General features: G+C 37.9%; 1 protein-coding gene and 1 non-coding gene across 5 annotated transcripts; one reads left to right on the top strand and one right to left on the bottom strand.

Annotated features, from left to right (window-relative positions):
* Nucleotides 1-20,098: 20,098 nt before the first annotated feature.
* Nucleotides 20,099-20,204, bottom strand: LOC141658193 (small nucleolar RNA R71). The gene has a single exon (XR_012549094.1). It is a non-coding gene; the product is annotated as a small nucleolar RNA R71 (small nucleolar RNA).
* Nucleotides 20,205-44,835: 24,631 nt separating this feature from the next.
* On the top strand, nt 44,836-64,522 carry LOC141657495 (DNA-directed RNA polymerase I subunit 1). Of its 4 annotated transcripts, none has more exons than XM_074464753.1 (21): nt 44,836-45,046; nt 46,937-47,118; nt 47,213-47,372; nt 47,462-47,740; nt 47,818-48,039; nt 48,893-49,069; nt 50,619-50,772; nt 52,563-52,753; nt 55,715-55,978; nt 56,112-56,200; nt 56,300-56,447; nt 56,585-56,803; nt 56,906-57,268; nt 57,394-57,535; nt 58,642-58,844; nt 59,048-59,250; nt 59,747-59,945; nt 60,056-60,342; nt 60,940-61,080; nt 61,523-62,345; nt 63,770-64,522. In XM_074464753.1, exons 2-21 carry the CDS (start codon nt 46,937-46,939, stop codon nt 64,346-64,348), a joined length of 5,025 nt encoding a protein of 1,674 aa, XP_074320854.1. In that variant the 5' UTR covers nt 44,836-45,046; the 3' UTR covers nt 64,349-64,522. The 4 variants fall into 4 exon arrangements, with proteins under 4 accessions (XP_074320854.1, XP_074320856.1, XP_074320855.1 ...); XM_074464755.1 differs by having other exon boundaries at nt 44,849-44,989; XM_074464754.1 differs by having other exon boundaries at nt 44,849-45,046; nt 46,859-47,118.
* The last annotated feature ends 7,567 nt before the right edge of the window (nt 64,523-72,089 follow it).

The following is a 72,089-nucleotide window of genomic DNA, read 5'->3' as shown; positions in this document are numbered from 1 at the left end:
TATAAATTCAAAATTTCCGTCATAAAAAAATCAAAATTACACTCTTAAAATATTACATTTACACTCGTAAAACATCAAAGTTACACTCGTAAAATGTTCAATTATATAAATTCAAAATTTCCGACACAAAAAAAAATCAAAATTACACTCTTAAAATATTACATTTACACTCGTGAAATGTTGAAGTTGTATAAATTCATTTTTTTGCATACAAAACCGCCATAAAATCTGTCACCAAAAAAATCAAATTTTTCGTCACAAAAAAAAAATCAAAGTTACATTCATAAAACCCATACAACATTACATTTACACTCATAAAATCTGAAAATCAAAACTGATTAATTAGGGGCTAGAGAGAGAGAAAATTTAATTAGTGTATATTTTGTCCGGACCCGTACATTCTTCCAAAGCAAATTGTGAACCGTCGCAGTATTTTACCAGTCCGTGTATTCTTCCAAAGCAGACTGTGAACCGTCGCAGTATTTTATTTCCCAGCAGGGATCGTACATCAGGACTTCGCTTGTAGCAACGAGCAGATTTCCCAACGTGTTGGGACACACCTTCATCGATATCTTATTATTCCCAGCGAGAGTTCATGACAGCCGATTGCACTTCTCGAGAGACGGAAGCAGACACAAGCAGATTCCCAGAAATGATTCAATCCAGACAAAGTCATCGGCAATTTCCCCCAGGAGTTTTCTACCGACGTCCTACTGTTCTTAACATTTATTTGTTTTAGACAGTCCTTCAGTAACCTTCAGATAGTCGACAGACTCTAAAATGTTCCCGACGACAGGTCCTTGGCTCAGACCCCTTGAGCCGCCTCTCGTCGCCATAGTCGTCAGGTTATAATCTTCGATTGACCTGATGGCTATACTTTGACTTTCGCCTTGTCCAAGCCTCAGTCAAAGTCGGGGCTCTGTAGATACCTCATTTCTGCACCTCCCGCCAACCACCCAGTGATGATTGGGCCACATGTTTGGTACGCGGAACGATTTATGACAGTTCGTAAGTTTTTCGTCAAGTGATAGCTCAAATACTTGTGTCCACCCATTGGTTGTCATCTACGCGCCGATACGGTCGTTTTACCAGTAATTAGAGCTCATTTGGAGTCCGGGTCAAAAACCGCTTCATTTTCTAATAAACCGTTTAAAATGCCGAGTCGGAATGTCCTAGAATATTCCAGATATTTATTCCATAAATTAATTTTATATGTTTTAGCAAAATATATCCCGAAAATCTTATTTTAAGAAATAAGGAAGTAGAGATCCACCGCAATTGCATAAAAGAAACGCGGAATTCTTTCTTCCGCGGGAGGAAACCAGTGGGGAAATGACGCAGCAGATGCTGCGCCTCTTCCCCAGCTCATTTCTGCCTGTTTTCAGATTTTTTTCGTGATTTGTTTCCAAAGTTTGAGTCATTCCATAACTCTCCATATTTTTTAGTATAAATAGGGACCTTCGTTCCACATATTTTTCACGCGAGTGTCCGCCCTTCTCTTCTCCCTTTGCATTCTAAGACCGTGCTCTAAGCTTTTGACGTCTACGTGCTTGATCAATCGACCACGTAAGCTCAGATCATTCTGAGTACCAGACACGTTGCATGACCAACCAATTTGACGACTACACATCAATCAACTTAATCTAAATTCTCTTACGAGGGCACTTTCTACATACATTCGAGTCAAGCAATCACTAAAACGTTAACTTAGTTAATCTCGTTTCGTCAAACATGTAAGTCTGAGGGTGTAAATCCCATCTTTTTTATTGTATTTTATTTTTGTACCAATTAATGTAAGATTTACGTCAAGAGTATGTTTAAAACCGACTTATAAAACCCTTTATTTAAACTGCTTTTACGGATCAGCAGTAACCAGACGTCGAGAAGAAACGCAGCAACTGCTGCGCCTCTTCCAGAGGCTGCCGCAGTTCCTGCTCTTCTTCTTCTTCCTCGATTCTCTGTTGGTTTCGTTCCTTTTTGCTTTAATGTCTTAATTTCTTATTTTTATTCATACATAATAAATTTTGATACACTACTACACAACCCTTGCATTTATGACGCTTTTTTAAGCGTTTTTCGACGCTTTAAAGCGTCAGTTTTTTGTTTATCGACGCTTTATATCGACGCTTTATAGAAGCGTCAATTTTTGGGCCGTCGTTATTTTTTGACGCTTTTTTTGGTCACCAAATATGACGCTTTTAAGCGTCTTCATGGACTATTGACGCTTTTAATTGTTAACAAATTTGACGTTTTTAAGTGTCTTTAGTGATTTTTGACGTTTTTTATTGTCAACAAATGTGACGCTTTTAAACGTCTTCATGGACTATTGACGCTTTTGATTCTCAACAAATTTGACACTTTTAACCGTCTTCATGGAGCATTGATGGTTTTTTTTGTCAAAAAATTTGACGATTTTAAGCATCATCAGTGATTATTGACGCTTTCATGTGTCACTTGATGAGACAGACTTAAGCTTCAACTATTTATATATTGACGCTTGTTATTGTCATAGTATAATTTCGCTTTTAGATTTTTAAGGATTTGATTTCCCGATAAAATCGTATAGAGAATAAATAGACTTATAATGTAGTAGCTAGTACTATATACTAGCTATGATTAAATCATGAACAAACATATAACGCAATATATATAATGAAGTAATACCCACGTACTTTTATAAATAATCATATGTCTCATACATATATCGTCTCCGTCACAAATACTAGCATTGACAATTTAACTAATATAAACTAGTACTCTACGATACCACACATTCAAAAATAGCAATAGGGATCCGGATGATAGTAAAATCCAACATAAAGTTGTCTAAAAAATTGTAAATAATGCTTTTTAACTAGCCAACAAGGATCTCCAAAAGGCCTATGACTCCATTGAATGGAGCTTTGTGAGTAATATGCTAAGCTCTCTAAATTTTCCCCCTATATTTACTAAGTTGGTCCTTGATTGTGTGACTACTCCCTCCTATACTTTGGCACTTAATGGGGAAACTTTTGGGTTTTTTCATGGGAAGAGGGGACTGAGGCAAGGGGATCCCCTCTCTCCACTCATTTTTGTTATATGCATGGAGTATTTGAGCAGGTTTCTTGGCAAAATTCAAGAGTATACTAAGTTTAAGTACCATCCTCTTTGTGGCAGAATCAAGCTCAATCATTTAGCTTTTGCTGATGATTTGCTATTGTTTTGTAGAGGGGATAGAACCTCCATTATTGGGTTGCTAAGGGCCTTCCAATCTTTCTCTAGAGCCTCTGGGTTGCAAATGAACAAAAGCAAGTCTAGTATTTATGGTAATGGGGTTGATAAATTGGTATTGACTGATATTATCAAGTACTCAGGCATGAATCATGGGTCACTTCCATTCAAGTATCTTGGTATACCTATTGCCTCTAAGAAATTGTCTGTGTTGGAGTGTAACTGTCTGGTTGAAAGGGTAGTCAGCAGAATTAGAAGTATTGGCAGCAGGAAGTTGAGCTATGCTGGAAGATTAGTGCTCATTAAGTCTGTGCTGGCCACTTTGCACAATTATTGGGCACGCATTTTTATTTTACCCAGCTCTATTCTGAAGAAAATAACTCAGATTTGCAGGAACTTCTTATGGACTGGTCTTGATAATGATAAGGGTAGCACTTTGGTATCATGGGATCAGATTTGCCAGGCTAAGAAACATGGTGGCTTGGGGGTAACTGATATTATACGTTGGAACAAGGCTGCCTTAGGTAAATACATATGGTGGCTAGCTCAGAAAAAAGATCACCTTTGGGTGAAATGGGTTCACTCTATTTATATCAAGAGTGGTGACTGGCATAGCTATCAACCTAAAACCAATGGCAGTTGGGCTTGGAGGAAGCTTTGTAGGATCAGAGATCTTATTAAAGCTGGGTATGTGGGAGACTGGTGGCTACAGAATCAGCAGGTTTACACTATTCGAAGTGGCTATGACTGGTTTGGCTCCCCTTGTATGAATGTACCTTGGGCAAATTTTGTTTGGGATTCAGGTGCCCTCCCTAAGATCAGTTTTATAGGGTGGCTGGTGATGCAGGGCAGATTACTAACCAGAGAGCGGTTGAAAAGAATGGGGATTGTCATGGATGATTCCTGTGTCTTATGTGCTAATGCTCCTGATGTAACACCCAAGATATTTAAGAACGTTGTTGATCGATCTTGTTGACCAAACAGACCTTAAGGATGAATGGATGAGGGATCAGGCTTGTAACATGAGTTTTATAGGATTATTTACTCGACCTAGCTGAGGCTACTCGGCCGAGTATCACCCATACTCGACCGAGTAGAGCCTACTCGGCCGAGTACTCCCGTACTCGACCGAGTATGGTCAGCTGCTTTGTCGACACGTTAATATAAACGCAAGTTCGCGAGATTCATTTCATTTTCTCATTTCCTCGACAGTTTCTCTTTCTCTAACCCTAGCCTATCTCTCTCTCCTATCACCCCATATCTTCACACTCTAATGCCTTAGCCTAAACCTCCACCATGGGAAGGACGGGATTCGCTGGGGAAGAATGACGTGTGTGGTGGTCGTCTATGTCACCGCCGATGTGTAAGGTTAGGTAAGTTCCTGCCTGGTGTTCTTTTGAGTGATTCTTTTAGTATAGTTGTGTAATAGGAGATGGTTATCATTGTTAGGATGCTTATTGGAGTCGTGCGTGGCTGGAAATGGAAGTCTTACATGCTTTGCGATGAGGTAGGGTTTCCCTACTCAGTTTACTGTTAATTGATTTTAGATTGTGATTGTACTGTGTATGATTGTTATCTGCTGATCATCGTAGTATTGGTGTAGTGGTGACGGTGGTGTTGTGGCGGTGTTGTGACGTTGTGGTGTTGTGACAGCTGTGAGGCTGTGTGTGTTGTGATGGTGGTGGAGTCACTTGCGGGAGTGACTTCACACCCTAGTTCGCCCTCCGTGGAACCCGCCACGGGAGGGGATGTGCACATTAAGGGACACGGATTGTTAGTCGCTCGTTGATGAGCTGGACTAGGTGGGATGGGCTGCGGTCACCCACAGGCGGCGAGGATTACCTGTTGCGATGGGTAATCTGGCAGGGCTACACCCTTCGGGGTGTAGTCGGTTACTGTGCGAGGTCGTGAGACTGGGATAGAGGATGATCAGTTGTTTACGTTGTTATTCTGTCTTACATTTGATTAGTCAGTACTGACCCCGTTGTTGTTGTTTGTAAAACCTGCGGTGATCCATTCGGGGATGGTGAGCAGTTGGCTTAGCATGTTGTGTTGATTGTGGCTGCTAGGATTGGAGGGATCGAGTCATCACGCTACCGTTCTAGAGAGGCAGTGTCATGAGTGTTATGGTTGTACCTTTATTTTAAAGACGTTGTATTGAGTTGTATTGTATAAGAGATATTAATAATATAAGATTGTTCTTTTGTTGTCTAATTTGATCTACTCCCTCGGGAAACCGAGATGGTGACACCGTCTTACACTGGAATGGTCCTTGGTAAGGCATCCTGGTGTGCGGGGGTGTTACAAAGTGGTATCAGAGCCGACGATTTTGGAACCTGAACCAATGAATCTAATGAATATAGGGTGTCAATTAAAATGAACCTGGTGTATGTACGTTGGGAGCCCCAGCCGATGCTAGATTTTGGGTGAGTAGGCGCCCTCATTTCAAAATCATGGCCCCATCGGACTTAAGCCAGACACGGGGAAAAGGGTAGCTAGTGAGAGTCGTTGATTGCTTGGTGATGATTGTTGTGTGTATCTATTATTAGGGTGATATGTGTTTTGATGTATGTGTGGAAAAGTTGGAGTGAGCGATGGAATTGTTGCAATGTGCGACCGGTGATAAGTTAACCAATTTGTTTCACGATGAATGTGTTGTGTGTTGAATTGCTACGTTGCAAATGTGATTAAGGTGTATGTCTGGTGTTTAGCGGAATTAGAGATGATGTGACATAAGAGTTAAGCCTTGCAGGTACTGTAGTTAGATTGTTGAGTATGCTATAAGGATAGAATATAATAGTTTCATGGCAAAGTGAGGAATGAAGGTAGGAGTGATGATTGTTCCGATGATGGATGTGATGTTGTTATGTGTTTATGTGGTAGAAATCAGCTTTAATAGTGACGAGCCGGATGCACGGAACTCCGAACGATATTATTTAATTTTGCAGGAACAGTGAAAAGTTACGACTTCTTCTTCGTTTTCGGAAAACTCGACCGAGTAGGTGAGTGTACTCGACCGAGTAGACCATACTCGGCCGAGTATCAAGCTACACAACCGAGTGTCCGTTTTGTGAAAATAATAATCGCTTCTGTTCTTCAAAACTCGATCGAGTAAGAAAGGTACTCGACCGAGTAGTGTACACTCGGACGAGTATCCTAAATACTCGACCGAGTAGTCGACACTCGGCCGAGTATTCCCAATACTCGACCGAGTATTGCTGTAGCAGGACTTATGCGGGTTATACAAAAACCCTATTTTCGTTCCTTTCTCTCTTATTTCCGCCTCCCACCTTTCCTTTTCCTTCTCTCTAAAAACTCAATATCCTTCCTTCCTCAAGCTTTTGGGTAAAACTTTGGTGTTCTACTTGTTCTTGCTTGCCTCAAACTAGTCTAAGGTAAGATTTAAACTCAATTTTCTTATTTGTTTTCAAAGTTATGGTATAATATCATACTAGATTTCGAAATTCTTTATAAAACAACTGAAATTGTAGTCTTTAGCTTGTGATTCTAGGATTCAACTGTATGTAGATTTTGTGTATGCTTTGATTGATTAATTTCATGGGTTAAAATTCAATTTCTGAATTCTAGGGTTACCAAAAACGAAACTCTCTTGGTTGTTGATGATTATTCCTTAATTTGAAACAATTTAAAGCTTGGAACCATATGAATTGTAAGGTAATTGGTGATTTTCTGATAGTTTGTCTTAAAAAGATCGTTCTAAAATCGATATACAATTGAAAACAGTCCGTCTTTTCCGTTAAGAATTTTTGTGTCAAACCCTTGTTAAAGATTGTTCTCTTGCAGTATGGTGAAAACCAGAGGTTTACCCAACAAAAGAACTCGTGCTAATGTTCAGCTTGAGACTGGTCAATCAAGCAGTGAACCTGTGGTTCCGCCGGTGGAGGCACATCCATCGGTAATTTTCTCTAATTTTAATCATCGTAAGGCTTTTGTGGCTCTTATGCGTCGTCCTTTTCGCCCCACCCGCTGTGTTAACCCTGGTATCCTTGAGACTTTGGGGATCAAGGAGGACATATTTCATATTTTCAAGATTTTGGGCATGGAAGGGTTGTATCATCTGAGAAAGAAATCCTACCCCCACTTGACCTTAGAGTTTTTAAGCTCTTTTGTTTATGATAAGAAGGGAAAGACTGTCTCTTTTCGTCTCATGAATGAAGATCATGAGCTTACCCTAGACGAGTTGGCTGACCATTTGGGTTTAGAGGCAGAGGAGGATGATTACCTTAGTGATGTGGCCAAGAATAGTGGTGCACCCCTTTACCTTCCATATTTGACTGGCAGACCTGCCCCTAGTGCCAGTGCCATGCATATTAATGATGTTCAGCACGTTTCCCTTCGTATGTTTCTGAGGATGATGACCTGTTTGTTATACTCGAGAGATGATGTGAGCAAGCTTAATTCTCACGAGGTCATGTTACTTATGTCTTACCTCAACCTACACCGTCAGAAACCATTCTACTACAGTGCCCCTAGTGTAGTGTGCTCTAGTCTTGAGCGCATGGCACAGTCCGAGACCCGACACATTGCCTGCGGGGCCATAGTGACCCGCCTAGCTCAGCGCCTGACAGGTTTTGAGGCCCCACCTCCTGAGGGGAATGAGTATGTAGAGATTGTGCCTACCATGGACGCTCAGTACTGGCGTCAGAACCGATGGTTGAGGAAGATGGATGATGGGTCGTATGCCTGGAGGGTGAGGGGAACTATGTGGATGGTGCTTCCGACCCGCTCATCTCCCCGTTGTTGATCATTTGGCCGAGTGGGAGACTTGTGCCATTCCTGAGACCGAGCCCCGTCCCCACCTCATTGACCCGCGGATTCTCTTAGACTTACCCGAGCTTCTGGTCACCGTGCCTCGAGGGGCGTGTCGTGCACCTCCCCACCTAGGGAACGCCATGGAGTGAGGCGATCTAGGGCGGACCGGTTGTACCCGAGCCCTCTTACTCTACTCCTGACTCCTATCCTTGCTACCCTTACCAGTATTCGCCCTACCCCACAGTGCATGATCCCAGGATGCAGCCGCATGAACTGGCTGAGCGGATCTCCTCTACTTTGGTGCTCCGCAACCTGCATGACATAACCCTTAACCAGGGCATAGGGACACAGTTAGCACACATGCAGTGGAGGGGACCGGGGTGATACGGGAGTATTTCACAATATGGAGTTGACCCGAGTTCTCGGAGACCTCCGGAGGAGACCGAGTTTGGCTACCTCGCGGGACCGTGGGGAGCCAACTCGCGATCGATTAGGAGGGGACTACTCAGCAGCAGCAGCAAGCTTTCCAGGAGCAGGGAGTTCAGGTGCAGGTACTTCTGGCGCAGGTGGTGATGATGACATGGAGGAGGGTCCCCGTTATTGATCGTGTGTTATTAGACTATTTGGTTTGATTTCTTTGATGTTGGATTTATTTGGTTGTGATGGATTTGTTTCGTTGTGTTGGGTTTAGTACTTTTATTTTGGATATTGCTTTCGGGATTTATTATCTATTGCTGGATGACTGTACTCGGCCATAAGGCCGTTGCTTACTTAATTTCTCGTATGGAGACGTGTTGAATGACGTTTATGTTAGGAATTAGTTGTGTTTAATATTACTGGGAAAAATTTGATGCAGGTTGATTATGAATGCTCTAGGTAATGTCGTCAAAACGCTCTCTGGCTGCCATAACTCGGCCGAGCATAGTTACTACTCGACCGAGTAGAGCTTACTCGGCCGAGTATACAGATATACTCGACCGAGAAGAGCTTACTCGACCGAGTAGCCTTTCATACTCGGCCGAATATTGCTGAAACAGAGAACTGATGGGAAATAGCTAGGTGAATTACATAAGTTATGTGATAATTGTATGAAAGAGTTGTTAGTACCTTATTTTGCTATTTTATACTATAAGATGTTCTACAGATGGATTATGATCGTATCACGGATACGTGATTGTTGGAATAAGCTATGAATTGGTGAATGTTTCGTTGTATAACATTGGTTGGTTACCAGAAAATTAAATTGTTTAGGGGAGGAATACCTGAATCACTAAATTATATGAAAGGTAACACCATATTCATACAGCGTGGCAACTGTAACAAGTTTTATACGTACATATGTTTGATTACAGTGCTAATTGCCTCAACGAGTTACGCAGAAGACTGTTATTTCTCATTAATTCCATATTTTAATTTTTATACACTACTTAGTTGCTGAAATATTTTGTCTTTATAAGCCACAAGTGTGTAATGTCATAAAGTAAGTTGTGCTACAAGAGTCTATGAGTAATGTCACCGTCATGAGGTACGTATTGGCTTTGGGCACGGGAAGTGGCTAGTGGTGAACTTCGGGGACGAAGTTCCTTTAAGAGGGGAAGAGTAATGTCGCGGAACTAAGTATTTAATTATGTGAAATATGTATTTAATTATATGTATTTAATTATACCTATGATATTGGGAATCACATGTATGTTAGGCATGTTCGCATTCGGAATTACAATTATATTTCCTTTAAGCTGTATCCATGTTGTATTCAAGTAATATGAAGATTATACTGTGCACGGGTGTCTTAATTCAATTTATGATAATTGGTATAGGTGTACGGAATGTGGTGGTTCGCAATTGTGTATGGTTTTGCATTTGTATACTTGTATATTTGTATGGTTGAGTGCTGTTTTGAGTATTGCTTCGCATTTGTGTTCTTATGGTCGATAGTAGTTGTGTCGTGTTTGGCAAAAGAATGCATGTGAATTCATTAATTTCCGTAAGAGTATGTGAAAGTTGGTGATTAGTATTGTTTGGAGGAGTAGCTGTGATAGGCGATTGTTGTTTGAGTAAGGTGGTATGATGGTAATGTCAGGATGGTGTGAATTTGTGCACCTTGGTGTGGGTGGTTAATGTCACGGTACGTAAACCTGAGGAGAGTGTCGTGTGGGCTGAACTTCGGGGACGAAGTTCTTTTTAAGGGGGGAAGATTGTAACACCCAGGATATTTAAGAACGTTGTTGACCGATCTTGTTGACAAAACAGACCTTAAGGATGAATGGATGAGGGATCAGGCTTGTAACATGAGTTTTATAGGATTATTTACTCGACCTAGCTGAGGCTACTCGGCCGAGTATCACCCATACTCGACCGAGTAGAGCCTACTCGGCCGAGTACTCCCGTACTCGACCGAGTATGGCTGCTGTCGACACGTTAATATAAACGCAAGTTCGCGAGATTCATTTCATTTTCTCATTTCCTCGACAGTTTCTCTTTCTCTAACCCTAGCCTATCTCTCTCTCCTATCACCCCATATCTTCACACTCTAATGCCTTAGCCTAAACCTCCACCATGGGAAGGACGGGATTCGCTGGGGAAGAATGACGTGTGTGGTGGTCGTCTATGTCACCGCCGATGTGTAAGGTTAGGTAAGTTCCTGCCTGGTGTTCTTTTGAGTGATTCTTTGAGTATAGTTATGTAATAGGAGATGGTTATCATTGTTAGGATGCTTATTGGAGTCGTGCGTGGCTGGAAATGGAAGTCTTACATGCTTTGCGATGAGGTAGGGTTTCCCTACTCAGTTTACTGTTAATTGATTTTAGATTGTGATTGTACTGTGTATGATTGTTATCTGCTGATCATCGTAGTATTGGTGTAGTGGTGACGGTGGTGTTGTGGCGGTGTTGTGACGGTTGTGGTGTTGTGGCAGGTTGTGAGGTTTGTGTGTGTTGTGATGGTGGTGGAGTCACTTGCGGGAGTGACTTCACACCCTAGTTCGCCCTCCGTGGAACCCGCCACGGGAGGGGATGTGCACATTAAGGGACACGGATTGTTAGTCGCTCGTTGATGAGCTGGACTAGGTGGGATGGGCTGCGGTCACCCATCGGCGGCGAGATTACCTGTTGCGATGGGTAATCTGCGGCAGGGCTACACCCTTCGGGGTGTAGTCGATTCTTGTCTTGAGGTCGTGAGACTGGGATAGAGGATGATCAGTTGTTTACGTTGTTATTCTGTCTTACATTTGATTAGTCAGTACTGACCCCGTTGTTGTTGTTTGTAAAACCTGCGGTGATCCATTCGGGGATGGTGAGCAGTTGGCTTAGCAGGTTGTGTTGATTTTGGCTGCTAGGATTGGAGGGATCGAGTCATCACGCTACCGTTCTAGAGAGGCAGTGTCATGAGTGTTATGGTTGTACCTTTATTTTAAAGACGTTGTATTGAGTTGTATTGTATAAGACATATTAATAATATAAGATTGTTCTTTTGTTGTCTAATTTGATCTACTCCCTCGGGAAACCGAGATGGTGACACCGTCTTACACTGGAATTGTCCTTGGTAAGGCATCCTGGTGTGCGGGGGTGTTACACCTGAGACACACGCCCATCTGTTTATTGCGTGTGAATATAGTAAGAGATGCCTTCAAATCTTGTCCTCTAGACTGGGGTGCCATCTACCTAGTCAGGACTGGTTTGATTGGTGGACCAGACAGAGATTTCCTTCACAGAAGATCCAATATCAAGCTGCAATTCTGCTGCTAGCTCTCATATATTCCATCTGGTGGAGCAGGAATCATTGCAGAACAGAGAACATCCTTTTACGTCCAGAGTTCCTTATTGCTAGATTCGATAAAATTAGTTTCTTTGTTATGTAGTGTGTGCGATTCTCCTTATAGTTTGGGAGTTAAAATTGTTGAGCAGAGAGATAGCTTTGTTAGCTAGTTGAACTATGAACGCTTGTATCTTGGTTATCTTATTAATATAAGCTTACCTTTTTACCAAAAAAAAAACTAGCCAACAAGGACACTTAGTAGTTTGAACGACGTAGGGGCTTCATTCATGTAGGCGCAATGTCAATACAAAGGGGCTTCAATCAACATATGAAGGCGCATCTTCACCATCTGACGAATCTGAAACCTATAATAGGTAAACAAAATATAATTTATATGAATATATTTGATTAGTACATATACACTGAAGTCAGGAATAACATAAAGCAATAATCTACATGAATATATTTGATTAGCTCCAAGATTTTATTGTCACATGGAAATCAAAATTCCAGCAGGAATGGATCGGAAGCAACACTAAATGTTTATGGATTTTGGGTTTATGATGCTACTATTGCTCTAGTTAGAGCTGTCGAATGAGTTGTCAAAATTAATTTCATTTATCGGACAACTGACACTAAAGCTAACTTATCTACTGATATTGCTACAATGTTACAGTGGGAGTCTCACAGGTTGGTCCCCTAAGCCAGCTGACAGTGACAAACATGATATTACACTTGTTAGCCTTGGCATCATTAGATGGCCTGGTGATTCAACATTGATTCATAAGGGTTAGGTAAGTACAGCAAATGGACAGAATAGCTCTACAAATGATCCCACAAATGATTTCGACCCTCTAACAACCTAGATAGCTCATTTTGTTCAGGGAGGCGGATTTTGACAGCATTATGCAAAGAAACTGAATGTATACCCTCATGAATTTGCTCATCAGTTCTAGTTAGAGATATAGACCATATTACTAATATAATCAAAACTCCAAAACCAAGCATAAATTCTACCAAAACCACCAACTTTCCTTGATGATTTCTTGCTCAAAGCCATGGACTATACAAACATTGCTTAATCTAAATCTCTAATTATTTCACCAACATATTACAACAAAATAAATTGCAATTACTCAAATTAGAAGTAATAATAATGAAAAGTTCTTCCAACTCACTAAAATTAAGCAATCAATAGACAAAACCCAGGTAAATCCACCTCTAAATTAAACTGAAATTGAGACTAAGAGCTCAATAAATCAATAAATCAAATTAAACTGTAGAAAAAAATTAGGGTTTTAGTACAAAAATTGAATTGATAGTCAACTAAAAAGAGGGGAACATTGATGAAGTAAAAGTGGAAAAGATCTGAAATTTGGATGTTGGATTTGGTTTTGGATATGGGATTAATGTTATGAAGATTAGAGTTGAAGGTTTGAATCGTAAAGATGAAGACTTTGTGAATAATGTTTTGGTATTTGTGACCTGATCTGACAGAATAGGTTAGGTTGGGTGGCTCATCTGAAACGAAACTCATCAGAACATAATAGAAGCTAAAATCTGATAGAGTAGCTCTAGAAATGATCCCACATCAATCCAGCTCCATACATGAAAATAACAATAGATGACACAAGTAATAAACCCCCTATCAAATAAAACAGAGAAGTAAAAAAATTAAGCATAGCTGTGTACTGGCCATGTATAGTATATTGTCCTATTGTAGAAAAACTATTTACCAACGTCCTAGATATGAATTGTAGGATTTGTCTTTCCAACCTAACATCCAGCAGAGTACAAGTGAATAAAACGACTAATCATGAATATATAGACATTAAATGAGAATGACTAAATTGATCAAAAACAAAAAAAAATCCAACGAAGAGAGAATTATTTGATTTGTTGTCACCTGATATCCCATAATTGATGAATCGGAAACTTTGAAACAAAACCAACAATTTCCGTTAGCAGCAATAGTACCACAATAGCAATAGTACCAAAGTAGCCCTGTCATTCAAACTGGAAAAAAGGAAACAAATTATCACTGAACAATTTGTTAGACGAAAAAATTATCACTAAATAAAATTGATAATAAATGCGGGACTGAATTAGGAGGAATCCATTGTATCCTTCTCGAGCGTGATAAAAAAAATTATCACTAAACGCAGCTTAAGCAAAATCTAAAGCATTAGATTATATAATAGACCTAACAGCTTTTTTACTACTCAGCGTGGACATCGAATGGACACTGAACAAGGGACATTTCAAAAGGCATTTCGCCACCTTCTGATAATTCGAACTACAAATGAGGTTAATTTGCTCAAACTCTTGGGTTTCATACTATAAAAACAACAGTTATTTTGCATCTTATAACTTGCAGAAGATAGAAAAACCCCGCAACAAGAAAATGGATACAAGAAAATATTTTATGGTTCACGACCCCATATTTTTTAATAACTAAACAATATTCAAGTACTGAAGCTGTAAAAAGTATAGAGCAGTTCAAAGTTCAAAGATATCTGCATCCATAGAACAATCAATTACTCTTAAAAATAAAGCTCTACGCCTTAGCATGTAAACAAATTTTGGACTGCAAGAATGAATTTAATTTGAGTTTCTTTCCAGGAACGTGAACCTCTCATGAGATCGAAGCAAACAACTCACATGGCTTTATGTCTTTGGCGGTAACCACCAAACAATCAATTATCAGAGACACTATAGTACTTGCAGTTTCACTGGTGCGCCTAAGCCAAGGCCTGAGTTAGTAAACTAATAATGGAGATGTAACACAAATTTATCTAGTCTATTTTTGAAAACAAATGCATCATTAATTATTTGGGTTATTTAATATAAATACTCTGAACTATTGACGTCCTTCCCACATTACTCTAAACTATAATTTAACCCGCATTATACTCAACTATTATACCCCTCATCTTTTAATAGAATTAGTGGAAAGGCTACCTGTTTAGCCGGTTTTCTTTGCTCTTTAGATAGTCCAAGCTATGTTTAACATTTAAACCGCCAATGATCCTCATTTAATTAATTCACCCAAATTATTATCATTTGTGTTCTCATCAACAGTTATCGTCAATTGCCCTCAAAAACAAAACAAATATCGTTAATTGCTGAATGACGCAAGGAGAGAAGTGAGAGTTCATAGAGTTGTTTTCTCCTCTCCTATAATGAGAATTTGTGTTGATTTAATCATCAATTATCTTTGCCCATGATTTCACTTTTTTGCCGATGATTTCACTAATCAACCAATTCTCTACAATTACATTTTCTTTCCTTTTCTCTTTCTTTTCAGATGGTTCATTACCATCATCATTTATCATCCAAAAATGTCATTAAAGATTATTCTCCCAATCTTCATTAAACTAAGCTATGGTGGTAGGAGGTGATATGGTGGTTGTCGATGAGCGGTATGGTTGTGGTTGGGTTTGGGCGAGGAGTTGTTGAAAGGTGGTTGTAGTTGACTCATTGGACTGATTGACTTGGTTATTGTCGTTGACTCATTGGTCGGAGGTACTGATGAGAGATGATTGGGTATTGGGTTTGGGTATTGACCTGGGTTTACTAATCTTGTCATTTTTCACATTTTCACAGTTTCATTTGGCATTGGGTTTGAGTCTTAGCCTGGGTTTGGCTATAGAAAAGATGACGTTTTTTACAACTGGTTTATTTTGTAATTAATATCCATGATCTTATCTTCAATTGATTTTGTGCAATTAATTGTAAAGGTGGCACCTTTCTTCTTTCCACCCTTTGTTGCTGCTGCTTTGCTCACTTCCCCCCTTTTTGATTGATCTTGTAAATATGATGGAAGAAATTAGGGTTGTATGATGGGAGGAAGTGCTTCTTGTTATTAGCTACTTTATTTTGAATGTTGATTAACATATTTATTGTGAAGTACGCAACCTTTATTAATGAAAGATAATTAGAAGATATTGGAGGAAATTTAAATTAACAGTACAAATAATGAAGATGAAAATGGAAGAAAATTTAAGGAAAGAGGAGAAAGAGGGAAGACTGCAGGAGTAGTGGAGGATGAAAATGACGTAAAAAAACGTAAAAGAAGCAAAAATGGGACTTTTGAATGGAATTAACTTGCTATCTCAGGTTTAAAAAATTGCAATTCTATTAAAAGACGAGGGGTGTAATAGTTGAGTATAATGTGGGTTAAATTATAGTTTGGAGTAATTTGAGAAGGACGTCAATAGTTCAGAGTATTTACATTAAATAACCCTTATTATTTAGTGTTGTCTTCATTATCGAAGGTGCATCAACATATATCATTAGCATTCTCAGTATACATTATTAACATGCATTATTATCAGCATACATTAGAAAAAATGCATCATTAGAATCATTAACATCATGCATTATTTGCATTAGTGTCACAATTGTGCTATCAATTCGATCGCATTGTCAAGCACCCGACTTGCTTCACGAGATCAGCAACAATAATACAGTAAAAGAAAAGCAAGAATTGGAAATCAATGAATAAAAGAGAATACTTACAATCTGACGGAAAATCTGGTCAAGGACCAACAACCGCCAGTGCTCCTTCATCAGTCAACTTATCGCCAATCTATTGCTCAGACGATGGCTACGACGGCACAGCTGTTGTCCCATATCAGGATAGAATGTTTAAGAAATAATGAAAAATTTGAAGATAATCGTTTAAATCTCATAAAATCATAATCAATCGACAGGAAAAAAATGAATTACTTACTTCGATGGTGCTCCGTCATCATTCGTCTTATCTTCAATCTGGATTTGCCGCTTGTTTCATTCCATATATGGATAGACTAATTAATTGGAGTTTATCTAATGAATAACAATGGACGAATTCAAAAATCAACTCGAAAAAAAAAAAGCAAAGTAGACAACCATGATTAGTATGGCAATATTAATCGAATATGCCTGATTATGTAGCCGGGTTGAGTGCAATGAATGTGTTCTTTTGATTAGAAAGTTCTTGCGGTAACCGAATATGCATGTTAATAATGTATATTTGATAGTAACTTGCCTCAAAACAGCTCTTCAATCAGGCCTAGCAAAATGTGTCTTGACCATAGTCCCAGAGACAATATTCATGCCATTCTTAACATGATGTAGAGACTGAAGCATGGCGATCAAAACTGACCTGACATCGATCATAAATGGGATATATCAAGAACATTGACCCGCCACTCTGCTAGTCCACCCATGGTACAAGATACTATGACAGGCGACACATAAATTGGATAGACTATATGTCAGTATTTCATTTAGTGCATATGAGTGGAATTGAACATACCCGCTGCATTTGCATTTAAGTTAAACTGAGTTTATGATTCTTTTTTTGGATTTATTTTTGTGTAAAAGAGAATACTAGCAGGTTTCTAAGTCAGGTAAAAGGTACCGGTAAATGATGTTAACAACTGACATATTTTGTGAATTTTAAAAACTGTAGCATGACTTTGCGAGCTCTGACTACGAGTATTGCCTCTTTGATCAGGTCAATCTATTTATCACATCCACATTCACCTACTTGGAGGACACCAAATGAACTGGCCCGCTGGCTAAGGTGATTCAATGATTAAAGTTGACTTAAGCACCAAATTGTAGACTTGAAGCTCCAGAGAAACTTATTACTAATATAAAGTTGACTTAAGCACCGTGCTACAGGTATGAATTACTACAGTAATTACTACAGTAAAGATTGAAGAGATTAAAGAAAAAAAAACCCTCAGCAGCGAGATACTCGAGAACGGCAGAGAGATAAATAGGAGCACCAGCGCCTCTTCCGTCCTTTGAGATTGCGTCGATGTCTTTGCCACGATGTTTGATTTTGAGAAGAAAGAGCGCATATAATCAAGTTATAGATACGGAATCAATATAATAATGAACAAAACACAAAGACACAAGATCTAGGGTTATAATTAGAAAACAAAGAAATCTAGGACAGTAATACATCAATTAAATAATAAAAACAACAAATAATATTAAAAACAAACCCTGATCTTAATTTGTAAATTGGTGATTGAATAAATCCAAACTGAATCGATTGTTGCTAGTACTTGAACGATTAACGCAACAGATATTATAAAGGGTTTTGGTTTAATCGATTATCGCTACTAATCGAGTATTGTTGAAGATTTTTTATTACTGTTGAAGATTTTTGCAGTCATTGGTAAGTGTTTTGTTTAATGGATGATACGTGCATTTTGCATAGTCTTTTTAGCCTATTTTTGCACGCATTTCCATGTACTTTTGTACTGTTTATATTGCTTTATGCCCCGAAATGGCTACTTTGGTTCGTCTTGTCTATTTTGCAGGAATGAACGTGAAAGTAGTAGAATCGTACCATTTTCGTCCTGTTTTGCATGCATTTTGAGGTGACGGGATTTTCATAGCGAGATACTGCATTGGGATGCGTGAAGGAGTGGTCTACGAAGCAGTCGGCTACGAGTTGGAGCTGTTCCAGAGGAAGAACACTCGATCGAGGACATTTATTAGTCGAACGAGTGGTTTTATTGGCTGAGGTGGTCGATCGAGTTGTTTATCCTACTCGATCGACAATGCTGGAAATCAGAGTTACTCGATCGAGTAACAATTTTGGTCGATCGAGTAGTTTACCTGCAGAAGTCCTCGATCGAGCTGTTTCAAACTGCTCGATCGAGTGGTTTGATGTTTCACGGGCCTTAATTAGTCCGTGTTACTTATTTTTAGCTTATGGACTTAGTTTTCTATTTAAGCTTTCGATAACTAGGTTTTAATGACGTTTTACACATCTCTGAATTACGTTTGACTGCTACACTCTCTTTTCTTAATCTCTCCCTTAAGAACTTTCACCGTAACTTTATTTTGGGATTATTCTTGCTCGGATCCAGTGTTCTTTACGCCGGAATTCTCGCGATTGTAATCCTTCTTTTCTTTTAATCTTGATTTCATTATTGTTTGCTTCAATTCTCTTGTTTTGTTCTCTTTAATTTCTACCCTAATTAGTTTATGCACCTTTATTATTGTTATATCATGTTGGTTGTTAGTTATTTCATTATATTCGATATTGACAACAACAATAGTATGAGTAGCTAAATTATTTCATGTTGGGATTAGGGGATCTATGGTAGAAATGTGATGATGTAGTGAATAGGTTAGATTTATTCCTGGATCGGAAGATTGGACTAAATTTACCGACTTAGTTGAGTGCACGCTTCTAAGTTACCCTTTAATCTGGTTAAATTTATTCCTGGATCGGAAGATTGGACTAAATAGACCTGCTATGAACAGTAGACTACCCTGACGAGTACGGAAGTTAAGTTAGTGGAAATCTAGGATAGAAAGTGGACCGGAAGGACCTTTCAATATCCGTCTCGCAGTAATTCATCTAAACTATTTGCAGTTGAGTCATTAGGCTACCATAGTGAACCGAAATCCCGACAAGTTCCTTTTTTATTGATCATCTTTATTACATTTTCTTGCTTTTACTGCACTTTCTTTACTACTCTTTCCTTTAAGCCTTTATTTTGTTTAGAAACCAAATTACAACCCCCCATTTGTGACCAAATAGACGGACCTTTTGCAGATATCTTGCCTCCCTGTGGAGATCGACCTGACTTCCCTAGCTATATAGTTAGTTTAGTTGGTTATTTTTGATAGGTATACGACTGCCCTGTCAAATTTTGGTGTCGTTGCCGGGGAGGCAATAGCCCTATCTGTTTTTGTTTCGTTTATTTTTATCTGTCTTGGGGAATTTTTATTCCTTGAGACAGTTATCATTTATCTTTTTCAGTGTTGTGTATGCCCAGGTCGAACAGATCGGAGTTAGTTTCAGCTGATTCTGAGCCAGAGCGACTGTTTAGGCATAGACTCCGTCTGCAAAGAGAATCACGAAAGGAAGACTTGAGTACTTTCGAACCCGAGCTGCAACATTTCCTATTTACAGAAGATCAATCTTTAGTAGAAGATAATCTCAGTTCTGTAAACCAACCAGTAAAGATGCCGAATATTGCAAGTCATTCGGAGCCTAAAGCATCATCTATTCCTAAGGGTTTCAACCTCTAGACTCAGGATGGTAATACTTTTGACATCCGTCCATCTTATATCAATCTGGTGGAGAGAAATCTCTTTAGAGGTGTGGCAGGTGAAGACCCGAGGAAGCATATGGAGGCCTTTACGGATTATTGCTCTACTATTCCCGCCACAAAGGGGGTAATTCAAGACAAGATTAAGGAGGTGTTGTTTCCTTTTTCTTTGACTGACTCAGCCAGGGAGTGGCTGACTGACTTGGACCGCACGGCCGCGGGTATAACGAATTGGGAGACTCTCGCGCTTGCTTTCTATAAAAGGTATTTCCCTCCGCAGCGCACTAATCAGCTGAGGGCAAAGATTACTAGTTTCAAGCAGGCACCTGATGAGACTTTCTATGAAGCTTGGTGTCGGTTCAAGAGGTTGGTGAGGTCTTTTCCTCACCATGGTTTTGATCCGTGGTTTCTATCCAATCAGTTCTACAATGGGTTGTACGATGACTACAGAGCTATACTTGACGCCTCATCCAACGGAAGATTTCAAAAGAATACTGATGATAATAAGGGATGGGCCATTATTGAGGAGACGGCGACCCATTGTGCTGAATATGGGAACCTACGAGATGGTATACGAATAGTTCACGCGGTTGACAAGGCAGTTGTGGCTCAGTTGGAAGCCATGAATGCCCGGTTTGATAGATTAGAACTGCAACATGCTGCAGATCAACAGACGGTTCATCTGTTGACTAGACAGGACACCGTCACATGTGAGAGGTGTGGAAGCAATGACGGTCATACTGCTATTGACTGTTTTACGGATAAAGAAAAAGTCCTTACTTTTCAACAATATAGGCAAGGAGGAGGTTCTTATTATAACAACCAAGGGGCTATCCATCCCAATTTGAGGTGGACAAGTCAAAATGTGCTCAATCCTACTCCTCCATCGCAGCAGCAGCAGCAGCCATATGTCCCTCCTCATAAGGTTCAACAAGGCTTTCAAAAGCCTCCTTCCTTTCCTCCTCCCAATCAAGATGCATCATCTTCAGGTGGGGTAAGTGAGCTATCTGAGTTGAAGACGATGTTGCAGTCTTTAACAAAGCAGTGGCAGCTAAGTGACCAACAAAAAGACGCATCTATTAAGTCACTTGAAACCCAAGTGGCCCAGTTAGCTGCGAACCAGTCCACGAGGAAGCAGAGTCATTTGCCGTCACAAGCCGATAAGAATCCACATGAGACGGTGAATTTAATAAATCTGAGAAGCGATCGTTTATATGAGGGACCCGAGCTGTTGAATTCAGACCCAAGGAAGAGTATTACTGCTGATGAATAGGTTACTGTTGATGAAAACGAGTTGTTAACGAAGAAAATACTCGATCGACTAGTTTCTAGAGGTCGATCGAGGAAAACATATGAATAAAGGACTCGATCGAGTGAAAATCTTACTCGATCGAGTAAATAGGAAATTGAACAGCTCGATCGAGGAGTCCAAACCACTCGATCGAGTGAAATTGCTGACGAAACTGTTCGATCAAGTGGTGTTTTTGCTCCATCGTACACTGCTGATAATGAAGACCTTGATCAAGAGCCTGCTAGTGCTCGATCGAGTGAAATCTCTCCTGAAAGACCTCGATCGAGAGGTAAGAAGTCTCGATCGAAGGATAAAGAGCTTGATCCAGCCGACACATTGGAAGAAAGGAACAAAGGGCTCGAGATACCTATTACCGTGCCCTTTCCGGGGCGATTACAGAACACGAAGGCCAATCAACAGTTCGGTAAATTTGCCGAACTCCTGAAAAGCTTGCAAGTCACTGTTCCGTTCGCCGAATTGCTGACATAGGTACCCTCTTATCTTAAATTTATGAAAGAAATTTTATCACGTAAGAGGCATATTAATGATCATGAGACGGTAGCTTTGACCGAGGTAGGGACTGCCCTAGTTCAAAATAAGTTACCTCCCAAACAGTCAGACCAGGGTAGTTTCTCGATTCCGTGTCATATAGGTACCCACTTGATTGATAACGCGTTATGCGATCTTGGCGCTAGCGTGAGTGTCTTACCCCTGTCTCTTGCCAAGAGACTTGGTTTGACTAACTTTAATTGCACGAACATGACTGTACAGATGGCCGACCGTAGTATATCACGGCCGTAGGTGTCATTGAGGATATACCTGTTAAGATCGGGAGGTTCTTTGTTCCCGTTGATTTCGTTATGCTTGACATCCCCGAGGATACTGATGAGTTCCCATTTTGTGTAAATTTCACCTTACTTCTCTATGCATATTTTCCGATCTCTCGCGGTTTTTGATCCCTTTTAGCCCCATTTTGTAGCTTTAGCCCGTACCATGAGTTTTGTGTTCCTCATCGCAGATTTTGCATAAGGAAGAGGGCTAAGGGAGCTAGTTATTGAACTTTCAAGGCATGCTTAGAGAAGAAGAGTGAAGAGAAGAGAAGTAGGACTCCCGGCCGGTCGGCCGACAGCCGGTCCACCGGCTGAGAGTCCCGCTATACTTGCTTTGTCAACTGAAGAGCTGAAGAAGGAGTCCCAGCCGGCCAGGTGGCGGTCGGTCGACCGGCTGAAGACCCCCCTCTGGAGCCGGTCCATAGCCGGCGGCCAGTCCACCGGCTCGCCACACCTGATGATTTAATTGGAACCCAAAAGTTTCAGCGGGTTTTGTGTTTATCGGAAGACCGGGCGGCAGTGACCGAAGCTCGGACTCCCTTCCCCGCATTTTGAACTTCCTTGTAATTTTCGACCTAAATAATTGTAAACTATAAATACCCCCTCCTTAATTCATTCTAGACACAACCCTAGATCTCAGAATATTTCCCTTTGCAAGTTTAAAACTTTATTAATCATTTTGTTAATCATTCCCTAATTAGATAAGTTCTTGAATTAAGTTAGCAATAGAATTTGGGTTGTAAGAAGATTGAAGGTTTCTCCTTCTTTATTATTCTATCCTAATTCATCTTTGCTATTGAGTTGGTATTGCTTCTTTCCCTATTTTCATTAGTTTACATATTGCTTTTCCTTCTAGTTTGTTTAATTGTTTTTGTTAAAAATTGCATCCTTGTTGTTTGATTGTTGTTGCTTTCACTTTTGTTCATCTTTTCTTGGTTCATACTTGTTATTTCCACCCAAAGATTCTATCTTTGAGTTGTTTGTGTTAAAGATTGTGTCTTTTAGTATAATCTCCTCTCTTATTTGCTTGTTAATCATTTATTTACATTTATCTTGTCTCTTATAATTGCTACAATAATCATCATGCTTTCTCTTTATGTCATTTGTTCTTCTCCTCTTATTAGCATAATTATCCCAAATATGAGTGAGTAGTTACCCTTCTAGGGTTTAGGGGGAGCCTAAATAGGATTAATGGGCATGATTAGTTGATAAGTTTTGAGTCTTTGGTGTAGGATTTTGTCTTTCTTAGCATGCACACAAGGTGTTTGACGAATTGTGTGAGTGAAAGCTTGTATCTTTTTGTCTTAATCGCTTAATTCCTCCTTTGAATGAAAATTTGTTGGTGGTCTTGTTGTTTGTTTTGAATTAGTTGTTGCTCAACGAAAGTTGGTGACCGCCTCTAGGACAAACCCTCACCTTAGACTATTTTATCGACTTTGTTGCCCCTTAGTTCCTTTAGGTGACCCCGAAGACCCTAGTCTCTTAATCATCGTATTCATCTTCATTAAATCGATTATTTAGTTGCTTTAGTAGTTAAAACCAAAACCCCTTCTTTTATTATTGATTAAACTTGACTCTAAGTTGGACCAAGTAGAAACCCCCGTCGTCTTCGTGTTCGACCCCGACTAAATACTACATTTAATTGGGTTTTATAAATAGTTTTGATAGGGGGAAAACACGACAAATCCTTTATTATCAGATACTCACACCCCTATTATTTTAGGGAGATCATTTTTATTCATTGCTCGTGCAGTGATTGACGTCGGGGGCAAGACATTGACTTTTCAGGTTGGGGACGAGGAATTGACATTCCATCAGTCTAAGTCCCAAAGGGCTCCCATGCAAGCTCAGCCTTGCAATGCCCTTTCCTCCACTAACCCTCATATTGACACTCCAGATGAAAATTTGGAATTTTGTGCTGCTATTGTGACCCCTCCGCCTCAGATTGAGAGCAAAAAGGAGGAGAATTCGTCTATTTTCCTTGCTGCAGGTACAGATGAAAATAAGGCAGGAGTTGTCAACGATTATTGTGCAATTAAAATCAGTCGAAGTGGGGATGATAATGTCAAAGCTGGTGAGAAAGGAATAAGGACGAGAAAAGTTCGTGCGTATGTAGACGTCAACTATTCTCCTCCTACTGATTCAAGTACAAGCTCCTGGAGAATGAAGAGGACGGTTAATGTAGCTGAAGTGACGTCCTTCAGTCAGAAGCCCTCCGTGGGGATACTGAATTATTTTGAGAAGTGAGCGGGGAATGCCCCGTGTAACAAATTGTAAAAACTAATTTTAATTTCCGTTGAATTTGTTTTATTGCTTTTATTAGGACAATTAGAATATAGACATTTTTAGCGTAGTTAGAAAGACTACAGACTGTTACTTTTTATATTTGGTATATTGGGATATGTTTGCGAGTGTTTTTATGCAGGTTTGGGGAGATTATACGCAATTTCAAGGACTTACACGAGGAAAAGCACTCGATCGAGTACTTTTTGTACTCGATCGAGGGGATTATGCTCGATCGAATGGCTACAGAGTGCTCGATCAAAAGCAGCTAAACAGGGGAGTACTCGATCGAGTATATTTTTACTCGATCGAGTGGATTGCATACCAGAGCTCTCGATCGAGTGGTTTAAAATCACTCGATCGAGTGAATTTGCAAATGCCGCACAGGAAGTGTCTTCTAAACTTCCTATTTTCCTTCCCTTTTCATTATTTCATTTCCTCTTTCATTGTTTAACCCCTTATTGCGATAAAAACCCCCAAAACCTCCATTAATCTTGCCCTTCTACCAAATCCAACACCTATAATTTGTTCATTGCTAATTAATCGTCAATTTCCCCTTATTTCCCCTTTGAATTTCGTTGTTTTTCGCGGTCAATTGAGGATTCTAGGGTTTGCGGTTTCTGGGTTCGAAAAATCGCCATTCTTGCTTAATTTGTGTCGATTAATTGCTCTTTGTAGGTTGCTATTGATCAAGTAAGTAATTCCTATTCTTCATTGTCTTTTAATTGCATTAATTTTTGCTTTTTATGAAGAAAATTGGGAATTAGGGTTTCGGGTAGACGATTTTGGTCGAAAATTTCGACCATAATTGTGATTTTCTGCTTAATTTGCTTAACTTGATGATAATTTCCCTTACCTCATCGAAGTTCACTTGTTGTTTCGAATTTTTGAGATAATTTGTGCTTAGGGTAAGTAACAGTCGAAATTTTCGACTGAATTCTGGGATTTTGCTGCTGTCATCTGCTTAATTTGCTTCATTTGATATCTGTTTCCCTCTTCCCCGTCACTGATTATCTGCCAATTCGAATTTTTGAGGTAAAATTTGGGAATTAGGTTTGCTAAGTCGACAATTTCGACTGTTTGGGGAATTTTCCGCTGTTTCATTGTAATCTAATTATCGTTTCCCCTGCCCTATTTGACTAGGATGGACAGTAGCTTTATGCCTTCTACCAGTACGACTGTTAGTCCGTCCTTGTCTGAGAGGGTGGTCCCTGCTGCTACCACCGCCTCCGCACCTACTAGTACCACATCCTCTACTTCTGTGTTCCTTGTTACTGCTGCTGGTACCGTTTTTGCTGCTGCTAGCACTGCTGCTAGCTCTGTTTCAGCCTTTACCTCCGCCACAGCTACTGCTGCTAGCACTGCTGCTAGCCCTTCTTCCTCTGTGGCGGTCTCTGCTGCTTTTTCTGTTGCAGCCTCAACTAGTACTTCAGGTACGGTGACCACCCCTGCTGCGTGGTCACCCGCAGTCACAGCTGCTTAACGGGCGGCTCTAGTTCCTCGTCCCGTCGGAGGACGGGCTTCTACTTCAGGTTCTAGAGGTCGGGGTCGTGCACGAGCTACACCTGCTGTTGGCCGTCTTACCATCCGAGGGGACGACTCCCTCGATTCGCACCCCGACTACCCCCAGGTAATTTTTGTTAACGGTATTCATCGCACTAGATTTTATGCTTTAGTAGACTGTGACCTTCTCCCGACTCGCTTTTTGTGTCGTACGTCACTTGAGAGGCTTGGTATCTACGAACCGGTGTGTGAGATTATGAGGGGTACGGGGATGGCTGGACTTGTGAATATGAGTACCTACACTTTCAGGGAGCTGACCCTTTAGTTTTTCAGCTCCTTTACCTTCTCCTCCGGGGCACACGACGCTGACCCTACATGTGCTTCTGTGTCCTTCCGGCTGTACAACCGGACCTTTTCTTTGACTTTGGAGGAGTTTGGTACTCGACTAGGCCTTTCCTTTAGGGGCGCCACTGCCGCTCCTAGGAAGGTCCTCCGTCAGCTTTGGCGGACTTTGACACAGACCCCCTTCGAGGAGCGACGTCTCGCTCAGGTCCACCTTCCCCCTACCCGTTACTTCCTGCGACTGATGGGAAGTACTATTTTTGGCCGAAAGGAGCCAAGCAACATCACTAACACCGAGCTTTCTATTCTGGGCGGCTACTTGAACATTGACAGCGAGGGTCCCTTTACCCTCAACATCGCTTACTTGACCGCCCAGTACTTCCAGGCTCGGGGGGGAAGACCACGGGCACCATTGTCTGTGGTTGCATAGCCACCTTCCTTGCTCGTTCTCTCCTCCCTGCCTTACCTCGTGACTTACCGTACATACCGGGAGATAGGTTCCTGGACCGGGCATCTATGTTGTCCATGACTTGGCTGACTTCTGACCACCGGACTTGGAAGATTAGTGGTTCCTTTTTCGTAGACCTTTCTTGCACTACCCTTCCTCGTCTCGTCCCCTTGCCCACTCTCGCACGGGGCATTTTACCACCACCGTTACCCATGTACCACCTACAGCTCCGTCCACCTACTACCTTGCCCACTTCTAGGAAGCGGCATCGACTTGAGACCGGAGAGGGATCCACACCTCCTACGGGTGGCCAGACTTCCACGGCCACACCTACCCCGATCCCTACTCCTACTCCTACTCCTGCACCCGACCAGGCACAGCCGGTTCTTCCGGCTAATTTTGTTTGTCCTCCACCCTTTGAGGCGTCTGCGGTCATGGACCAAGGGCGCCATGACAGTTTGTTGCTTGAGATGGCATAGAGACAGGCTCGTATGGAGAGGGACATAGCTCTCACTTTGTTCCCTTTGTACGAGTACCACATGAGGCGACACCGTCCGATCCCAGAGGATTGGCCACACCCTTCCTTTTACCGGTACCCAGCTGAGGGGTACCCGGAGTCTGCTAGTGAAGAGGAGGAGGACGACGAGGACCCAGTGGCGGCCGCAGCGAGAGCTCAGGAGGAGCAGAGGAGGAGGAGAGAGTAGGAGGCGGACCCGGACTACACTGTGACGATGGAGGACGTGACAGAGGAGGCTGACGAGTAGCTACTGGTCTACTCACTTCCCCAGTTTTCAGGCTGGTTTGGGGAAGTTCGTGTTTTGTATGTTTATTCTCGCTCTTTTATTTCTTTTGTCTCCTTTTTATTTTATTATTTTTCATTTCTTGGTTGTATATTCCCGTTCCCCTGTATATATCTGCTAGTGTATGCTGGAGGACAACGAGGGCGTTGTCCGTTTTGGTTTGGGGAGGGTAATGCATCCTTTGAGTCTGCATTTGCATTTTTTTTGCATTCACGTTTCTATTTTCCAGCTTGCATTGTATTTATTTTTTTCATTAAATCATAAAATCCAAAAAAAATTAGAAAATTTCAAAAAAATTAATAAAATATTCACTTTTATTTTTGCATATAGGTTGAGTCGGAACTGTTGATTTCCGTGATGATATTGCACTTTAACTTGTCATTTTACTTAAGCCTTGCACTTTCATTGACGGTTATTAGCTGAGTCTTATGCATAATCTACGAGTTTTTGTTCAAATATAGCTGACTGTTTAGACTTGACCTGATAAATGGGCAACCTACTTTACAATTTCTGAGTTTTAGAGCCTTATAACTGGTGACATTCATGACCGGTTTATATAGGAATTGAGAGTAGTACTCCTTGCATAGCATGTTCATCATTTTTGCACTTTTATGACATTTGATTTCTTGTCAAATGCATACATTCGGGTTTGTGGTCGGTGTCACATGCAGGGAGGTGCTTGCAAATTTTTCCCTTTTCTTACATTTTTCACCCATTTAGCTCCACTTAAGCCAAATTTAGCCTTTTTGACCCATTAGCTACATCCAAAACTGAGCCTGCCTAGTCAAGCTAGTTTAGTATGTCTTTTGCGGTATGATTTTCCGTCTGCGGTTTGGCCCGTGTGTATTTTGACTGGAGTTGGTGGAGATGAAGGAAGGGAGTATGAGTATGAATTGAAAAAAAAAAGAATTGAAAAAAAAAAGGAAAACGTGAAAAGAAAAAGAAAAACAAAGAAAAGAATATGAAAAAAAGAGTCAGGCGTGTGAAAACCAGAAAAAGAAGAAAAAAAGATTGAAAAAGTTATTAATTTGTTTTATTTTATTCATTAAGACGGTATTAAAAAAGGGAAGTTAGTGACCGTCTCACTCCTCCGTTCTTATTCATATATTTTTGAGAAGATAGTGTAATTGGATGGTGAGTTGTGTGCCAAATGAAGGGCACTTGAGCTTTATTTTTCAGTCAGTTGAGATTCGGATGGTCTTATATGGTCTTGTTTAGGAACTAGCTTGGCGCTTTTACCTCCACATTTCCTTAAATTGTTTTGCCTTTTCTCACCTGAACCTCACTATTCCTATACTATTTGTAAGCCCTCGGCTGTGACGGACATTATTGGTTGGATTGTGTGCATTAGTACTTAAATCGTCTTTCATTTTTGTTGCATGCATGCTATGTAGGTCGCAGTTTAGGTGAGTGACGGTTTTCTTTCTCTCTTTTACATATAATTCACCCTTTGCTTCATGAGAGAAGAGTGACCACGTGAGAGTCCGATTTTGTTGATCTTGCAAGGTCGATAGGTCGGCTTATTTCTGAACAACTCATAACTCGTTTGCGTATTGACTGCTGTATCTGTAACCGTTGGTTTTTGTTGCATTAAATTGGTTCAAGTAGACAAGTTATAGCTAACTCTGAGTTATCATTTCCGTTCCATTAGTTTACTCGAGGACGAGTAAAGGTTCGGTTTGGGGAGATTTGATACGTGCATTTTGCATAGTCTTTTTAGCCTATTTTTGCATGCATTTCCATGTACTTTTGTACTGTTTATATTGCTTTATGCCCCGAAATGGCTACTTTGGTTCGTCTTGTCTATTTTGCAGGAATGAACATGAAAGTAGTAGAATCGTACCATTTTCGTCCTGTTTTGCATGCATTTTGAGGTGACGGGATTTTCAGAGCGAGATACTGCATTGGGATGCGTGAAGGAGTGGTCTACGAAGCAGTCGGCTACGAGTTGGAGCTGTTTCAGAGGAAGAACACTCGATCGAGGACATTTATGAGTCGATCGAGTGGTTTTATTGGGTGAGTTGTGTGGACATGGGCCACGTCTCGGTCTGTGGATTTGGGCCACCTACCGGTTCGTAGTCACGGGCCACCTGCACGCCAAGCCAATCTGTGGACATGCAGCGGTCTAGAAAGCCACGCTCGGCGGCGTAAAAATGCTTTCGACCGGATCGCTTTAGATCGGTCGGTTTCGTCTCGGCAAGGGCCGCGAAACGATGTAGAGATGTTCGGAGTCGCCACCAAGCAATTATGGGATGCCTGGAACCCGTTCGAAATCCACTTTATACCTCGGTCAAACGAAGCACAAAGCAATGTTTGACATAGGTACTAAAGATAAGGACTCGTCCCCCTTTTAGCATTTCATGCCTAAAATGACTCTCGTACGCCCTGGATAAGGCCATCCACTATCCAAAGGTTCTGAGTAAGGGGTGAGGGTACGTATTGGGAATCCCTTTAATCGGACACCCAATCCCGCCCGCGTTAGCGGCCTCTACTGATCGATCGTGGTTGTTTAAGTGCAAGAGTTGATAAAACGGTGTAAATGCATGAATGCACATCCAAAATTCTTAACCTAACATGTGAGCTTTTTAAGTCGGTTTGTTAATCCAAATATCAAGCATAAGATGTCAAGTTGGATTTAGATTGATTTACATGTGAAAACGGAAATTAAACATCCATTTACCAAGTTCGGGTTATGATGCTTAACACGATCCATTATTGAAAAGGGGTGTCAAATGACAAAGTGTAAAATCGCAAATTTGTCAATCTGATCCGTCATGTATTCGGATTAACCGTAATCGGGATCGTCCTCGACAAGTGTTAAAAACGAGGCAGAACCGTGCCAGGCAGCCCCATTGGGGCGCGAGCCTATTGGCGAGGTAAGGGGCTCTGCCCAGGTTTTGAAATATGAAAGCAGAGGGCCTCTTGGGGCGCGAGCCATGGGGTGGACCAAGGGACGTCTCCTGGTTGTTAAAAAGGTTGTTTAAAACCGTATTTGTGATTAAATAATTTGCAATTATTGATTTGCATGACTCGGAATAATTACTATTATGTTAGTAATATTCGTTGTCGGATTTGCATGTTTGAAAAGCATAGTTTACAAATAGAAATGTAAAATGTTTGATTTGAACTAAATGTGTTAAGTTCATTTCTTTGTAATTAGTCAAGTTAATCATCGTACTCGGATTAAACCGACATGGTATAAAGAACCAAGGATGATTATGAATTATGACTAATATATTTACAAATGCAAACAAATGAGAAAAATGGTAAATAAAATAAAAGGGGATTGAAATACCCATTAAAATGTAATTAACCAATAATATCATCGGGTCACGGAATAAACCGTCATGGTATAAAGAACCAAGGATGATTTTTGTAATGGTCAACATATGTTTATCATAAAAATGAATTAAAATGGTAAGTAAATTAAATGAAAAGGATTTCCTTTAAAATGTAATTAACCAGTTAATATCACCAAGTCACGGATTAAACCGTCATGGTATATGGAACCAAGGGTGATTATGATTTATGGTTAAAAAGTTTGTCATAAAAACGATTTGAAATATTTGAAATGGTAAAAACCGATTACAAATAAGATAGTGAATTAATGAGGAAAGACGAGAACAAACACGGATGAGTCTGACCTGGACACCTACAAGAGGCACGAGCCTCCCTGCATAGCAAGGAGCTCCTGTCTCAGGCCAAAACTCGGTTTTGGCTCGTCTAACCTATATTTGAATCGTGTTATACATTGTTCATGTTTATAAAGTTATGAAAACAGTAAAGACATGAAATAAATGAGATATTTACACCCTCAAACTTACGTATTTTGATGTTTGCGTGGTAGACGACTTTAGAGACGGTTTTCTCGTTGTGACTACTCGCGATCAAAGAAGTTTAAAAAGAGTGCCTTAAAAAAGGATTTTGTTTTGAAAATATGTTGAAAGTATGTTAATTAAAACATGTTAATTAATATTGAGTTGGTCGAATGGGTCGGTCGAATGCACGACGACGGTACCAAACAATATGTGTAAGGCTTGTGTTTACGATCGGTAGGTCGTAAACATGCACGTGTCGATTTTGTGACTTAGGAAGTCGAGTATAGAAGTTTAAGGGAGAAGGAGGGGGCGGACTCTCGCGTGAATATTATGGTGTGTGATGGTTGGTATTTATAGAGAAATGTGGGGAGGTAGGTCGGTTGTGTTTGCTTGGAGGCTAAGGAGACACCCCATTGAGGCGCGAGCTACCTCGTGATACAATTGGGTGTACTGTCCCTTTCGCAAATTTGGATTTTGCATTTGTTCTAACCAATGTTTTGTTGGTTGTGATTTGTGGTCTTTGATGGTTGCTTAGCCGTGTAAGCTTCATCATAGGTGATATTTGGGGTAGGTAATTTGTGTCCTTGACTCGGGTTTGACCCGTGTGAGTCGGGATTTGAATTTCGAGTCGGTTTTTGGCTCGGTGTCAGTTTTGACTCTAATTAGGGTCATTTTAATGGGAATGACATGATGAAGACATTCATGGCAATATTTTTGACATTTGAGATTTGGATTGACTCGGGTTGACTCAGGTTGACTCGAGTTGCGGGTTTCTGAGTCGGTTTTGGGTCCGAAGACGGTTTTAACTCTAAAAAGAGTTATTTTAATGGAAATGACATGATAAAGACATTCATGACATTATTTTTGACATTCGGGATTTGGGTTGACTCGGGTTGACTCAGGTTGACTCGAGCTGCGGGTTTCTGAGTCGGTTTTGGGTCCGAAGACGGTTTTAACTCTAAATAGTGTTATTTTAATGCAAATGAAGTTAGAAAACTTTTGAAATCATTTTTCATATCCGAGTAGTGCATTAAACCGTCTCATGTATAGCCAACCCACGTACGCATATCAAAAACACGTTACAGTCCGATCATCATCGGGTGGTTTTTGGAAGGTGCAGATACTGGGTATCTACAAGGTGGTCGATCGAGTTGTTTATCCTACTCGATCGACAATGCTGGAAATTAGAGTTACTCGATCGAGTAACAATTTTGATCGATCGAGTAGTTTACCTGCAGAAGTCCTCGATCGAGCTATTTCAAACTGCTCGATCGAGTGGTTTGATGTTTCACGGGCCTTAATTAGTCCGTGTTACTTATTTTTAGCTTATGGACTTAGTTTTCTATTTAAGCTTTCGATAACTAGGTTTTAATGACGTTTTACACATCTCTGAATTACGTTTGACTGCTACACTCTCTTTTCTTAATCTCTCCCTTAAGAACTTTCACCGTAACTTTATTTTGGGATTATTCTTGCTCGGATCCAGTGTTCTTTACGCCGGAATTCTCGCGATTGTAATCCTTCTCTTCTTTTAATCTTGATTTCATTATTGTTTGCTTCAATTCTCTTATTTTGTTCTCTTTAATTTCTGCCCTAATTAGTTTATGCACCTTTATTATTGTTATATCATGTTTGTTATTAGTTATTTCATTATATTCGATATTGACAACAACAATAGTATGAGTAGATAAATTATTTCATGCTGGGATTAGGGGATCTATGGTAGAAATGTGACGATGTAGTGAATGTCCCCATGGCAATTTAATTGTATTTACCGACTTAGTTGAGTGCACGCTTCTAAGTTACCCTTTAATCTGGTTAAATTCATTCCTGGATCGGAAGATTGGACTAAATAGACCTGCTATGAACACTAGACTACCCTGACGAGGACGGAAGTTAAGTTAGTGGAAATATAAGATAGAAAGTGGACCGGAAGGACCTTTCAATATCCGTCTCGCAGTAATTCATCTAAACTATTTGCAGTTGAGTCATTAGGCTACCATAGTGAACCGAAATCCCGACATGTTCTTTTTTTATTGATCATCTTTATTACATTTTCTTGCTTTTACTGCTCTTTCTTTACTACTCTTTCCTTTAAGCCTTTATTTAGTTTAGAAACCAAATTACAACCCCCCATTTGTGACCAAATAGACGGACCTTTTACAGATATCTTGCCTCCCTGTGGAGATCGACCTGACTTCCCTAGCTATATAGTTAGTTTAGTTGGTTGTTTTTGATAGGTATACGACTGCCCTGTCAATGGAAAATTGAAAATGGGAGAATGAAGAAGATGAATGGCGCACAGGTTTAGGCGGAATGTTCTAGGCGTGGTGTAAGTTTCGTAAATTTTCAATTTTATTAATAATTGCGCTCAAACTAAAATTTGGTACACATGACAGCGGGAAGTGCATTATGTGGTTGACGCTCTATTAAAGCGTCAATAGTAAAGCGTCTTAAACACAAGGGATTTGTAGTAGTAATACATTCTTAATATTTATCATGCTTTATTTTCGACCTAAATCCCTAATAATCGATATTTGCGGGTTTTCGTCTTTAAATCAAACCGGGGTTTTGGAGATTCGATTTGTTCATATCAAGTCTCTAGAATTCGAATTTTATACATGTTTATTTCCAATTTATTACGTTCTTTCAAATCGTTCTATCTCCATAATTAAACCTAGTTAATTCTAACTCATTTATAACTCATTTTAATTAGTTTTAATCCGTTCTAATTCGTGTTTATTGCTTTTATGACGGTCTTGTACATAATTAACATGCTAAATCACCTTCACTTGTGTCAAATATCGATAATTAATCATTAAATACACCCACGAACACTAACTACGTGCATTTCTGACTTCACAGCCAGAGCTCACCTCAGGAACAGGCGCAGTGAAAGCTGTGCCTCTTCCAAGGGGCGCAGCAATGTTGCGCCTGTTCCGGGATGAGTCCTGTCTCTGAACTTCCGTTCTTGCTTTGACTAAATCCTTTAATTACGTATTAATCGACTATTAGCCATAATATCACCCTTAATCTGTCCATATTTTCTAACCTTATTTATTTTCCTTTGTTTTTCTCAAATCGTCCGTCTTAAATGTATTTTTGACGTAAATCAATTAAATCATTGTAATTCATTGTAATTTATTTATTGTAATTTTAATTACCGTTATTTTATTTCTCGTATTTTATTATGGATGATTTATTTGCTTGTTTCTCACCTGTAATTAATTCTAAACCCTAACTCGACATTAATAAGTGCTAAATTACATGTTCCCCGACTTAGTATTAATTCACATGCTAGGATCAAAACGATGGATGTTGCATTGCATGCATATAATCGACAACATATCAACTATAAACAATTTCCCTAATCATTAATAGAGGCCGCTATCGAGGCGGGCGGGATTAGATGTTCAGTAAAAGGACTTCCTAATACGTACCCTCACCCCTTACTCCAGATCTCTATGAACATCCGTGTTCATTGGCATCCACGAGAGTCATTCTAGACATAGAATGCTAAGGGTAACGAGTTCTTAGTGTTCATGTCACTACTTTGTGTCTTGACATGGAACGAGGTATTCGAACGGTTCCAATTTCCCATAAAAATTGGTGGCGACTCCACAAATACAAACGCTTCTTCCCAAGCGCTCCTCGTGGGCCCCCCGTGTCCACACAGTAACACTATATTACTCTAATGTATGACTGATGTTACTGTAACACTATTACTGTAACGTCTCGAGAATAATGATTGGTTGTATCAGAATTAAGAGGAATGCACAAAGTTGTCTAATAAACGAAAACAACAAAGCGGTGTCGACCATACAATAAGTAACATTAGACTATACGGCCTGTTACAAAAGTTGAAATACAATCTTAAAGTAACTAGATAAGCTTATCTTCCACTTTTTAGCGACATTTTTGTATTGTTTGATTTCTTAAACCTTCTTTTTCAAATTTGTTGACATTCAAAACAAAACATTATTTAGAGAGAGATGGAGGGAAGAAATTTGAATAATATTGTCTTCTTGATGACTTTTAAACGAAGAATATGCCCAGTCTCTATTTTTCTTCCTTCTTTCTTGCACTGCTATGTACCGTCTCTCTGCACAACTAGGTTTTTTGTCTGTATCGTCTCTTTGCACAACTCAACTTGTTTGGTGGCTGATATGTCAAACCTGAATAATAACTATATTATTCCATGAAGTAATAATGTTACAGTCCGCAATGAAATCCGCAACGAACATGATGAACAGGTAGGTGACAACGCTAAAAATAGTTAAAAATTGATAAAATCAAACAAAACAAGGACAATCAGAGGCATGCGTCAAATTTAATAGCATAAAGAAAAACGAACATAAATTCCTCAGTTACTACAAATCATTAACCCTAATTTTTTGGCGAAAATTAAAACATGAAGAAACTCAATAGCGAGCACAAGAAAAAACGAACATCGTTTATTCAATTTCTAAAAATCATTAATCCTAATTTTTTTGGCGAGATCTAAAACATGAAAAAACACCGAAATTAATAGTGAACAAAACATAAGCGAACATCAATTACTTAATTTCTACAAATCATAAACCATAATTTTTTGGTGAAAAATAAAACATGAAGAAACACTTAAATCAATTAACACAGTTTCTTCATATCATTCAAAATCAACAATAACATGTAAATGAACAGTTAAGATTATGTGATAATCACAACAATTTTTTAACAAAAAAATAGTAAAGATCATCGATTTATACCTCTTTATGATGTGAAAAACGGAAGCAATAGAATCATGTAGGAATAACTTGAATATCTTGAATTGAATTTTTTATGATTTACTGAAGATTTCGGTGTATTTTGAAGGATTTTTGTTGAAAGAGATAGAAGGTTGAGTAAAGTTTCGAATATTCATGAATGATTTGACGCTTGCTTGTTTTTTCCCTTTAGTTGTCAGTTAGTAGAGAGAGGGAAAGTAGATTTGTAGAGAGAGAAAATTTATGAGTATTGTGAGACTTGGTTGAACACGACTTTGCCTTTTATTATTTTGAAAATTGTCAGGGGCGACGTGGCTCAACAAGGACCCTTGAATTTAAAAGATCCAATAGTCCTAATTAATAGGACGGACTCACCTAAGATACCTAGACTCACCGGATGCAATTTATATATATATATATATATATATATATATATATATATATATATATATATATATAGAATCAGGATCCTGTGCGAACTAAATTAAGGTGCGAACTTCTATCTAAGGGTCAAATTTATCTCAGCCCAATCACTTAAAGGGGGCCCAAACATCATAATTAATCCCTGACTTTTCATTACCCGTATCCCAACATACCCAACCCCAAACATTAATCCTTATCCTCTCTCACTCCCCAACCACTAGTACCAACACTCGCCATCAGTAACCACCTCATTACGCCGGCGACGATTCCGACGACCCAGATATCTCCGGCCAATGCGAACCACAAGCCCATTATTAGTTGATTACTCGTTGCTTTCCTCTCTCTCATATCTCACCACCAGCACCCCACCCTCACTGACGGCGGCTTCACTGACTGCATCACCAGAAAATCTTTCCATCACTTATCTTGTCGCCAGTGGTTCGCTGATCTCCTTCCCTCGCCGTCTCTTTAACTAACACCCGCAATCCAGACCGACGTCGCCTTATTTCTCTTCTCCGACCGTCGTTTAACCTCACCAAGATCTCTTACGCCGAAAACGTCGACCAACCGTTGGCCTTATTCGTGGCTTTCCTTGGCCACCGAAGACGCCAAAGGGACTTTTTGTGTGTGTAGATCTAGACATCTAGTACTGGAACAAATTTTAAAAAACGAACCACGATTAATTCCGACTTGTGGATTTGGCTGGGTTGTCGCCGGTCTAGTGGTAGTAACGAGTGTTGCTGATGTGGAGGTCGTGAGATGGCTGGGCAGGTGGTGGTAACGAAATGGTGTTAGTCGTTGGTGGTAGTGAAGGTGTGGTGGTGCCGCCGGCATGGCTATGGGAGGAGTGTGGTGGTAGTGAGACGATAAAAAATGGTGGGAAGTGGCAGTGGTGACGCTGGGGTGGTGGTGGCACTCGGCGGTGGTCGTGGGAAGTAGTGTTTGGGGTGGATACGTGTATGAATATTACTAGATACGTATATGAATACTACTGGATACACATACAATATGTGTATCTGGAAGTATGGATACACATACAATATGTGTATCTAGAAGTATTGACATGTGTATCTCGCAGTACTGTTATGCGTATCTGGGATTATCGACATGTGTATCTGGCAGTACTGATATGCGTATCTGGGAGTATTGACACGTGTATCCGACAATGCTGATATGTGTATCTGCAAATAGTATAAAATGTATCTTGGAGTTAATCTTAAACTCCCAAAAAAATTAGTATTAAAAAAGTGTAAAAGTGCATCTAGAATTTTAGGGTGGAAAAAGTGTATGTGTTAAAAGCTCTTAGATACATTTTATACAATTTACACAAAGTGTATCTGAAAAAAAAAAAAGGTCAAAATAAGCTAGTTCGTATGCAGTTTACAAAACTCGACTCGAACCGAACACCCCTATATATATATATATATATATATATATATATATATATATATATATATATATATATATATATATATATAGGGTCGATCCTCCGGTGAGAACCACCCATATAATGAGAACCGTGAGAACCTTAATTCCAAACAAGGCTCGTATCAAACTTATTCATGGGCCACGATTTATTTTCATGCTATATGGCGGGGGCAAAAATAATTTTGCTTATTAGATTGTATTACGTTTCTCTCTCCTCACTCTCCTAATTTTTTTTCCCAAATTCTCTCTAATCTCTAAAATAAACTATGCTACAAGATCACATAGCGACTTCGATCACTACGATTTCCCGCAAGTTTGCAACAATGTCGTGGATCACATCATTCTCCAATGAGGTTTATATTCAATTCATGTCATATTTCCAATTGCATTTTTTCCGAAAAACTCAATAATTAATTCTGAGATTACTTGTTTATGTGCAAGTTTTTGAAAAAAAACTTTGATTTGCATCATAAATTAATGTTATGTCCAATATTAATACATGAATCTATTAAAAATCTGGGTTTAGATGCATTAGAATCTGAAAATAGGGTTTGACTAATAAATATCGTTATGACAATAATTGAGTTGAATTCAATTTTTATGTTGAATCATGTTATCGGATGTTTTCATATTGGAGCTATACAAAGGAATTTGAAGATTCGGGACTTCTATTCGATTTTTGTTGTTGTTTAAAGTGCTCAGGAATAAATTTGCTATATTTCTAAATCTCTTATTATACAATTATCCAATTTATGCAATTTTATGTGACACCAAAATCTCGCTTAGATAAGTATTTCTCTGGTGTAAACTAGATACGGTGTTTAACCTCTCAAAAGCACCAAATTATAGCTCTGCGCTATGTTTCGGTGTATGTGCAAGGTGAACTCGTGAAGAGAATTAATGAACCTGAGTTATATTTTTGTGTATCTGGGTTTTTATTTAGTGCATCTATGAGGTATAATATTGTATCTGAAGTACAATTTGCTTTATATTCAAGGTGAACTCGTTGATCTGAGATATGTGTTGGTGTAGTTGTGAGGTGAGCTTATGAAGACAATTGATGTACATGAGCTCGATTTTTATGTTCATGTGAGATTAAATAGTGGTCCTGAGATATAATTTAGTGCATTTGTGAAGTGTAATAATGTATCCGAGCCAAACCAATTCTTGCTTTCTACACCATGGTGTGGTTATGTAGGGAAGAAGCTTGCAATAGAAGAAACACGATAGGGCCGACACTTTGACCGATGTGCTCAAGCTTATTCTTTGTCAAGTAACAGGAAAGTCAAAGGAGATAATAAACAATGTTATCAAAAATTCAGGAGCTAATATCAGCCATCGTGAGTGGATCTCGAACATTGGCAAGAAGACCGTAGAATTTAAAGATGCCGCCTTTGCAAAAACCGCGAGAATCACAACGGGGCCTACAAGAACGGGCAGTTGGTGTTAGTGCGACTGTGAAAGAAGGTGCAAAGCGGGTAGCTGATGATTGCCGAGGTGGTGTTGATAAATTTACTCAGAGGTTCAAGACTTAGGCTTCTTCCGTCTCTAATATTAGTTCTTTTTATGAGCTTTAGCTGGTGGCCCAAACAATTTTTGAACAGCTCTACTTGGAGATATATATAACGCTGTTTAGTTCTTGTGAATTAATTTTAGTTCATTAGAGTTTACCCTCCCACATTGAAGAATGTACAAGCAGAGTATTACTCTTAATACTCTAACAATATCTCTCTCAACTTGTTCAACCATAGGCGAACTTATCAGTTTATAATTTATTTGATATTGCACATTGGCGCATTTACATTACGAATATTCTCATTTTACTTGTTTAAAAGCCAATTAGCTCAAACGGGAGAGCATTGTGCAATGCACAAGATGTGGGTTCAACTCCCATATTGGCTTTACCAACACGTTAGTTGTCGAATGTCACTCGACGAGGGTTAAAACTTTCTAATAAGTGTAATGAGACAGGAACTTTCTTTATGTTTGTTGAATTTCAAAATGATTGTTGTTGGTGTTTATTTCGTTTGTGATGCCATAGATTATGAACATAAGAAATATCCAAGTTATTTTAGCCTGAAACCAGTCGTAGTTGATTTTGATGCCCGCTTAGACGAAGAAAGGATTCAACATAACTATATGGATTTGCTATCGCCAGGAAACTCTACCACTTATGAAGATTCTGAGCACTATAACAATGTCACTGAAATCGCTGCAGATAAGAAGCAAAAAAAATTTGTCCATCACATTGCATCTGGGAGAATGAGAATGGGTAGTGAAACTGAAGAGCATACATAGGCTCATATGGCGGATTTAAAAATTCATGATGGACTAAAGCTGGTCTAAAGTTGAAGAACGTTTATGTTACTTCCAAGCAAATCCAGATACCACGGTTAACTCAGTAGATATGGATTATCGCTTGGTAAAAAATTCCCAGAAAAGGAAGTAAGGAAGCTTATCTGGTAAAAATAATGTTGCCTCCGGAGAAAGGGCTCCAGGACATGCTTTCGATAAAACAGTCCCTTGGTTTCCCACGAATGATGATAATTGGCATTGGTCAAGCGAACACCCAACCCATGATGAGGCAGGGGATATTTCTAGTGTCTATTCTGATATTTCTTATTTACTTCACACAGAATCTCATAATGCTCATTCAGTATGTTCATCAAATGAGGACATACCAAGGACATTTCTGCGCCTTCAAAAGAATAACTTATTCCGTCAACAGAAGAAAAATCAAATATTTTTTTTCGGGTGATATCACACTGTCTCCTGATTTTATGGTTATACATAGTTCGGATGAAAATCCTAGCTTGGGAATTGATCCTGGTCTCACTGACCGTGGATTGAGCTTCCTCGCCTCATTCTTTCCAAATGTTAGACATGCTCTCTACGAAGGACTAAAAAGCGAAGCTATAGTGATGAAGTTACTATAGGCTATATGGGATTCGAACCCATACCTTTGTGCACAATTTGCACATTGCTCTACCATTAAGCTAATAGCCTTTAAAATACGCCAAACAAATACGAGTATGAAAGTCATATGTTTATGGTAGTCTAAATTAATGTAACAACGAGATTTTACATATTTCATGCATATACAAGGTTGTTTAATGCACATATATTACTTTTTCATGCATCTATAACTTTATTAATTGTTTGCCCGCGTCCTGATTTGCTGTTTTCTGAATGCATTGTTGTGAAATAGGCTCCTACGCGTGCAGTTACAACCTTATCATCTGACTCCAAGGCTTCCACGGATAAAATTCCTATAGGAGATTACATTTTGAAAAGGATGAAAGCATTTCTACTGTTAAGTCATCCAACAAAAAGATAACCAAAAAACGAGTGAGAATCGACGACCACAAATCTTCCAAAAGGAGGAAAGATGAAAAAGATAATCAAAGAGGTTGGTATAATTAGTATCATAATATAACCAACTGACGCAACTGAAGAACTTTTTAATGCACAGATAACCTTATTTCATGCACATAGAACCTTATTTCATGCACATAGAATCTTATTTCATGTATATAGAATTAAAATTAATGTCGTCAACGAATAGGAATTAGTATCATAATATAACCAACTGATGCAACTGAAGAAATTTTTAATGCACGTAGAAACTTATTTCATGCACATAGAATTAAAATTAATGTCCTTAACCAACAGTAGTTAGTAACATAATATAACCAACTAATACAACTGAAGAACTTTTTAATGCACATAGAACTTTATTTCATGCACATCGAATCTTATTTCATGCACATAGAATTAAAATTAGGACCCTTCCCCTTATTGTCATTCGAATGGGACAAGACCAAAACACACCCTAGAGGGGAAGAGTAAACCCTTTTTAGGGGAAAATGGTTGGGGTAGGATTATCCAACTCCGAGTTACCATTTTCCTGAAAAGTCATTCAAAAGGGGATTAAAGAGAAAAAAAAACGAAACGACTCACATTTGACAGTACCACACTCCATTGCGATTAAAATATTTTGACAGTACCACGGCTGCATTATTCTTTCCGATTCAAGCATCACCTCTAGAATCTACATCGCGGCACTTTCAACAAATGACAGTCGAGGATCACTTACATGGTCGCTAGATGTCTGCAAACAAATCATGTTCAATATTTGTCATGTAACGTTTACAACGCGTACTCGCGTAGATGGTATCCGATGGCCGATACTATGTACTTTTAACTCATTATTCTGCTATCAAATTATCCTTTGGACTAACCTCTGAGATATCATGTTAAGAAAGTTTTCAATTCTTCAGTTACCCCACTGAATGGGTAGAAGGAGCCGCATTGCCCATCGGTGAATTAAATTTAGAGACCTGAAACGATGGTGCAAATAAATACGATCAAGATCAATATTCATCTAAAAAATAAAGATTACCCTAAAATTATCTATTAGTAGCGCGACATTAGACTTTTAGCATACCAAGTAACCATGAAAATACCTGTCAACCACCAAATTAAACACTTCATCCTCATCTCAACGAGAGGCGGTGTGGCCCCTACCGACTTTCCTAGTTAGAAATGGCTCGATTGTTCTCGGGTATTTATTGGGAATTCATAAGGTTAATTACTCAAAAATATTAATAAAGATGAAAGCCCTATGCTATGGATTTATGGAAAGACAGTCATTGAGAAATGTCACTCCAAGAGACGCAAATTTAAAACTGATGCTAAAGATAAGGAATATAGGTAGCATTTGTTCTTATGGGCTTTATTTTACAGCAGAGATTGAAACTCTACAATGTCAACAACATTAACCCGACCCTTGATAGATTATACGGTCTATGATTCTACTCGTATCATTTCCCACAAGTTACTTAAAGAAGCACGGAATTTTGAACAGGGAAAGTAAACTCAGAGATTCATAATCAACATAGTCATAGATGCAATACTAATTAGGGCACCTGCAAAAGATAGCTACCCATAATGCAATAATATAACAAGGTAGAGCCAATGATCAAAAGATTGTCAGGATTGCTAAGGAAACATCTACTTTCCAAGGAATACGATTGGCAGCCACAAAGACACAGTCTCCAACAACGCTTTCGATTGTAACATTAGGCTAATGGATATGCGCTTGAATTATAATATAACATTAGGCTAGTTCAAAAATAGATGATGCTAAAAAGACAAGTAATGTTATATTATAATTCAGCGATAAGTTTAGTTCACTAGCCTAATGTTATACTCCGTATTATAATTCACTGATAAGCGCATATCCATTAGCTAAAAAGACAAGCTTATAGATGATATGCCATTGCAAATCCCCTAATCTAGTCCAAAAACTGAACTAGCCTAATGAGAATTCCGTATATTCTAATTCCTAAGACGAAAAAGCATCATAATTAGACTTCGAATCTCGATGCTACAAGGTATAACGACCTTCATTTAAGAGTCCAAATGCTTAATTAGCTGCTCCATAGTCCATACTCACAATTTGATCAATTAACTTCATTAAACAACAATTCACATCAACATACTCACAATTTGATCAATTAACTTCATTAAACAACAATTCACATCAAGAGGTTCAAACTTTAATCAATTTTCCCATCACAATTTAATCTAGTCCAACTATAATTCATCATTACGACTTTAACACATTAATCAAGGACTAAATTAAACTAATTTAATCGACAAATAAAAAATTACAAAGTGAAAAAGATATAAACCTTATTTTCGATAAAAATTAATCATCAATATCGAAAGTTTACCTCATCAAAGTACCAGGATCCATTGCTGGAAGAAGCGTGGAAGATTTTGATCGGAATATTTGTGACAATCAAACGTAGAAAAGCAGGAGCTGGAATGTGTTGCAAGATTTGATAGTTTAAGAGAGAAAGAAAATATGAGAGAAGGAAATTTGGAAAATGAATGAGTTTGGGTTTGGAGGTTCGACAGGTTTTGACAAATTAGAGTAAGTTTAATCAATATTTATCTCACCGTCAAATTTCAGTTTGATCTAAGGGTTGTGAGTGGTTCTCATGGTTCTCATTATCTTGATGGTTCTCATAGGATCCCGAATCTATATATATATATATATATATATATATATATATATATATCCGTTTTAAGAGAGACTTATTAATCTTAGAATTGGTTCGATTATGTTGTAATGAACATTGATGATTCATGATGGCATGGGCCGAACAAAATTATTTAGTAACCTATATATTTGGTCCATAATAAACCTTATTTAGAAGCCTTTATATCATTATATAAATAGACACCTTCCAAACAAACCCAAACCCACCACTTATACACTCTGGATCTAAATTTTTGAGAGCCGTGCGGGTATGGGTCGGGTATGAGTCTTAGATAAGTATTTTGGGTCCGGGTCTGATTTATGGGAACCGAATTCGACCCTTAAGACACGTATTTTTTTAAAAAAAAACATTTAAATCTTAGCCTAACAAACACAGTAACACACATGGTTCTATTTTCCGGATTATGATCCTCTTCATTTCCTTCTCTCAATCCCATTTAATAATAATTTCCCCTATAACTTTCATTTTCCTTTTAGTTTTATGAATAAACTAGTGTAAATCCCGCACATGTGCGGTATATATAGATATTTTATTTTTAGTTATTATTTATATTTTGAATTGACTCATAAGTAATTTGTCATACACCTCACTTTTTGATACGAGAAAAAAAAAAATTAAACTATGAACTAATCAAGAATATTGAACTTATAAAATCTATATTTACTGGAAAAAAAATCTTTTTTCTTTACCATAAAACTAATGATAATAATGTAATGAATAAGTCTTTTTGTTTCCTTATTTAACTTGATGCTTTTGGAGGGAGAATTTTATACTCTTAGTATATAGGGAATGAAATAATCTAATTATAACAATGATTTATGATTCATCTAATTTACATTATATTTTTTATTTTATTTCTTGAGCTTGCAGATTTGGCCCATAGTGTGCTTAGTAGAATGCGCAAAATTAAAGTCTCAAATAGAAGATAATATATTTAGGCGGGAAAAAACGTAGAATCACCTATTCATTTAGTAAATAGGGGATTTAGGATCGTTAGATGTTTGGAGAAAACAATTTCAACCGGTGTAAGTATGGACTCGAATATGGACTCCTATTTTAGCGTCTTTCTTTACCAAAATCCCAATTCTTTCCTTAAACCCAAAACCCACCTCTAAGCTCTAACCCTAAAGTCACCTCTAACCATAAACTGAGATTATACGGCAGCCGACGACGATAGTGACCGGCGAAGACGACGACCAGTAAGAAGGATAAATCCCTCTTTTTTTTATTCCTATTTCGAATCCATCAATTATTTAGTAAGTATGATTTTAATCTTTTTATTGTTTTTAATTTCATATGCTTATTTGAATTGAATCTCATACGAATTTGCTATTCAGTTTTCTATTCAAACGAATTTGCCCTTAAATTAGTACTGTATTAATTTGCTATTCAATTGATATTAATTTGTTCTTAATTTCATTTGTTTCGTCTGATTTTACTGATGATGATTTCTCGAAGAGTGTGCTAGTTAATGAATGAATGCTTTAAACTTTGAGCTTTGCTTATTTGATTTTCAGGGATAATGTACATGTGATAGTTAATGCAAGTGAAATCAGTGATGTTTGAATTTTATTTTTGCGCATACCTTTCCAATTACAAAAAAATGCATCAATTACTCTAGATAATTGTCCTCTTATTCTTTTGGGGGTAAATCCAGTAGAAGAATAAGAAGATTATTTGTCTTAAATTATATACTTTATTTTCAATTCTAATTTCTGGGTTTAATAATTACTCATGTCAAGTTTTTTGTCATTATTGTCACTTTCTGGTAAATTTATGGGTTTTCTTCTCCTTTTCTGGGCTTTTCAATTAATTATGGGTTTGTTATTTTACTCTAGATGGACAATTCTAACAATAGTCATAAAATTTAATTACTTGAAATAATTGTTGTAATTATAGCTACTTGAAACCGATTTATTATATACGGAGTATACAATTAAGACTTGATAGAAACCAAGTATAATGCTGTGTTAATTCCCATATAGAACGTGGGTACTGAAAATCAGGAAATACAAAATGTATTTTGTTTGACTTATTGACTTTCAACCACAGAGCGACACATAGGCATAGGCTCTGTAGTTGTTGCTTTAATAAATAAGATACGATATCAATTCTATTAAAAATCGATCTGTAGCTTACACACGGTAGATTGTCGTGAAAACTAAGAGGGTGGTGACAAAGGGTAGACAACTTTTTTTTTATATATATGGTGGCCGAAATTGGTAGTGAGAGAAGGATAGTGTCATAATTTGGAGTGTGTATAATGCAATTCTTTCGTGTAGCGGAAGAGGCTTTGTGGATTTTGGGATGAGCCATGCCGGGTTTTGGGCGAGTGGTTTGCTGCTTTTGCTTAAAAATAATATCTACCATGAGGGGTTGTGGCCGAATTTTAATAGTGACCAAAGGAGTGGTGGTCGAATTTTAGTAGTGAGATAATGCAATTTTGGTGGTAATTTGGCCAAGAGGCTGGTGGCCAATAATTTTGGCGGTGGTTGACCAAAGGAGTTGCGGCAAAACATTAATAGTGGGTTTGCTGCAGTTCTTGGGGCTGTGTAAGGTGGATTAAGGGTGGTGGTAGTGGAAGAAGATTAACTCTTAATTAAGGCGTTAACTTTTATCAAGAGCCTCACTCTACCACATTTGAAAACCATCTCAATCAAAGCTTTAAGGTTATGATCGACTCAATCAGTCAATCAGTGATCATATATCTTATATCTTGGGCATTGAAATTAAGAAACCGTTGCTTAGGAATTAGAAGATGAGTTTTTAAATTCTAAATTTCCAATTAAAGAAGAAAAGAGTTGGGAATTCGGGGCTTAGAAAAAAAAAGAGGGTAGAGAGTCAGGGTGAGAAATTAGAAAAGCATTGCTTTGTTTTTACTACAACAACAACAACATCAACATCAGAGCCTTAATCCCAAAATGATTTGGGGTCGGCTGACATGAATCATCCTTTCGAACCGTCCATGGGTGAACGCACGCCTCATTTTGTTTTTACTAAATTAGATTTTTTTTCTTTTCCTACCACTATTATTATTTTAAAACTCTGAACAATGGGCCCCTTTCTAGCTTGGGCCCTAGGCCGCCGCCCCTGCAGACGACCCTCAGAACCGGGCGTGCTAATTGTTAATTGTCTGATTTTTGAAGATGGGGACGGAGATGGGGACGGAGACAGTGGAGTCTGTTCGCTTTGGTATCTATACCGACGAGGAGGTCCACAAGCTCAGCGTTATGAAAATTACCAACCGTGAGTTGCTAACTAATGTTGGCCAGCCTCAACCTGATGGTCTTTATGATCCTTCTTTAGGTCCCTTCGACGATGTTTCTTCGTATGTTTCCTATGCCACTTCTCTATATTTATTTCAAAATGCGACTTCCCTTCTTTTTCCTTGTTTTCCTAGTGATTAAATATTCCCTGTGCAGTTGCAAAACCTGTGGCCAACGAAGTTTCTACTGCCCTGGACATTGTGGTCATATTGATCTCATTCAACTAGTTTACCATCCCCTACTGTTTAATACGCTCTGCCGTATTCTACAGAACACCTGTTTCAGTTGCTTTCATTTTAGGGCTACCAGAGAGGATGTAAGCTGATTTTACTCTGAAATTTATTTCTCTTTTCATTTTTATTCCTTAACCTTCAATATGCCAATTTTTCAACTTCCAACATTCAGGTCCAATTATGTGTCGCCAAATTGAATCTCATTAGAGAGGGTCGTATTGCTGACTCTAGGGCGCTTGAATCTTTGACCTCTGTCGACTCTGATAGCGACAATGAATCTGCTGGAATTCAAGTCGGTTACAAACATGAGGATCAGCGTGAATGGACATCTCTTCAGCTTACTGAAGCACATCTGATTTTATATAATTTTTTCAAGAATAGAACTAGCAAATGTAGTTGTGGCGCAAAGAATCCTGCCATTTCCAAACCTGTTTACGGATGGCTTCAAGTGGTTTGTTCTATGGCCTCATATTTTCTGTTTTTATACATCTGGAAACCAAAAACCTATTAACTATCTGATTCTTATAGGATGCCATGTCGGAAGCGAGTATAAGAAGCAACGCAATGAGAGGCTTTAAGGTTGATTCAGAAATTGCTGAAGATGATTATGATAAGTCTGCATCAGAGGTAGAAGATGCTGAGAACCACAATAATGGTGATGTAAATTCAAAAAAGCGTCAAGGAAAAAAGAATGATAAGTATTCAGAACTCCTGAAGCCGAAAAATAAACGTTCTTTCTTACCAACAGAAGTATGCCCTTCACTCTTTCTTGGTCATTTGTTTTAACATCTACAGTTCCATGTGCACTTCACATTTGGTAAAAATTGTGTATTTTTTTTTGATCTTTATGGGACTTGGAATATATGGTGTTATCTTCTGAGATAGAGGATATTAAATATATAACTGTATTCCATCTGGCACATTTGTATAAATGTCAAATTTTGACCCTAGGGTAAAAATAGTACGAGTACAATATAAAGCATTAAATTTGTCTAATTGAGCACTTTTATAATAATATCTTTTCATAGTTGTACAATATAACATGTACCAAGAGAAATTGAAGGTGAAAGATTCATAATATGCTTAATGGTTTTTAGATTGGAGGGAGAAATAAAGGTCTACAGCCAAGAACAGTGTGAAATCCTTGGAGAGTAAGGATTATTAATAACCCCAATGATGCTCAAAATTGTTGCAGGGATGTTCATAAAAATGTGGCAGTTGTAGTCCATAAATGTTATCCAAGATTTGCTACTAGCCTACTGTTCCAACTACATGAAATAATAAGAAAAGCACACTACTGCCATATTTCGATTTTTCCCCCCATCATCTATTGTACTGTACATATTCGTTGCAAGCAATGGGGAAACCAAGACTTTTAGTTGGGGGGAATTCCAGAGGGGTGAACTAGTAATGCAATAAGGTGGGGCAGAAAATAAATCAAAATATTTAACTGAAAACATAGAAGTTTTCATTGTCCTAGGGATCAAAATTTTTAGAGGGGAGAACTAGTAATGCAATAAAGTGAACTAGAAAATTACAGGTAACTACAGGAGGTGTAGAGTAATATTTTATTGCTTTTTTGCTGAGCATTCAATGATTACAGGTAAAAGAGATATTGTCTCATCTATGGGTAGAAGAAGCCGCCCTATGCTCCTTCATTTCTGATATTCAACAACATAAGCTACCTTCGGAGAAAAAGTCTTCTTTCATGATGTTCTTTATAAAAACTCTTCTTGTGCCTCCAACAAAGTTCCGCCCTCCTTCTAAAGGAGGTGATTCAGTAAGTCTTTGCTGCATTGATCTCTGTGTAACCCTTACTGTTTTTGGATGCTTTCTATCGATTTGGAATAATCTTTATCCCGCTGTAATAATGGACTTGCTGATAATTTAAAATTTCATCTCGTTTTTATTTTATTGCATAGGTTTGGTGAAACCGGTCTACCTAACTATTACATATAATTCTATTGTGTATAGTGGAGGCTCAACTTGGTCTCTGTCCCTTATTTTTATGCTCACTCATTTTTGCGAGTGTGATAACAATTGGTCACAACTTTTAGTTCTTGTTATTTGAGGAGGTTTAAGTGCATGAGTTCAATATTGGCCCAATCATAGAACTTGAATTCGAACCGCTGTATCATTTATTTGAGACGTGGAATTTATGCAATGTGCAATTTCTGTATCTTACAAGTTGAAGTGCATGATGGATTGGAAATTTAAGCTTCTTAGGGCTGTTTGGTTGTAGCTAATCAGGAATGGGAACAAAATGTTCTCATTCCCTTGTATTTTTTTGTTTTTGTTTTCATTCCCTTTCCCCGACCTTTTAGAATAGGATTACCCATAATCCCCTTAAAATGATTCCCCCACCCCCCAAGAGTATCCCAATGAGCCTACTAAACAGACTCGCCTCTACATCTACCACCTATACCCACCACCAACACCATGGATCACCTCATCTCCCACCGCGACAACCACTGACGTCGACACCTACATACGCCCTCGTCGACGACCTCTCCTTACACTCCTCTTACCACCGTCGAAACCATCACCACCTACCCGAAAACATTCCCCAACTACATGGAAAAAGACACTAACCCCCTAAACCACCACCCCCAAAATTCCAAGAAACCCTCATCCCACAAAATCCCTCCTTGGTGTTTACGAGGGCGGGGGAGGGGGTTTCGTGGGTGGGGGAGGGTTTCTCTAGGGTGGTTTCTTTTTGCGCTAATGGATGTTCGACAAGGGATGTAGACGTGTGGGAAGCCGGCGCAGGCGAGAGGATGGTGGTGGGATGGTGGGATGTCGGCCTGAGTGCCGGACGACTGGTGTTGGTGGCAGCGACGATGGTGGCAGTAGTGTAGGTGTTGGATGTGGTAGGGGTTTCAAGGGTGATGATTCCTGTTCCCTTCTAACTTCCAACCAAACATCTTAAGATGGTAGGAGTACTCCCTTTCCTTTCGCCTTGAATCCCTTTCATGATTTCATTCCTTTTCTTATGATTCCATTCCTTTTCCCTTGTGTTTTTTATAAAAGAAAGACGGAATTCGATTTTAAAACCCCTAAGTTCACCTTGACTTTCCATTACATTTTCGTTCTTCCTTTTTGTTTTTCATCTTCCCTTTTTATTCGCATTTTGAGGCGTGCGTTCACCCATAGACGGTTCGAAAAGATGATTCATGTCAGCCGATCCCAAATCATTTTGGGATTAAGGCTCTGATGTTGTTGTTGTTGTTGTTGTTGCACTTTTGTAATGTGTGTTTTTTGGTTGTTGTTCGTCTAAGCATTATGATCAATCATTAATTACAAGCGATCTACTGGTATTTGTTCTTCAGGTGATGGAGCATCCTCAAACTATTCTACTGCAGAAGATTTTGGATTCTAATAAAAATCTGGCAAATGCTTATCAGCAGGATGCTGATCGGACCAAAGCATGGTTAAGACTTCAACAATCTGTAAATACTTTGTTTGATAGCAAGAGTGCTGCAGGTGAGTTTAAATTATTACATTCACTTTTATGCTTTGTATATCGTGTTTCACTTTTATAAAAAGCCGGCTTTTGGCAAAAATAAAGATATGTCATGTTTGATATTCGCCAAAGAAATGTCTTCTATTTTGTCAAAAGGGTATTTTGGGTAAGAGCTCTAGACAAATGTTTAGAATAGGTGAGAAAATGAGAATTTATTACAAATGGTGGTAGTTTAAAAATGAGGTGTAGAAAAGTGATATTTATGAATTACTCCAAAATGTTACTCCCCATTTTTTAGATATCAAAATGACGTTTTTGTGTATGGGCGTCATCCCCTTGTGTCTTTGTCTCTTTGATAGTGTATCTTATAAAAAAAAAGAAAATTATTCGAGGACTGATTAAAAATTTTAACCATTTTTCTCGTGGACCCACTTATATAAATGATTCAATTACCCACTTACATGTAAATCGGTCATGTTCCCTTCAACTCTAACCCAACCCAAATAAATATCTTGTCGTGCTCGTGTTGACCCAATTACATAAATGGGCCATAAGCCTCTAATCCATACCCTTTAATTTTGTGCCGCGTCTTGTTTGGAATGTGCAAATATATTTATGTGATGGAGGATCAAAATATTTTTTTTTTTTTTTGGGGGGGGGGGGTATGAGAATGGAATCAGGTAAGGGAAATAAGGGGAATGGAATGGAAATGCACCAATTTTAATTGTGTGTGGTTTGAAATTACAGAGAAAAGGGATCATTGTCCTTCACCGTCCTCAACTATTACAACCACTAAAACATTCACCCTCATCCACCCACCGCCACCTCGCCTCACCATTCTCCACCCATGGTGTTCCTTTGCTGGACCATCGAAGACTCCACTCCAAACCTTTACCACCAAGAAAATGCTTAGACAAACAACAGTTAGTGGGTGGCATAAGAGGCCACCAACACCGGAGACAGAGAGAGCGTCCGCGGCGACACGGATGGTGGTGGTTCCAACGTAAGAGGCTTGTGTTGATGTTGAAGTCGTGATGGAATGGGTGTAGCAGGGAAAGGGTGGGTTTCCCGAACCCTTGGGAGTGGTGCGGGGGGAATCAAATTAGAAGGATTTTGAGTATCCTATTCTAGAGATGGGGTAAACGGAATAAAAATAAGTGTCAACCAAAACACCAGCAAAGAGAAACGAGTAGTTTCAGTCCCTTTCCCAAATACCCCTTACCAAACGCCCCCTTAGGCTAATTTAGTAAATAGGTTATTCGTGTTGGGTCTGTGTTTAGAGAGCTCAACCAAAACCCGACCCAATAATATCTCATATCGTGTCCGTGTCGACCTACTTACATAAATAAGTCATTAGGCTTTAACTCAACCTGGTTAATTTCGTGCCGGGTTCGTGTCTAGTTTTCGAGTCATGTCATTGTTTGTTGGCCAACTTCAAAACTCCTAAAAAAGGTATTGTTGCGAAAATACTAATGTTCTTACATAAAATAGGGCGTATCGTGTCCAAAAGGCTCCTGTCTTTGCCTTGCCTTGCGTCTCGTTGCCATGGCCCCCTTTACGTCTTAGTGTGTCTTGCACCTCTTCAAACTAGCGCTAAAACGACACTGTTATGCTCCCCCAGTAAGCTGTTGGGTGTGGGATTGTTATTAGTAAATCAGGATTCATTGTGGCTTTAAATATAGTTGCACGAGTTCAGCCTATTCTGATTGTGCTGCTGTGCCTACATGTCTTGTTGAAGTAGTCATTCACTGTGAAACCAGTTTAATGTTGTTGGAGAAGCTAAGTATGTTCACCTTGTGTTTGATAACAGGCATAGGTCAGAAAGACATGGCTTGTGGAATATGTCAATTGCTGGAAAAAAAGGAAGGCATGTTCAGGCAGAAGATGATGGGGAAGCGAGTTAATTTTGCCTGTCGTTCCGTGATTTCCCCTGATCCATATTTGGCTGTCAATGAGATTGGTATTCCTCCCGTTTTTGCCTTACGATTAACGTATCCTGAGGTGAGATAATTTTTGAACACACACTCTTTTACTGTTTTGAAAACAAAGAAGCTATTACTTTTTTTTTTGGTGCGCTAAAGAAGCTATTACTTTGATGCCATTAACATGATTGCATGAACGAAAATTTGATTTGCTGTTTGTTTTTGCCTGAAGTAACCCTTCAGGCCCCCCATTTTGGATTCCTTCATAATACCGTCAATTTTCCTTGTAACGAACAATGTGTGTGCCTCATTTCGTCCACAACAACAAAGGCATTTATCTCTAATGAAATAGGCCATAGCAATAATAATCGTATGCCTATGTTACTTCGACACTTCATATGAGCTCACGTACCTGTGTCCGACACTCGATCCTTGGACACTGGTATGACACTCGACACTTCATTTTAAACCAAAAACTTGACATTTTTTCATAAAACAGCCGTGTCCGACACGTGGATACGCAGCCGTGTCTGACCCTTCAAGCCGAGCCAGAGTAACATATATCTCAAATTCCCACAAACGGCCTAAACTATCATATTTTACTGCAAATGGCCCGGTCAAAAGTAAAAAATAAATAATTTGGTTAATCTTAGTGTTTGATTACTCTTTATAGTTATGCAACCATTAAGAAACTTCTCTTCACAGTTCACAGCAGGTAGATCTGTTTTTGTGAAATTAATGGACACTGTTTGATTGAATGGCTCATGCAGCAGATTTGGATATTGATGTGGCAGCATAAGATTATTGTACTGTTATATGACTCGCTCTCTCAATTCTTTTCTGTCAACTGTTACCACTATTCAACAAGTCCGAGATGTGTATTCACCGAAAGGAATTCATGAAGATCAAATTGGTCTTTAGAATAAATCTTCACCTAATACACGTCTGAATTGAAGAAAATTATGAATAAATGTCAAAGCCGATTTGTAAAACGCAAGAGTAATGTTGTGAGTATGTCTCTTGTGAGCTTATCTGGACTTGTCTGGAAAGCATTAATAAGTATCTTGTGACCTCATCATATATATGGAGTCATAGTGGGAACTGGGAAGGGGATAGAAAATTTGAAGGTCTGTATCAAAGAGGGAAGAGGATAGAAAATCCTTATCAAAGAGGGAAGGGGAAAGAAGGTGAGTAGTATTATAGTAATATTTTCATTGTATTAGATTGATGTTGAATGAATTAAGTACCAAGGAAAATATCAACCATTTTTATTACAAATCACAAGTGAAGGGAGACATTGTTTAGGGCAACCATAGGCTATGACTAATGTCTCGGACGAGAGAGGGGGGAGGAACTGCCAAGGGCAGCCATAGGTTATTATTAATAAATGGCTTGGACTTTAAAGATGAAGAAAAGAGTTCACTTCATTCACAAGGAAGGATAAAGTGTGATATGTTTTATTGTTTCTTTATAGCACTTGTGAAATGCACCCATTACTATTCATTTTAATGACCACAATAAAGTGTACTAATCAGTTTAGTATTTTTCAAAAAAGTAAGTTTTTTTTTTTGTTAGAAACTACCTTATATTTAGAGGTATTTGTAAAAATTCTACCTTACATTATTTTTTTTGTTTTCGACTACCTTTGGTTTCTTTACTTTTGGTCAATAACTACCTATGCTAAGAGTCTAGACGGAATTGGTCGGTTTTCTGGCTTTAACCTATCTCGCATGATTTCTTTATGTTTCAAACTTGCTTAGACCCTATTTTGGGAAATCATGATGTACTTATGCTTAACTTTAAGAGATGTTCGTAGTTATTATTGAAATGTGAAAACATAAATTATAAGAGTCACATTTTTGTCTAGAAAAGAGGCGATATCTTGGCAGATCTCTTTATTGTCAAATTTTGAATCTCAATTGTTACACCCGTAATAAGTATTGTAAGTGAGACTCCTTGACAGGCCTTAGTAGTGACTTGGGTTTTCTGTAGACCTTTTTTTTCTTTTCTTTTTAATGTCCTATTTTTACCCCCCCTCCCCTCCTTTCTTTTTTTTGTTTTCTTTTGAAAGCGAGTTTATTCCCTTTATTGTAGATGAGTAATTCTAGTGCGAGACTTCCTCATCCTTGCAGACTACTTAATAATCCCTCCAAATTTATGAGTCTTCTCTATTTCCCTTTTAAGTCTATTTTCCTATCTTCCCCTTTCCTTTTTTGGTATATTTTTATCCATTCTTTATTCATCCTCTCTCCTAAAATGTCAACAACTTCCACTACTTTATTCATTCTTTATTATTTTCTCTCTCCACAACTTACATCACTTTATTCAATCTCTTATTTTTGTGCAAAAAGTAAAGAGGAAGATTCATAAAACTTGGAGGCAGTATGTCATATTACCATGTCATCAATTAAATGGCTCTTCCTATTCAATCTTACGTTTTCAGAAAAAAACATAGACCCTTGGCGCCCGAACCCCTTTACCTAGCCCATAACCGTCTGGAGTAAGCATGAGTGGTAGGCTGGTAGCCGATTTAGGGTTGGTAAGGGGTAAGGTGTATCTTGTAAGATAAGGGTAGTTTAGTCATTTTTATCTTTTTCTTAAAAGTTAAGAAGAATGAAATGGGAAGAAAAAAAATGGGAGGGAGTAGTTAATAATATTATATTATTCACAAGAGACCGACTGTGGTGCCATGCATCTACAGAAAGTGACTTAGTAAACCGAGTGAAACAATATAATCCAAAACACAAGAAACACAAGTCCAATTTGAAGGCCACCACTAAGGTCTAACATAACAATTAAACAGCGTTGAAGTCTTTAAACACAGTTTTTTCAGTCCAAGTATACAACCACCTTAAAAAAAAAACTGGACCTGAAAATTGTCTGCACATACTCATAGGGGTGTTTGTTAACTCCAATATGCTAATCTTTTGTGTATTTGATTTGTAATTTGCTTTCTTCGGTTAATGCACATGCTTTATACAAATCAATTTTGGCTATTTAAATTTGGGGTGTCATTGCAAGTGCTATGTTGGTCATGCAGAGAGTTACTCCTTGGAACATGTCTGACTTACGGGATGCTATTGCTAATGGGCCTGACGTACACCCTGGAGCCACACATTATGTTGACAAAATGTCAACTACGAAACTACCATCTAACAAAAAATCCCGTATCTCGATCTCCAGAAAGTTACCTTCTTCTAAAGGAGTTTTAACACAACCTGGAAAGAGCAGCCGTTATGAATATGAAGGGAAAGTTGTGTTGCGTCACCTCCGCAATGGGGATATTGTTCTTGTGAATCGCCAGGTATGCACTTAAGAAGCTGTTGCTGAAGTCAGAGTTGGAATGATTCTTGATTGGGTGTTCCGCTACTCTTCTCATGTTGCATATTTTTTTTAGTCCATCTGAGCATTTTTTTTCTTAATTTTTTCCCCTTCAGCCGACTCTTCATAAGCCAAGTATTATAGCACTTAAAGTTCGAGTCTTGCCTGGGGAGAGGACTCTTCGATTTCATTATGCAAATTGCGAGTATGTCTGTCCCCTTTTCCTTCTTTTTGGTTCCAAGCGACAGTACTTTGTAGTGAAATTGTGCTAAGTACTGATTGTGCTGGGTGTCCTTTGGTTCAGTTCCTTCAATGCTGATTTTGATGGCGATGAAATTAATGTTCACTTTCCACAAGATGAGATATCACGCTCTGAAGCTTACAACATTGTAAATGCTAATAATCAGTATATTGTTCCAACACGTGGTGATCCTAAAAGAGCTTTAATTCAGGTTTTGGATCTCAGTGTATCTCTTTAATAGATTTACAAACTCTATTTTGTCATCGTATATTCGTACTTCAATTTTTATATTTGCGGGAGTCATTGGGGTAATGATGTTCTTGTTGTTGTTGGCATACTCTTGGATAGGATCATATTGTGAGTGCTGTACTTCTAACAAAGAGGGATACTTTTCTTACGTGGGCCGAATTCAGTGAACTTCTCTACGCATCTGGTGTATGTTCCTTCGGTACACCCTCTTTAAACACTAATTCTGGTAAGAAAATATCTGTACTGGAGTCAGAAGATATTATACGGGCCAATCCACCTGCTATAATAAGACCCAGAAGGCTTTGGACTGGGAAGCAGGTTCTACAATCTCTGCTAGCCATACTTATTTGATAGCTAATGTTTTGCTGTAGTTTATATTGAGTATAATATTTGACCATCTAAAAATGTTTTTAATTACAGGTCATAACTGCTATTTTAAATCATGTAACTAGAGGCCGTTTGCCATTTACTGTCAAAAAGCGTGCTAAAATTGCAAGGGAGTACTTTGGGAAGGATGAATCCAAAAAAAAGAATGCTGAGGGTCTTCAGAAGATTGATGAAGTTCCTAAAAAGAAAAAGAAGACTAAGAACATGGTGGAACCCATTCACAACATTGATGAGGATATTGTGCATGTTCACAAGAATGAACTGGTCCAAGGAGTTATAGACAAGGAGCAATTTGGGAAGTATGGCTTGGTCCACACTGTGCAGGAAATGTATGGGCCTAGTGCTGCCGGAAACTTACTTTCTGTTCTGAGTCGTGTTCTGACTGCTTATTTCCAGGCATGAATCTGCTCTGCTAGTTGCCTTATTTTCTCCTGTTAATCATTTGGTGTAAAAAAAAATGGATCTTTCAATTCATTTTGAGTACTGATATCGGATTAATAAGTTAATTTTTTATGCTTTAGATGCATGGTTTTACTTGTGGAGTTGATGATCTTCTTCTAATACAAACATATGACGAGCAAAGAAAACAGTTGCTCCAAATTAGCGAGAACTGTGGAGAGGAAGTTCACTTGCAGTTCATTGGTCGCGAGAAACAGCACTTAGGTATAAGGTGCCTTCTAATTTATTATTTGACATTTTGACCTTGGAACTTGAAAGCTTCATAAGAGTATGTAAATTTCATGCAATGGAAGTCATGGTCAAGTTCAAACACTTCATATCTTTTGCCCTTGTTGCCACTGCCCTTGTAGACATTGGGCTCTGTGAAAACTTCTTGTGCTGGAATTAGTTTCGTCATTATTTGTGAACTTCTTTATACATTTCATGCAAGCAAATATGAGATCTAACTTCATGTTGATTCAACTGATAAACTGGGAAGCTAGAATATTCAGGGCTCTAGCTTAGTTGCTTCACTTCCCCTTCTTGTTACGCATATACTGTAGAAAAGAGAGATGAAATTTGTGGACTTTCATAGTTCCATCTCGTTGAACATTTAAGCAAATTCAATTTGGTATCAGATGTACTTTTCTACAATGGGTGTTTTGACAAGACCTAGGTGGGCTTGAGCCACAAACGGATAAAAGCAAAGGGTAAAGATAGGTGCTTCACTGCTCAATTATTTACTATTAAAATAGTGAATAACCTACTTTTACCATTTTCTTTTTGGCCTTCTGGTAGTTGACTGATTGTGGTCAAAAGTATGATTATTGTTCAATGATTTTTGAGAAAAATGAAAAAATCAGTTCGAGGATGATGAGGCACTTAAGCTGCTATCTCAGTCTTAGGAAAAGTAGGAGCTATTTCAGTTCTCACTTGAGCCCTATTTTCATTTGTTAAAGGAACCAGACAGTTTAAAAGCCTTTGATTACTTCTAATGGCCCGTCAGTCACATCTTTGTTATGCTGCGCTTTCTTGTGCATTTATGCAATGTTTACTTTTCCCTCAGTTTTGAAAAGTCAGACTTATAACCTTATTTATTAGAGACGGGTCTGTGGAAGTGCTTGGAAGCAGGTTTATATGGAGGGTCCGTGAAAACATAGATGGAATCTGTGAGCTTAGTACTGTTTTCTTACAATATGGCCTTAGTTTATGCTTGTTTTGAAAGTCTTCATTTTTTTTAAATGGCACGTCACATTTTAGCCGACTCCAAATCTTTTTTGAGTGCATTATTTTCGGTGCTGTATTGTTGCATGACATTTTCATTCTCTTAGAGTCCTCTGAGATGCAAATTGAAATCGAGAAAGCGATACGGCGCAATGGAGACTCTGCAGTAGCACTTCTTGATGGAATGATGAGAAGCAAACTTAATACCCTGAACTCAGCAGTCACTAAGCTTTTCCCGGAGGGCTTAAACAAGCCATTTCGGAACAACTGCCTTTCATTGATGACACTCTCTGGAGCAAAAGGTGGCACGGTAAGTTGTTGCTATCTCCATGATCTTTTGGATGCGTCTGTTTTTGGGATTTTTTTTTGGAGTTAATATGATTGAAATATGACGCTTGTTATGAATATATGACGACTCATTTTGATGAATATGAGAACATATTTTGGTGTTGTTTTTATAAATCGTCTATAGAATTGGATTATATGACTTATATAGAGTTTTGTTTTTGTCAGTTCAACTTCCAACAAATCTCTCTCCTGCTGGGGCAGCAAGAGTTGGAAGGAAAGCGTGTCCCCCGAATGGTCTCTGGGAAGACATTGCCATGCTTTCCTGCGTGGGACAGTTCAGCTCGAGCTGGAGGATTTATTAGTGACCGTTATCTTACTGGTCTACGACCCCAAGAGTTCTACTTCCACTGTATGGCTGGTCGTGAAGGGTAAGCCTACTTACGTCCATGTTGCTTTTATGATCTGTCTTCTTTCCAAAATTCACCCAAGAAGCCAAGAATGCTGAATGTTGAGCTCAAACCATGAACAGCAGTGGTTATGAGCTCTATATTCTGCACGTATTTCATTCTGTAAAGCCATAAAGGTCTAAGGAGCATTCTTTTATAGAGTAATTGCTGTAACACGACTGTTCTCAACCAAAAACTTGAAGAATTCGAAAATCTTTGAAGTTGCTTGGAGTTGGTCCACTCTGAACTTATACTCACCAATTGTGCCATTTGTCCTTGTATTCATAATGTTGTCTTCAAGCTACAAGTGATGGTCTAGCTGTAATTTCCGAGCACAAAGTATATTAATATTTATACTGGCCTTTGAGCCTTTCTGCTTTCTAAAATTTTTTTGATGGCTAAAGCCATTTTTTCTAGGTGCAAATTTTGAAAATTTTGAAGGATTTGCCAATCTGACTCATGTGCTTTTTGTTTATAGATTAGTGGATACTGCTGTTAAGACCTCTCGCAGTGGATACTTGCAAAGATGCTTGATAAAGAACCTTGAGTGTCTCAAAGTTCATTATGATTACACTGTTCGTGATGCTGATGGATCTATCGTTCAGTTCCGCTATGGAGAAGATGGTGTTGACGTACATCAAAAAAACTATATGCAGGAGTTTGAAGCGTTGGCATTGGTTAGATGTTGGACTTATATATATATATATATATATATATAATTCTTTTTTTAATTTCAAGATCTAAACTATATTTTACGAAACCTTTTTTTGTTTTTTTGTTTTTTCAGAATCAACTGCTAATTATGAGTAATAATCCTCTTAGCCAAAGTGATCATTCATGTGTATCCAAGTTTATTGAAGAAGATAATGAAGTTCCAAATCAACTTGCCACGAAAGCTGAAAAGTTTTCTACTGATCATGCTTTGGATATAAATTGTGGGCTAATGCGCAGAAAGGATCGTTCAAACTTTCTTAAACTGGTGAGGAATAAATATTACATGAGTCTCGCCCAGCCTGGGGAGCCTGTTGGGGTTATTGCCGCCCAGTCAGTTGGCGAACCATCAACACAAATGACGTGAGTTATTATTCTGCTCTTAAAGTTGGTCATATGTACAGAATCATTTTTCATACTCATACTTGCAGACTGTAGACTTCCCTCAATATAGCAAATGATTTCTATCGTGCTCTCATTTTTTAAATTGATGGGTACTCAGTGGACATATATTGTATGGGTATATTCATTTTCCCCCTACTGTGTCCAAAGAGGTTACCGTTCAAGTGGAGTTTGGAGTCAATATGATTCAGCTTAGTGCATCACATTTCAAAAGCCACGGAACAATAAATCATTGGTCCCATCAGCATTGAATGCTTATGCTGAATATAAAGTCAAAAGCTCTACTTGTTTTATAAAGGACATCTTGTCGTCATCTTCTCCTGAGCCCGAAAACTGTTGATAGATGTATATATAAGAAGCTGCGTTATTTCGACACTCCAATCTTGCGACATTATGCTCTTGACTCTTTCTATTAGACGTGTTTTTCCCCCTTTAAATAGCCACATCCAACATTTGCAGCGGAGTCGGAGTAACATAGATAAAAAGGAAAAAAAAAGTCTTGCAAGTTGCAGCATAAAACACTCGAAGCGCTCTGATTATCTTGTTTATGATTTATAGCTTAAACACATTCCATCATGCTGGTCGAGGGGAAATGAATGTTACACTGGGAATACCACGTCTACAAGAAATATTGATGACTGCATCTGTTGCTATCAAAACTCCGACGATGACATGCCCTCTGCTGAAGACCAAGGGAAAGTAAGTAGCAATCTTCCTTCTCTTCAAGTGTCAAATACTCAAATCATAATGCTACGGAGCATAAGCTGGAAAAAATTGTCAAATGTTTCGAGAGATTAAGCTTGTGACCCCATAATTTTTGTAGGCGCGTAAAATGATTCGGTTTGACTATAAATTGATTATCCCTGTGGTGATTGGTTTTGGAAAATTGGCTATATTCTTCTACGACCATGTTTGTCCTACCTAATGTTGAATGTATATGTTTTTTTATCTTTATATTGAAGACTGAAGCTAATATCACTGTTTACATAGAATTTCCTTAAACCGTAGAATTCCTTGCTGATTTTTGTACGATTGTTTTCTGGGGACACTTACTGCCCCGGATTTTTTTATTCTTATCTATTATTGAGTTAATTAATATATCTTGTGAAGGGGAGATTGCTTATTTCTGTGTGATTCACAGGGATGATGCGGAATGTCTTGCTGCTAAATTGAAAAGGATCACTGTAGCTGATGTGATAGAAAAATTGGATGTTAGTCTTGTGCCGTTCACTGTTGACAATAACAATATCTGCAGTATTTATAAGCTTCAAATAAAGCTGTACGAACCTGAACTTTATCCTTCTCACACTGATATAACGTTGGAGGACTGCCACTCTACCCTTGAAGACAATTTTGTGGAGGACTTGCAAAATGCAATGGAAAGTCATTTGCTTTTGCTTGAAAAAATTAATGTCATCAGTTCTGTATCTGAGAAGGGCTCAGATGAAACTGACGGGGATATCTCCGTAAGCAATCGACCAGATGGCGGCGATGATGATGATGACGATGAAGGCAGTGGTGAAGGAGCTGAAGATTTAGGTTTAGATGCTCAGAAAGCAAACCGGCAAGCTACAGACGAGATGGATTATGAGGATAACGAAGAAGAAGAAGAAGAAGAAGAAGAAGAAGAAAAAGAAGAAGAAGAAGAAGAAGAAAATAAGGCAAAGCAGGAAGCTACAGATGAGGTGGGCGATGAGGAGGATGACGATGAAGTTGAAGAAGAAATGTCTGTGGCTGAAGATGTAGGTGAGGTTGAACAAATTGAGCATGAAAATATGAAAGAGGATACTAAGCAAGTTGTACAGAAAACCTTCTCTAGGTCTGGTTCGACTCGTCAAAATGTGAAACAAGCCTCTAAAAAGAAGAAAGCGGAAAGAGTTGAAGTATGTCACCTTGAATCTGAAGGAGTATTTTTTGAAGTGCATTTTAAGTTGATCAATGAACCTCACATACTGTTGGCACAGGTATGTTGGTATCAATTTTTTTTTTTCTTTTGCTTGATTTTATAACAAACTGTTTCAGGCTTGCTTATAAATCAGAGTAGTCTTCTGAGTCTCTTTCATATAGCCAGTCTCTTTCATTTTCCTATGGACGGTGCTTTTTCACTTAGTTACTCCACTAGGTATGTTTCAATTAATCTCGTAGAAGATTAACTGAAATTGCAGTCAGCTGAAATATGGTCGAATATTTACAAATAGGGGTTTTGCCAATTACAGTTCATTTAAACCATCCTAAATCATTTTGGCACCAACCTTTTATTTTGATGCAAAAATACGAGGGAATGGGAGGGGAGGGGAGGGAAGGAAGGGGAATGGAACATGGAGCAATGTCATTTTCCTTCCAAATTGTTTCTATGTTGGAAGGATTTTAATTTTCTCTCCGATCCTTTTCCATGTAACACAATTTGCTACTTTGCCTCTAAATTCCTCTGTTTGAATAGTGTAAAACTACGCTCTTGTAGTTGTTAGTTGTTGGCTGCTTGGACTGAGTAACTTTGAAGTGAGATTTCAGTTTATATATTACTGTCGCAGATTTGTCAATGGAAAGTATGCACAAATACTTGGGGGCGAACTGGACATGAAATAACTATTTTGTCCAAGTCGACTGTATGGGATCCATATCTAAATTTAAACTAGAGCTTTGATGTTCAAGCAGATTGTTGTAGCTTATCTACAACCATAGCCTATCTTACTCGATTCTTCACCTTTGGGAACTGTACCCGGGTCCAACTCCACACTCAAAGAAATGGATATGGAGTCTTTACCTGTCCCTCTTTCCATTATGGGAGGGCATGGAGACTGTATGAAACGTTTAGTATGATGATTAATGATTTTAAGTCCAATCCCTCAAATAGCTATCCACTTTAATTTTAATACTTGATTGTTTTAATCTTTATTCTCGATTTAAATTCTAAGTTTTTATAAAAGAAATCCGGATTTTGATTTTAAAACCTATAAGGCTACCTTGGCTTTTGTATTATGTTGTTTCACTCCCCTATTGTGTTTCACTTTTCCTTTTCTATATTTTTGCATTTTGAGGTGTGCGATCACCCACGGACGGTTCTAAAGGATGATTCATGTTAGCTGACCCCAAACCATTTTGGGATTAAGGCTCTGATGTTGTTGTTGTATATATCAAACTATAACTATACTTTTGTTTTGACGAAGGTTGCACGCCCGTATTTGCATTTTAGGACAGCCCTTTGCATTTTAAGACAGCCCGCGTGTTTTAAATATTGAGTCGTAGATATCCCACCCATGTCCCGATGCCCTAAACTATCACAAATTGTTTTATTTGTACATAGGAAGCTGTTCTTGCTTGAAATACAGTTAATGCTGTGCGGCCCGTGCCATAAGCTTCTCATTTCTTGTTGCTTTTAATTGTACAGATAGCTGAGAAGACAGCGAAGAAAGTTTATGTGAAGACTGCTGGCAAGATTGAGCAATGTAAGGTAGTTGAACTTCATTTGGATGATTCTGACTTGGGTGGAATTCCGATGCTCAAAAAGGGTAAAGAATCTCGACTTGCCCTCCAAACCGCGGGCTTGGATTTTCCGGCATTTTGGGACATGCAGGATGACCTCGACGTGCGATTCATTAGTTCGAATGATATACATGCCATGCTAAATACATACGGGGTCGAAGCTGCTAGAGCAACCATTATAACAGAGATATTCACGGTATTTGGGCATTATGGAGTTTCAGTTGATATGCGCCACTTAACCTTGATTGCCGATTACATGACACACACGGGTGGTTATAGGCCTATGAGTAGATCAGGGGGCATAGCAGACTCGACTTCAACTTTCAGCAAGATGTCCTATGAATCAGCTTCCAAATTCCTTACGGATGCAGCTACTTTTGGATTAAAAGATAACTTAGAGACTCCTTCGGCCAGAATTTGCCTTGGCTTGCCTGCTAAAGTTGGTACTGGATGTTTTGACTTGATGCAACAAATAGTTGTGTAGTATATTGGCGTTTGGGCCATTGCTAGATTTCTATGTCGCTTAGTTGAGTTCTATCCAAATCAAATTTTGTCTGTAACGTGTTCAAGTGTCGGTGTAAACTCCCTAATTTTAAATTAAACAGTGGAGCGTACTTGCATTAGAGAACTTTTTTTCTCATGCTTCCACTGCTTCGTTGAGAAATTGTGAATTTGTTTGTTAGGGGAGTAAGAAAGAAAAAAAAAATCTGACTCTTCCTGAAGTTCAGATAGGTAATTAAGAAAAAACCCGCAAAAGATGCCTTTTTTTTTTCTTCTCTTGTTTTTTTTTTCCATTGTGTACTGTTATTTTGAGTTCAATTTATTTTACCTTTCAAATATGAAATTATTCCTTTTAAGGGAGTTAATTATCTGACATTGACTAGTTGATTTATAAACGAACAACCCATGTTTGGCGACAATAATATTCATCACTTCTATAAAATGATTTTTCGCTTGAGATTTTAATAAAAAAAAAAATAAGACATTAGTAAATGGGTAGGGAGATGCATTAAAATATAGTTATGGAGGGAAAATGAACCTCAATTTTTTTAACACAAAAATTTTGGAGAGACGGTCTCTCACTAACTTATTGAGAGACCATTTTGTCGTACCTCTTTATGTAATTTTCGTACCCTTTTATTGTTGAATTGTTTCCCATAATTTGGTACATGTTTTCATAACAATCGTACCTATTTTATCTTATATTGTACTCTCTCCATCCCGGTCATTTGTTGTCCTTTGATTTTGGCACAAAGACCAAGGAAAGGGGAGGGGGCCAATTACCAAATGACAAGTGGAATAAATTGAGTGTGAATGATCAAATTACTCATCAAATTCATTATTAAATTAGAAAGGACAACAAATGACTGAGACACCCCAAAATGAAAAAGGACAACAAATGACCGAGACAGAGGGAGTAACTATTTTTATTAGTACCTCATTTTACATTATACGTACCCCATTTTAGTACTTTTTGTACCACATTTCTATCAGTTTATAGTTGGTCTCTCAAAAAAGTTATTGAGAGACCGTCTCTCAGGAGATCTACTGTTTTATTAAAGGAACTTGAGAGGATGCTATATGATTAAAACATGACAAAAGTTAGAAGTTAATGCAATATTAAATATGATTAAAACAATAAAGATGGGAACTTGAACTAATTAAACACTAAACTCATCCCCCTTAAACTAAAAGAATAAGAAATCTGTAATTTTTTCCCGCCTAACTTAATGCTGCTATAAATGGGCTTTCTCTTATGTTATCTTAATTCAATAGATTTAATAGAATAGGTGGGTCAAAGGTAAGCTAAAATTTAATGTGTAATACATCTCAGCATAGAATGAAAATATGTGGGCCCAAACGCTGAAGGAAAATACAAAATGGAATCTCATCAAGTATTGAAATAATATTTGTTATAATTGATTTTTTGATTCTACTTTAAAATATGAAAATTTTTGTGTCATCCTCTATCTACTAAAAGAATAGGCGGATCTAGAGATTTACCCGTTCAAATTACTATCCTATAAATTGGGCTTAACATTTTCTACCAATTATTTTAGACTACCATACATTTTACATTTTCTATAATATACTTTCAACTACTATGTATTTTATTAATATTCATTTATTATCAATTTTTTTAACCATAGATGTATCCAATATCTAAGAAATATAGACTACAACATCAAATTTAATAAGTTGATGTAAATTTTACCTCTTAATACAACACGAAAATAAAAATTAATGTAATTTTTACCTCTTAATACTATCATTAATAATAATTGTAGACTATAATATTAAATTTAAACATTAATTGCTAAATGCTAATTTTTTTACATATTTACAATCTAAAAAAACCGTGCATTTGCACGGGATCAAAACGCATATCTTCTCTAATTGTATTACAAATGTCATTATTTCACGTTTATATTGCGCCTTTAGTAGATTCAATGATATAACAATAATATTTTTTAAAATAAAGTTAATAATAAAGTTTCAGTAAAACCGACAATCTTATTAGGAGTAAAAGTTTTAAACCTTCTCTTTTCTACCTCTTTTCTTATAAATCTATCTAAAAAATCGCGCGAGCGCGGGACCTATACTAGTAAAAGTAAGAACTTGGAAGGAAATAACTCAAATAAAGATAAAAGAAAGAAAATTACATGCCAAATTGGAGAGAGAATTGCATAGAAGAACTAAATTTAGAGTTTAGTTACCGATAATACTATATTTTGCCTCCATTTTATACTATTTTTATCCCTTTAATCGTCTCATTTTAGGTGATTTAGGTAGTTACGTTTCGTCCTCCCGTCATGTCATTTTGTCATTATGAGTCAATACTTTATTTGCGTTTTCACTTTTTATTTATTATTATTAATTTTTTTTTATTATTGTAGAAGAACGACTTGAAGCATGATGAGATTCTAGGACGAAAGGGTGTGGTCAAGATCCGCTAGCGCGAGATCAAAGTAAAAGAAAAGGAGTTTTGAAGACTAAAAACGAAGCATAAATTGTCTTCTGCCATTGGGTGAAATTGACGGCATTTTTGCGTTTTTTCGAATTTTTGAGTAATTTACTATATCGGCCGGGTGAAATTTCACCCTCCAGAGAAAATATTGTATTCGGCTTTGTAAACCCTCGTTTTGGGTCTTGTTTATATAGGTAGTTTCAGATCCAGAAAGATTATGCTTCAAGAAATGTTTTTGGATTTGCTTTCCAAGTGACTCAAGTTGGTTTTGATGCAATCTTTCCTTTGCTCTTGTTCACCATCCCTCTCTTTCCTTTAAAGTTGGTAATTTCTTATCCTATTTTCCGTCATCAATCATGTTTTTTTTAGATAACATAAGGTATATTATGAGCTCAGCCACATCACAATTTTACATCATTGTTCTTACTTCAAGGTCATCAGCCCAATAAGATATGCAAAAGTAAAAACAACAATGTGAACTACTACATACTTAGTTGCTGCATCCAATTTTTGTCCTTGCTAGTTATTGCACTCATGTTCTTACTCCAAAACCGTTTGGAGTATATTCATCATAACTGATTTCACCAGAAATCTTGGGCGTTGTACTGAATTATGTATCCTTGCGTGATTCCATACAAGCCAAATTGAGTAAGCAAGACCCACATAATAGGCTCCAATGAACTGTCTTTGCAAACTACTCTTCCGTTTTTCCAGGGGCGGCCCGTTGGATTTGGAGGCCCTGTTCCAAATATTAGATGGAGGCCCTTACGATGATCGCCTCATATTTTTTTTATAGTCGTAAGAAGATATGAGACCTTTAGTGTATAAGGAGGCGTAATATTTAAAATTTGAAATACTATAAATATAAAATTAATCGCGTCAATTTTTCGATTTTAGTCATATTACTTTAATTATATTATCTTGTTTTATGTGAGCAAATGTTCGCTCTATTTCTTCCAATCAACGTTTTTATACTTTTATTTCTGGAAGTAAAGTAATTAGAAAAATAAGGCTATAATAAAAAAAATAGTCAGAAAGTGCATTATTGACAATAACATATTCGTTTCGTTAAATAAGATCACTTTTTTAACACCATTCTTATTTAAGACCGTCTTAACTTATAGATGATTTTCACACCCGTTTAAATTAGAAGTAGAAGTAAAACAAGGGTGTTAGAGGTTTTAAGATAATACGGTCATAAGCAAGATCAACGTTTTTTTTTAAAACGACAAAATTATCAAGTCACTTGCACTAATATGATGGATTTGCTTTTAAATATTGAAAGGGAAATTTCATACGAATGAACTTTTAAAATTTACGAAGACGAAATAAGAGATAAAAAAAAAATGAAACTAAAATAATTAATTAACCCTAATTAAAGCTAACCAATGAAAAAAAAAGAAAATAATAGAAATACAACAAAAAATCCAAAAATAATTGATGTAAAATGTCAGCTTCAGAATCGAGCTTCAGACTTCATTAGGCTTTTTTTGTTGTTTATTATTAGACCCATTACCACTATGTCATAGAAAGGATGGTTAAGTTTATAGAATGTTCACTAATTGTTGTATAAGGCGGTCTTATAGCATAAGACCAGCCCAATATCTAAAAGGCCCAAAAAAATCAGTTTTAGGAAAATTAAAAAAAAAAATCCATAATTAAAACCATATATTCAATCTATTTATCTACACAACAATGTAATTTGTTCAAGAATCGTTCATCATCTTCCCTAAAAGAAAGCAACTACTACCCAGTAACCCCACTCATTGAACTACTCATCTCCCAAATAATTAAAATCGTCTTCTTCCCATCCAGTAATCATCACTTTCATATCATTTTTGTGGTTTTTTCATGTCTGCAACTTTATTGTCTATTTATCTACACAACAATGACGACAAAGGAGAAATTCATCAATCAAGGTTTGTTTTACATACATTGTTTCTTCTATTTTCATTATGCACAAGGTTCATTTGGTGCAATTTGTTTATTATGCGTGAAGTTTAGTCCCAATTATACTTCAATTTTAATGTCCCACAATAATTTCAGTTGATTCCCAATTATACTAGGACATTTTCTCAAGTTACTGCTCTAGAATTGAATGTTTATGTCGTAATGACCGGCAAAACAACGACGACAATTACCAGTGCTAATGATACTGTCACTATTAATAATATGTATATAAATTTCCCCCTTTTTTTCCGTTTCTAAACTAGTGTCAGTTCCTATTCTGTTTGCTTCAGCTTGGTTTTGGGTTGAAATTGTAGGGATGTGTGGTTTTCTTATTTCAAGGAAACGGGTTATGTCTGATGTTTCATTGTTGCTGTGTATTGGTTCATCAAAAACTGCTATCTGTTACATAGTTGTTTTGATTTCTTAGGTGTACAAAATATTGCAAAGTCAAATTTAGTTATTAACACACACACTGACGAAAAATTTGAAGAATGCTCGACAAAGGATAACAATGAAACGGTCAGTTGTAAAGGTTCTACCCATGTAACTCGCAATAGGATGAAGCAACAATAATATTGTCTTCTACCCATGTTGCGTATTGGTGATTAATGAGATTATCGTATGTCTTCAATCCTATGTCAAGAAAATTTAGATGTTTAATACACCAATATTTGTATTTTGTTTTTTTGTAGTCCCTCAAAAGGCGTCTATATGGGGCATCGGCTTGTGCACGACTTGCTACATGTGACATGAACAATGTTAGAGGACAGAAAGTCGTTCAATTCACTAATGGGAAGCGGAATATGAGGACTGACGTAGAGAAACAAAAAAAAGTAAGCGACAAGATTTGTTAGCTGACTTAAAAAAAGTCGGGGGGGGGGGGCAAAGATATGATGTCGATCAAGCGTGTTTGTTTATCGTTTAAACGATTTTGCCCATGTCTATCTCTTTATTACATTTATTGTTTTTAGTATGTTTTATGTACTTAGCGTTTTTTTCCTTTTGTCATGAACACTAATGTTATCATTTAGACAATATGTAATAGTTTCGTCAATTTATAAAAGTACATTTTTAACTTAAAAGTTGTGTTTTTAACATAAATAATCTTGCATTGTCTAATGGTGATATCACACTTAAAAGCCTGTTTTTTTTTATATTGAGAACATTACGTTTAAACTTATACATAGAAGTATAAAATATTCCAAGTTTTAACTTGCAAAGGTCATGAAACATAATCCATAGAAGATAAAGCACCGTATAATGATATATTTCTAACTTAGTAGGCCATGTATACATATTTAAACGACCTGGATTCAAATTAAATGTATTCGTATTCAACAAAGAATATTTCTAACTAGTACGATTGTTTGACATATGGACAATAATGGAGTAAAATTACAAATAAAAAAATATAAGCCACGCTTATGGAGCTTCAACTGATTATCACAAAACAAGACATTCAAACCAATTATACTACATAAAACAATATAACCGTAGTTGTTTCATACTTGGAGTTTTAGCACTTCAGTTGAGAAATAAAAGAATCAGTTTTCAAATTAAAATGTATGGTTGTTTCCATAAACTAAAATGATGTAGTAAACGGTCAGCATTCAAGCGCCCGTTTTCCACAATAAACATACATTGCATACGAATTGTCGTACATTATCCCAATTCTCGTACATTATTGTAAGTAAAACATATCTGAGACAATAAAATTGAAGATAAAACTACTACTGAATTGAAAACAAACTATTACTAAATTTCTATCTTGCTCTGGATTACAGCCTTCCAAACTCCATGATGAGTGTGAACATGATGTTCTCCTTGTCTGGTTAAACTAACACTTGATAACAACTTCCCTTTGTTGAACACCTCTTCCAAACCGCAACTTCTCTTCGGTTTTCTAAGTTCTGCTCAATGCGCCGGTCCAAAACTACATGATTTGCTTGAGGAAATACCTGAATAGAAAGACGATAACAAGTACTAGTATAATAAATAAGATATATGTAACAATTGATACCAAACTTTTTTACCATGATATTATGCAAATATCACAAATGACGTACTTGTCGTATCGCATTGGCAATTGTAAAGTCATGCTCTGAAAAAATAATGGTCGGGGATTTATTACTCATCGCCTTCTTAAATGTGTCCAAGAGCCACACAAATGAATCTGTTTTTTCATCGGCAATGAACGCACACCCAAACATGAAGTTTGTGCAAGGCTTACTCAGAGCATCTCTAATGGTTACCCAAAAGGACTTGCTTGCAAATAAAAAAAAATTCAAGCTACTTGCTTAACCATTGGAGCACTCCTATTGAACTAGCTTAAATTGAGCAACTAACTCCATAGCTTAAATTGAGCAACTAGCTCCATGGAGCTAGTAGCTCAAATGGTCCTACAAAAAAAAATCTGCCAACTAAACTAATACACGTGAAAATAGGCATGAAGTACAATTGCATTTTTAGAAATGTTGTTGTGCATATGGGCCCATCTAAATTCTAAGCCACAATACTAGTAGCTTACCATTGTAGTAGTTTCTAGCTTAAAAATATTGTAGCTTGAAAATCTTATGTGGCAATGGTAAGCTAGTAGCAACTAGCTTACCATTGTGGATGCTCTCACACCCCCATAAAAGGTGCACAGATTAAGCAGTATCTAGTACTACAATATGACGTGTCAAATACAATGACATCCCCATGGATTTTGTTGTCAATTTTGTAATAACTGCTTCTGCACCCCTTTTTCAAATAGCTTCATTCTTAACCCGGTTACGATGGAGGCCATTTTGACAAACAAAAACATAATGTTCTCTTATGAGTATTTAATTTCCAACACGGCTCAAAAATCAATTTATCAATGCGCCGGTCAAAAACTACACCATGGATATATGAGCATATTCAAACTAATTTGATTAACATTCATAATAAAAGTGATGACATAGTGATTACTTATTCAGTAAGTTTATATGATCTTCCAATATTTCAGTTCTGAGACCTTCAAGAGATCCACCGGCATCCACAATTGCTACACTGTGTAAACTCATTTTAGAATCTATAATTTTCAATAGCATTGAATATTACTGCATTTTCCCAAATAACAAGTTTTATTGTTGCCAATACTTCTGGTCGGCAACTTACGAAACAAGATGAGAACAAGGTCCAATTAATATGTACCGGTTCAGTTTTTCCACTATAAACGCTAGATTTATATCTCACATTTAACCGTTCTGTATTCACCCTATAATTAAGAGTAGCATAACATGTAAGTTACCTTGGACATTAGAAGTTAAAAAGGTTAGTTTTA

This window comes from Silene latifolia, chromosome 5, assembly GCF_048544455.1.
Source record: "Silene latifolia isolate original U9 population chromosome 5, ASM4854445v1, whole genome shotgun sequence".
Lineage (NCBI taxonomy): Eukaryota > Viridiplantae > Streptophyta > Magnoliopsida > Caryophyllales > Caryophyllaceae > Silene > Silene latifolia.
The sequence above is the reverse complement of the archived record's forward strand: the minus strand, read 5'-3'. Positions and strand labels throughout refer to the sequence as shown.

What these genes read in the sequence shown, in the direction of transcription:
- LOC141657495 (XM_074464753.1), top strand. Translation starts at nt 46,937, where the DNA reads ATGGGGACGGAGATGGGGACGGAGACAGTGGAGTCTGTTCGCTTTGGT. An exon ending in TTAGGGCTACCAGAGAGGAT is followed by an intron (nt 47,373 to 47,461) that starts GTAAGCTGATTT and finishes TCCAACATTCAG; the next exon opens with GTCCAATTATGTGTCGCCAA. An exon ending in TACGATTAACGTATCCTGAG is followed by an intron (nt 52,754 to 55,714) that starts GTGAGATAATTT and finishes TTGGTCATGCAG; the next exon opens with AGAGTTACTCCTTGGAACAT.